Raw genomic sequence first — 72,089 nt, forward strand, 5'->3', positions numbered from 1 at the left:
TGTGTGTGTGTCTACTTGAGTGGCCACAGTGCAATAAGTAGGTAGGTAGGTGATAGTGAGTTTAAATGTGTGTGTGTGTGTGTGTGTGTGTGTGTGTGTGTGTGTGTGTGTGTGTGTGTGTGTGTGTGTGTGTGTGTGTGTGTGTGTGTGTGTGTGAGTGAGTGAGTGAGTGAATGTCCAGGGAGAGCTGTAACTGGCTCATCTAGCACCTGGTGCTCTTCCCTGACCTGGTGACCATCAACAAAAATCAAAGGTAAAAAAACTTTCTACATTTTAAAACCCGGACAACTGTATCAAATAGCATGTAGCTTTCTACAACTTACACCAAGCAAACAAAGTGCTTAAGCACTTCAGATGTTCATCATTTGATCAGTGCTACAGTAGCCTTAGCTATATGGGTTATATCCTGCATAGGATATAAAAGCCATCCAGCTTCCAAAGCTTAAGGGCACCTTCTTTGTGCCCAGAGCATTGACAGCTCAAGTAGAGCTTTAGAAAATCATGGGTCTGGGCACCAAGCCCTTCAGAGCTTTCCTGTTGATGAAGAGTCCACCTATTGTGGACATTCAAGGATCAACAGTCAACGAGTATTTCTCTATTGCTAGGCAAATATTATCTTCAGGGGAAAAAAACTTCCTTACTTTATTTTATGACAGAAACAATACATTTAATTCTGTGAAATACATAATTTTTTGCTAGGAATTTTAGGTTTATTGGGCTGTCATGCAACTTTTCAGTCAGTTTAAGACTGTGGTTGTGCAAGTTTAATTTTGTCCCTTTGTGAGAAAACTTTTACAAAACTGTGTTTAGGGGCTGAGGCAAGTGTATGCTGTGCTTTTTGTAGTGTTTTATTTATTTATTTATTGTGGAAATTACTATTTTTTATACTTACCTCTTCTACTGATTGCTGCTGTCAGTGATACATGAACTTCAGGCCTCATTACTGACCTTACCATGAACCAATATGCCAGTTCCTTGGTTCATCCTACCTCCCTCAGGCCACAAAAAGAAGAAAAATTGCAGACAGCTTTTCCACCCTCAGCAGGCTACAAATTTGCCTCTTTTGCAGATGGGTGGCTCTACTATAACCACTTCTGGTTCCTCATATCACTCATCTTCTTCCTTGGTTTCATCAGGTATAGTCCCTTCAGCCACCATGAAACAGGGATTAGACACATCCTCCGCAGCTGCTGGTGTGTTCTTAGTGGGCATGGGAGAAACACTTATGTTAGTCTTTGTGGAGGGAGTAGAGAATGCTGCTCTGCCTGGCTAGAGTGGGATGCCTGTTCCCCAGGTTGAAATGCCTGACAGCAGCCAGTCTGTCTCTATAGAAATTAATCTTAAGAAGAAGCAGAAGGTTAACTCTTTATCTTCCCAGTCGCAATTACTTTGACCAAAATGATTTACTGGACTTAGTCCAGGCGCTTGATCCCTTCTCTTTCTGGTCTTACTGGTAAAATAAAAAAGGAATTAATTTTCCGAAGAGTCTCTGTAATGAACAGGGAAATGATTTTGAGGAAACAACTTCTTTTTTTCTCCGAACGTGACTAATTCCAAGGTGAGCATTTCTTCTGATAATCCCTTGGAATATTCTTTTTCTGAAACCACATCTAGGATAAACCAGTTGTCTCACTGGGAACATAATGACATTCTTGTGTCTTGGAAAAATATTATGAATTATTACAACTGGTATTTTTACAATTCACTCAGGTTCTTCCAGTTTTGGAGTATGTTTTTATTACAGCCTGTAACATGCCTGACAGCCAGCCTGCAGCCCCTAAGGATACAGATAGATTCTATATATTTTTTCCGTCTCACACACTTTTATTTTCTAATCCCAGATCTGACCCTGCAGTGATTTCTTTGGCAAAAGTTGCTGCAGTTAAACATTTGATAATGTTAATCCCTTCCCCACTCATAAAAAAATGGGAAAGCCTTTGATAGATTTGGAGAAAAATGTATGCTTCTGACACACTTATTTTTAAAATTCTTAATTGTCAGGCTTACAAGTTAAAGGTTTTAGTTTTATCATTTGAGCACCCGAGGAACATTATATCCTTTTTTTCCTCTTCTGAGTAAAATTCTTCTATAAATACACTTATTGCTTCTGTGTCAAGTGACCAAACACTCCGAAGTGTGCTTATGATTCAGCTGATGTCTCTTCTGGCGCAGCTACTTTTTGAATTGTTATGGGAAGGTTTGCATGGTTACAGTCTCAAAATTTGCATGAGGATGTTAAAGCTGAAATTTGGAATTCTGCTTTGGATAGGGAGGTTGGTTTTGGACCTTCTGCTACTGAGGTCCTTGTAAAGTGTGATGAGAGAGGGAAAATTGATTCAAGGGATGACTTAAGATTTTTCAGCTTTCCTTCTCCAAGCCTGTTAAAGGTTTCACACCTACCTCAGCATCCTTTTCTATAAGCATAAAAGCAGACCTTGCAAACTTCAATTTCTGGCAAGCAGACTTTCAAATAACAATGACAAGGAGGCCACAAAAAGAAGGGGAGAGCCTGCTGGAAACCAGAACAGTCCAACAAGTCTGAATGACAATCTGCAATTGGTAAAGTTCCCTTTTCACGTGGGCAAGCCTTTAAATCACCCCCAAATAACTGCCTCTCCATTTATCTCTTTGTAAACAGATAATACCAAACAAATGAGTTCTGAGAGTGCTCCATCAGGGGCACTGACAGCAGTGGAAGTCCCTTCCTCATTTTCAGTTGACTTCTCCTCCTCATCTACCAATCAAACTTATTTTTTACCTCCGGTCATTCAGCATCTGCTGACTCAGGGGATAATAGAAGCTGTTTCTCTTTCTCTGACAGGAAAGGTTTTTATTCAAGAATATTTCTGTTACCAAAGAAACAAGCCTCATGAAGACCAGTACTAGAACTTTCCATACTCATTTATGAAAGTCCCAACTCACAAAACATTAACCCTTTACAACCTGTTACCACTGATTTCCCGTTCAGTTTTTTTTTTTTTGTTTTGTTTTCTTTTTGGTAAATCTAGATTTAAAGGATTCTTATCATCATATTCCTAAAACCTTATATTTCAAACAATTTTAAGGTTTGTATGTATCTAAATTAAACTTTCAGCTCTCGACATTGCCTTTTGGGTTATTCATTGCACCAAGTGGGGGTTCACAAAATGTCAGGCTCCAGTGATAGCCTACTGCAGACTGCAAGGTATCCATACATTTCTATATTTAGACAACTTGTATAGCTTTAGAGTCTTCTTAAAGTGACACAAATTTCTCACTTGGGTACTAGATCTCCTCCACTGACTGAGTTTCCAGGAAAGTATTCAAAAGTCTTGTTTGACTCCTTCTCCCAGGATTACTTTCCTGGGGTGGCTTCTAAATACCAGAGCTTTTCTTCCACAAGAAAAAGTAAATCTATAACTAGTTCCTGAAATTTTTCCACTCATTCCAGGACTTCAGCAAGGGGAATTTCTCAAGATACTAGGATTCATGTCATCCATGATTCTCATGTTTCCTTTAGCCAGCTCCACATAAGAAAGATTCAATAGTACCTAAAATCTGCATGGTCCCAACATCAACATCCCCTGACACTCCAGATTCCAGTTTTGGGATTCTTGAAAGGGAACTGCTTTGGTGGTGAGGGTAGTTTTACCAGAATTCAGGTCTTCTAATTTTCCCTTCAGCTTCACACAGTCTGTATCAATGGATACCTCAGACTTTGCTTGAAGAATAGTGTCTCTGTGGGTAAAAGTACAGAGTCTTTTGAACAAAAAAGACAAACACATAAACATAAAAGAGATGTGTGTAATAAATGCTCTTGACTCTATCAGTCATCTTTTGTCCCTAGGGCCATTACAAGTGATTACAGACAGAACAGCAGTGATGTGGTTCATACCTCCCCTCTGGAAAATATCACATATCATCCCTCTATACAAAGGTGGCCCTTCTACAGACTTCTCAAATTTCCGACCCATTGCCATACTCTCCTCCCTAGCCAAAATCTTATAAAAATGCATTCATCAACAACTTCTCGACCATTTCCTGAAGAACAACCTCTTATCCAATTCTCAACATTGCTTCCGACCTAAGCATAGTACTAATACTGCACTTATAAGCTTCACTAACACAGTAAACCTCATCAAAAATGATTGCCAACTCTCATCAATTTTCCTCAACATGTCCAAAGCTTTCGATATGATATCTCACGACCTACTTCTCAAGAAACTAGCTACATATAATCTCAGTACAACATCCCTGACTTGGTTTCACAGCTACCTCTCTAAAAGACAGCAGGCTATCAAATGGCAAGACAAACTCACCCCATACTACCCATATCAGTAGGAGTCCCCCAAGGCTCCATCCTTGGACCTCTCCTCTTCATCATATTTACAAATAACCTAATTGCTTCCCCTCAGCTGGCCTCTATCATTCAATACACTGATGACACCTCCCTCATCTTCTCTGCCTCCTCACCTCAAGAACCACAAGAAAAAAAAAAACACAAAAATTCCTATAAGACATAGAAAACTACCTGAACAAGCATCAACTCATATTCAACCCAAACAAAACTAAACTTATGGTCTTCTGTAATAAAAATGCTAAAAAAACAACACCCTCTCTCACCATCTTCTCTTCTAATGGTACAGAAATTGAACCAGTCAGTCTAACTAAATGTCTAGGTGCAACAATAGACAGCCAACTAAAATTCGACAGACATATATCACTTACAATTAAGAAAGTCCACATCAAACTTGGCTCACTCTATGGGACCAAACCTTACCTAACCAACAATGCCAGACCATCCACAGCCAGATTCCACCTACTGTCCACCCTCCTTTTTTGCTCCTAAATCTTTAATAACCTGTACAAGAACAATTTGAATAACCTAGAGACCTGCTATAACCAAGGGTTTGTTGTTAACCAACCCCATAGGCCTCATCACTGTTCCACTCCAACTTAACTGGATTGAACTACCCAAACTATTATCCTTCAACCAACTAACCATTGCTCAGTGCTCTTCATAAACCTGACAACTGCCCTGCTCTTACTGACCTAGTACAACCTATTATAAACTTCAGGTCCCTTATATCATCTGACAAATTAATTCTAAAGGTAGCTAAATATAATAACTACTCCAGAGACTCCTTCTACTCTAATAAAATATTGAAAACCTGGAACTTACTTCCCCAACACATCTTAAATAATCCAGACAGTCACAAATTCAAACTACTCATCAAAGAATACCTCACTAATCATTGGCTATGTTCCTGCACAGCTCCAGGCTAATTACACCCGCCTGATGTTCTCTTACTCTGACTCTGTCCATATCAACTTTGTATGCAGATCACCTTATACTCTCCTATGAGCCAGTGAGTCACTATTTTGTCTGTTTGCTTCTTTCATCTAACCTAATTACTAAAAAAAAAGCATTTTTGTTTATACTTCTTATCATAAGTTGTATGATCATTTGTATATTGTGAACTAGCTTGCTTGTAACCTTAATCAAATATTTTTATAGGTGTACCATGTATGTAACACTCTGCTGTATTTTTTCTTCTGCTTTTGCTTTTCTCCCCTGGTCTCCACTGAAAACAGGCTACTGACCCAGTTGGAAACTACCCACTAAACAAATGTAAATAAATAAAAATAAATAAATAAATAAACAAATGGGGCTCCAGATCTTGCCCTCTGTGCACATTAGCCACAGTAGCCTGAGATATAGCAATTTTGCATAATGCATGGCCAGTTTTAAAATTTTGGGGGCCCACAGCAAATGTCAAGTAGGGAGCCTTCCAGGACACTTCAGTCTAAGTATCACCCTGTGACTGCCACCCCCTCCTAGGTAACATTTTAATTCATGCTGCAGAGTTTTAGGAGTAGTGTGCACAGACTGAACTGTAGCTGCAATGCTCTTACATTATGACAGGACTGTGTACCACACTATGTTGGCCTATCTGACAGAGGGACATTCACAATGATACATTTCAGCAACTCTTCATACAGGGCTGGACTTAGGTGAAATGGTGCCATAGGTACTACCTACTGTTTTACCCCCTGTCCCCCACACACATCCTCCAGTCCTCCTCTCTGTTGTCACGCCCCCCAACTTGGGTTTCCCACACCATGCACATTATGTTTTTGTTTCTTTTCTCACATTTTTCCTTACTCATCAGCTTTTTCAAGAAGCCATGACTTTCTATACGCTCAGAAGTCCATTTTTTTTTCTTTTTACACAATGTTTTCATCTAGTGATGGTTTGAACATAAATTATGTTCAAGGAAAGAAATTCAGTGTTGCTGCTCAACTTTAGTTTTTCTTGCATCTTTTCATACACTTTTCCTGATCAAGATAGCACAGTAGTAACTGTTTAGGAAATAACTCAGATAAGCTAAGATCTCCAGAAGCCACAGGGTTATAGATGCTCTGGGATACATTTGGATAATTTTCCAAACATTTTAATCCAAATGTGGCCTGAACAAAAATAATGAGTTTGAAAAGATAATAATTTCAGTCATTTTTATATTTCATGGAAGATATGTATTGTGTCCCCACTGCAACACACACACACACACACACACACACACACACACACACACACACACACACACACACACACACACACACACACACACACACACACAAGCATAACCCATAACAATACTAGTTTTGCATTTATTTCAACAACTTTAATTTATTTTAGCAACACATTGTACAACACTGGTACTGCCACACCACATCAGTGACTGCTGTTTAGCAGTTATCAAACAGCAGGGGGTCAACAAGTTTATTAACCTGTCACTGTCCCTGATTTCATCTCATAATTTTGCTCTGTCCCTCACAAAAAAAAACTTTGATTTGCTGGTAAATCATTCAAGATTATAGACAGTTAATAAATCCAGACATCAGAGTTTCAGACTTCTTATTGTCAAAAAATGCATGTTGATGCAAAATGTGTTATTCTATTAACTTTTTTAAGTGAGAGTAATATGTAAAAAGTGTTCCTGATTTTTAGACTTTATTCTGCTATTATTTTTACCTTTGACCAGACTTCTTGAGCAAAGAAGTTGAGAATTATACTGTTTGGTATTTACCAGTAGTTAAAAAGAAAAACATCCCCAAAGCTTAGAAGCATCAGTTCTTAAAATCCAAGGAAAGCACAGAGATTGGTCATTCTGGGTCGGGGCTGCTGATCTCTAGCATTTAACCTTGCTCATGTTCATTCACTGCTTATCAGTTTTAGCCTAACAGGGTTATATCATAACCCTGTTGGGGATAAACTGCATAATTGGAAAATAAATATTTTTCCTTTCTCATGTTTCCTCAACCAGCAGCAGCTTTTTTGGGACTCCCACACAGTCAATGATGATTGGGAGGCTGCAGTTATGGGAATTACAGGTGTCTAAAGCGGGAGAAAAAAAGAGAGAAGTGGTGAGAAGGGTAGTTTTTTCCTTTTTAACTGTCTATAACAAAGATAGCACAGCAGTAATGAATGTGCTAAACAAGAATTGGAATTTGTTTTTAATTGACAAATCAGTCATAGAACTTTTTGGTGGTAAACTGATAATAGTTTTTAAAAATGATCATTCATTTAAAAATATTTTGGAGAACAAATGTTCCAACAAAATGGGAATGGGTAACATTAACAAGAAACTTAGCAATTTTAAGTGTGGTATATGTAAGCAATGTCCTTACATATTAACCACCCAGGACAACTTCAGGATGGGAAATGTTAATTTACATATTTATGGGCACGTTAATTGTCAATCTAAGAATGTTGTGTACCTTGCTAAGTGTTTACAATGTCCTGCGTTTTATATAGGAAAAACATCCAGACATTTAAGAGAAAGGATTTATGAGTATATTTTGGATATAAAAAATGGTAAACAAACAAATGCACTGCATAGACATATTCAGGCATTTAATTATCATAGTTTTGGTTTCCTAGTTATACAGCAAATTGTCTCTGATGCTCAAGGGAAAATATTATCTGAACATTTAGAAGTATGTGAGCTCAAATGGAAAATGTGTGTGAATGCTTTTATTCCCCCAGGGCTGAATGAATATGCTAGCATCAACTGTGTTTTAAAATTAAGGCATTTAGAAGGGTAGTTAACTACTTTGTTTTAATTGCTTTAATTGCTAAATGATTTTATTATTTGTATAAAAAGGTGTGTGTTTAATGCATTTTTAATTGTGATGAAGTCCCTTTGCTTAACTTTGCAAAGAATGTGGTTTCCAGATAGATCCTTTGGTTGTTCATTTAAATTTGGTGGTTTTATAACTTTCGTTTCCTCTACATGAACCAGGCACTGGTACAGCCCCAGAGGACATGTCTGACCCTCATGTCACACACATGAAATTGTGATACTAGCACCACACCAGGGGACCTGGAGGCAAAACAAGACAAGTAGTCAAAGAGCCTGCTTAATGCTATTGTGGCATTACAAGGTCCAAGAGCCTGCTTAATGCTACTGTGGCGTTACAAGGTCCAAGAGTCTGCTTAACGCTACTGTGGAGTTACAAGGTCCAAGAGCCTGCTTAATGCTACTGTGCAGTTACAAGTCTTAGACTGAGGCATATTTCTTGACTTCTTTCTATGTTTTTTAGGTGCTGCTGGGGTAGATTGGGGGGGTGAGCACTGTATCTGTGTCCATCAAGTCAGGAGACAAGAAACTATCCATTTCAATACCAAATAGTGGCTGCACAGTCTGCCCATACTTTGTTTTAATTGCTTTAATTGATAAATTATTTCATTATTTGTATAAAAAGGGGTGTGTTTAATGCATTTTTAATTGTGATGAAGTCCCTTTGCTTAACTTTGCAAAGAATGTGGTTTCCAGATAGATCCTTTGGTTGTTCATTTAAATTTGGTGGTTTTATAACTTTTGTTTCCTCTACCTGAACCAGGCACTGGTACAGCCCCAGAGGATATGTCTGACCCTCATGTCACACACATGAAATTGTGATACTAACACCACACCAGGGGACCTGGAGGCAAAAGAAGACAAGTAGTCAAAGAGCCTGCTTAATGCTATTGTGGCATTACAAGGTCCAAGAGCCTGCTTAATGCTACTGTGGCGTTACAAGGTCCAAGAGTCTGCTTAATGCTACTGTGGAGTTACAAGGTCCAAGAGCCTGCTTAATGCTACTGTGCAGTTACAAGTCATAGACTGAGGCATATTTCTTGACTTATTTCTATGTTTTTTAGGTGCTGGTGGGGTAGATTGGGGGTGAGCACTGTATCTGTGTCCATCAAGTCAGGGGACAAGAAACTATCCATTTCAATACCAAATACTGGCTGCACAGTCTGCCCGGTAAAAGGATGGACAAACCGTACTATTCTCCCTCTAAATAGCAATCTAAAGACTATTTCTATAGAGATACTATTCTGAACACTAAACTGAGAGAATTATAGTATTTTCAGCAACACAGTTCAAAGCACAAAAACCCATGTCATATGTTCCCAGTTTTAACAAATAAAGGCTAGTTTCAGCACCAAATTATTAAAAAAACAGCCTAAAACAGTTTTAGAGATTAAATAAATCATAAACTGATAAAAAATTCCAGTCAGAAATGTTTAACATAAAATGACTCCAAAAGCAATCTGAATTCTATTTCTATAGGGGTTAATATTCTAAAGACTGCACTGAAGAAAAAAATGACAGTTTCAGTAGCACAGTTCCAACCACAAAATACAAGTAAAAAACTCCCATAATTTTGTAACAAAAAAAAAATGAATTTCAATCAAAATTAATGAATATAACTAAAACAGATTACACAAGAAATAAATTATAAACTGATGAAAAATTCCCATTGGAATGTCTACAAAATGACAGCAAAATTGCAACTTAAATTAAAACGTCATTTAAAATGCTATAATCTTGTTTGATCACCTCAAATAATCAGGAACAACTTCAACATCAGCAAGTTTTACTGTCAAAACTTCCAAATGAAGCTTTTAATCAATGGCATGGGCTTAACTGTGTTAGTCAAAGTAAAAACAGAAGCATATACAAAATTTCTAATCAGAAAAAAAAAACAGTCAAAGCAGCAGAAACTACTCAAGCACTGACAGAAAAAGGCAGAGGGAGGAAATAAAACCCAAAATGATCTCTTATCTGATATCAGCAACCGAAAATCCAGAAGAAGAAGCAGTATTCTCAGAGATCCTTCTTATACTGTGGCACTAGAAAGCTGAAAGGATTCTGTCTGTGGGTCTGAAAGGCAGTCCCTGAACTCCCAGATGATTGGTCCATCACAACAGGCATGGGAGGAGCTTTGGTAGACTGACAGGGCTAGGGTAGCAGGACACTACTACTCATATAACGGCAAGGCAGTGTATTTGTTGAACATTAGAAGAAATGTTACAATGGGCTACAACTAACCTACCACAAGAAACCATACTGTTAGGAGACCTAAATCTTGATTGGCAATCCTGTAACTCTAGCAATCCCACTAACCATATTAACTTATTCGGTTTCTCTCAACTAATTCAAGAACCTACCAGAGTAGATAAAAAATCCAAGAAACAATCAACTCTTGATTGGACTTTAGTAAATTTCCCTAGTCAAAATTATCTCACGGGCTGTCTTCCAGACTCACTCAGCGATCACTACCCCACTTTCCTTCTTCGTAAAAAATTAAACATAACCAAACCCATACTATATAAGGAAACTAGAAACGAGCACAAGGTAAATCCAGAAACTCTCAATACATTATTACGACAATGTAATTGGCAGCCATTACATACTCTGGAACTAGACCAGGCAGTTAAACTATTCAATACTACTTTTATGAATGTTTTGAATACAATAGCCCCCATTAGAAAACTTAGAACCAAGGTAAACTATGCTCCTTGGCTGACTAGGACCACAAAAGGCTTACTACAAGCCAGAGATAATGCCTGGAAGATCTGGAAAAAGAACAATACTAGCTTAAATAGACAGAACTATCAACAACTTCGCAATCAAGCCAAAAGGCAAACAAAGCTACTTCCTTCATCTCCAAAACAAACACTCTAAAAAACCCCAAAAATTCTGGCATACTATTAACTCCCTTCTAAAACCTGGTAAAACTACTACCCCAGCTCCCAACACAAATTCTACTACTGACAGCTTAGCCTCTCAATTTAACCATCATTTCATAGACTCTATTCTATCACTATCTACTCAGCTATCTAGCAATAACCCTATATCCACCCCCACTAAGGACCATAGTAATATACCACCTTTCACCCTCTCTCCCATACCAACCTCCATAGTCAAAAAGCTACTCTCAAAATTAAAACCTACCACTCTTGCAGCTGATGGCCTACCCACTAATTTCCTAAGACTAGCAGCTGAATCTCTAGCCTACCCTGTCTCAATTCTGATTAACCGCTCCATAAAAGAGGCTTATATCCCTCATCTATGGAAGGAATCACATATTATCCCCCTACACAAAGGTGGTAACTCCTACGAGCTATCAAACTACCGCCCCATTGCTATCCTATCCCCCCTGTCCAAAATTCTGGAAAAATGTATTCATACCCAAGTGATGCATTTCTTAACCTCACATAATCTCCTCTCCTCAACCCAGCATGGCTTCCGCCCAAACCACAGTACAACCACTGCTCTTCTGTCTTTCACCAACCTGGTTAACCACCTCAGAAATAACAACAACTTTGTATCTGCCATATTCTTAGATCTCTCTAAGGCATTTGACATGGTCTCACATAACCTACTACTTCACACACTAACTTCATTATCCTTTGCCCCCTCTACAACTGCTTGGTTCAGAAACTATCTCTCTGATAGGAAACAATCAGTCAAATGGCAAGGAGCCCTATCACCCTTACTATCATCCACCATAGGTGTTCCACAAGGGTCAATAGGAAACAATCAGTCAAATGGCAAGGAGCCCTATCACCCTTACTATCATCCACCATAGGTGTTCCACAAGGGTCAATAGGAAACAATCAGTCAAATGGCAAGGAGCCCTATCACCCTTACTATCATCCACTGTAGGTGTTCCACAAGGCTCAATACTAGGTCCATTACTATTCACTATTTTCACTAATAAACTACACACCTCCACACTGCATGCATCACTCATACAATATGCGGATGACTCCACATTAATCTGCTCAGCCTCATCCCTTACCACTCTTCAAAATCTTACCCAGGAATCCTTCAACGCCACGGAAAAATGGATTACTGATATCCAACTGATCCTTAACCCCAACAAGACAAAACTACTACTTTTCTCCCCAACCAAATACAAACCCACACCCTCTTTTTCACTATCACTTCCCAAAATGGCACCACAATCACCCCCTGCCATCACACAAAACTCCTTGGCATTGAAATAGATAATGACCTCCACTTTGATGTCCACATCTCCCAAACTATTAAGAAAGTACATAAAAATTAGGAACACTGTATAAACACAAACACTTCCTAACAGACCAAGCACGAATCACCCTAGCCCAAACCCATCTTCTGTCTACACTACTGTATGCATCTCCTATCCTAACCTGCATTAAGAAAACAGACATGAACAAACTAGAATCATGTTACAATAAGATTGCAAAATTCGCCAATAACTCTGCTTTCCTAGCCATCATTGTCTTGCCCTAAAAGAATTACAGTGGTTAGAACTTCCTCATTTAATTAGTTTCCACCAACTTGTCCTCACCTACAACATCCTAAAGAATCCCCACAAGACTCCAGCCTTGAACCAACTACTTAAACAATACTCAGCAAACCGTCCACTCGTCATCCAACAAAACCCTGCTGCACATAACTCAAGCCAACAACACTGCAGGAAAAGCTCTATTAGCTCATACCATAGCAAAGACATGGAATAATCTCCCCCAGAATATCTCCTCGGCTCCATCTATCTCACTGTTCAAAAGATCACTTAAATCACACCTCCTGCATTCCTGGCTCTGTCCTTGCATCACATAAATGCTTTCCTGCTCTACCCAAATACTTCCGACCCACTCTACATCCTGCTTTCTATCTCTATACTACAGTACTAATTTCTCCTCAAAACTGGCATACAGTGCCTTCCTGTGCACATGCTCAGTCCTGCATCAGCAAAGTTTGTCTGATCATGCTATCATATGTGATATATCTGATGATTGTATTGATACAATGTAGTCCTTTCATTAGTTTTATACAAATCACTTCTTCATATTGTTTTTTTATATCTTGTATTATAAATAATATCTAGTATTGTGTATATTACCACCAAACATGTAGTTGTATTAGTGGAGCTTTTCTCCCCGGGACTCCGCTGTAAATGGACCTCCCTCCAGTCGGACTTTCCCGGTCAACAAATGTAAAATAAATAAATAAATAAATATTGCCAGTACAGCAACAGATCAGCATCTCCAAATTGCACCCCTTAACCTTGCATTTGGGACAGCTGTCCTTGTGCACCACCCTCACTATACTTCTGTGTCTGGAAGTGTGGATGTGTGTGTGTGTGTGTGTGTGTGTGTGTGTGTGTGTGTGTGTGTGTGTGTGTGTGTGTGTGTGTGTGTGTGTGTGTGTGTTTGCATGTAGGGGGCACTTTGCTAATGCAGTGCATGGGTTGCTAGGGAGGCCACTGCATGGTCAGGTCTGTCTGCAAAGTATTTGATTCAGTGACATGGTAATGAGCTGCTAATGAAGTGTTTCTCTGTGCAGTCTTACCATGTCTCTGCTTAACCCTTAGCATGAGTGGAGATAAATTTTCAGAATCCTGATGTATGTCGTTTGAATCCTCCCATTCTGCAAATGATATTTTTTCATGGAAGAATCTCTGAGCCAGAATTGCTGAGGTACATAAATTAAATAAATACTGAATTATTTTAATTAGAACAATTTAAGTTGCAGATATTGTAAATGCTATGTGTAGTATTTTCAGTGGAGTTTTGTGTATCATTCTGAGAGAAATGGCTGTTTGTTAAGTGGTTATAGTTTTTTTAGTTATAAAACTTTTATCCTGGTGGGCATGACCCTTTTAGCAATGCTATCTAAGGGACCGTAAAAGAATTTACATTTTTACAATCGCATGTTATTTTACCGCTCTGAAGGCTGCCATAACTTATATAGTAGACTGGAGAAGTATTATCACTGGTTCTTCCTCACCTTTTCGACCATAATTACATTGGTTTAAAAGTAGCAATAGATAGAAAGAGACTCATTTTAATGTTTATATATAGCTGATAAGCATTCTAAACTGTAGCTTCACATTATCCTTTGAGAAGAACGATTGCGTGAAATTCAGAAATAGCTAGTACTCTTGTTTAAAGCTGATTACCATCAGACAGTGTTTTTAATTCTGTCCTACATGTAATAATGGGTCCATGCATTGGAAATATATGTTATGTCACTAACATCGTGCTAGCCATCTCTGAATCTCACCCATTCAGTTTCCCTAAAGGTTCTATATTGTATTCTTCAGGATTATACCAGCCTGGAGAAACATAAGTACTGGTTCTGTAACCTCATCCCTGAGCTAGTCTGAAGTGATTTAATGCCACTGGAGCAGAGGTAATACGTTTATTCTGTCTTGCTACTGAAATTTCTAACTTGTTTCATTACATCCTTTGTGACTTTAGGGAAGTAATGTATCCCTACATACTCTTCCCTCATGACTTATCAAGGTATTTAACACTGTAATACCAGATCTAATGAATACATGTAGGTGTTTAAATTCAGTGCCTCCTAAACTAAATGGGACAACTTTCTAATTAACAAGTAATTTCTTTACTTAGGTAAGGGCTGCCAGGTAAAATCTGTTTGTTTCTCAACTCAGCATTTTAAATACATGTATGAATTTTAGTTTATGGTAATGTCCGCAAACCAGAATGTATTGATTATAAAGGTGACACAAAACTGCAACTTCCCCTATGCAGATATACATATAACACACACACACACACACACACACACACACACATATATATATATATATATATATATATATATATATATATATATATATATATACTGTAGATATAAAGAGATAGATACATAGAAATTATCCCAGCTCATTTAATTGAATATTCGAAACAATGAACATTGTTTTTGCAAGTTTAAAGACTGAAGTCTCTTACTTATGGGTATTACCAGCTTCTATGTAGGGGAGGTCAGAGTACAACAAGGAGTTAGAATTTGCCCTTTTTTCCACTGCTGTGTGATCTCAGAGTTGGTATACTAAATGTGCAGGGGGTGTGGGAGGTGCAGAGGAATTGCCTCCCTGCATAACATTTTTTAGTCTTTCTGTTCGCTTGTTTTTCATTGTTTTGTGTTTATCGATCTTTTGGGATTGATTTTTTATTTGAAAATCTGAGTGTTCGATCTTAAAGACTAGATTTATAGATAGATAGATAGATAGATAGATAGATAGATAGATAGATAGATAGATAGATAGATAGATAGATAGATAGATAGATAGATAGATAGATAGATAGATATAATTATATCATGAAAGGTTGAAAACAGAAGAGGACCTCAAATGGTTGAACACAAAAGTGGGAATACACATAAACAATGAATGCTACTAAAAGCAAATCAGAAAACAGTAAAAACATACTTATCTTCCTCTAAATAGCATTACATTAGTAAAGCTTAGCAAGAAAATCCTGATCAAGCACTGCCTGAAAAGTGTATTGTTAAGGAAAGGGTGCTTAGTAACATAATGTATAGGGCTTATGTTGGGCCTTAATTGTGTGTGTTAACCATACCCATGCTCCAAACTCCAGACATACACGTTAGGTTAGTAAAAGCCCTTTCATAGGTTGGTACTAGGCTGTCGGCCCTAGGGCCTATGCAAGCCTAGCCATAACAATTCCCTGGATATTTCTTCCCACAATATTTACTTCTCTGGTCCCCTGTCTAGCAGGGCGACTGACATGATCCCCAGGGTGAATTTCCTATCTCCCATCCAATCATCAAGGTTCCTTTTGAAGCAGGCCAAGGAGGCGCTCTGCTTGACATGTATGTAACTAACAGTACCACTACACAAGATGAAAGGACACACAACACATACAACTCCAAACATCCACAACAGTAAAACTATTCTCCTATATAACCCTTAGTCATACACATTAGGTTAGTAAAAGCCCTTTTCCCAAACAGTACCACAATACAAGGCAAATGAACACACAACACATACAACTCCAAGCATGCACAACACTAAATCTGCTCCCTGCACACCCCTTAGTCTAACCCTAGATCACTCACATTTATATACTCTGTGCTATAATGTGATCTTCCACTTCCTCACAACTGATACCTTTTCAGTTAGGTATTCATTTTCCTGCACACTCCTACTTATCTGCACTATATAAAACTTTAATTCAATGATATGTGATTCATACAAATGAGCAAATCACCCATTTGTGCATTTTGTCTTTTACACCATCAAAACCTTTTCTACCAAATGAGTATTCTAGCTTTTGAGATACAACCGTATATGAACATGCATACAACTGTGTGTGTGTGTGTGTGTGTGTGTGTGTGTGTGTGTGTGTGTGTGTGTGTGTGTGTGTAGGCAAATATTATCATGTAGATAGATATTATCTCTATACTAGACATATAAATAAATATAGACATGCAAATATATGCATGTGTGTGTGGGGGGTACCTGTGTTTGAATTCTACAGTTCTTCCTAATGCAAACTCTTGGCAAAATAATGTTTGTACATTTTACTCCCAGTTCTATTATTCGAATTTGAAAAAGCAGAGCCTATGATCTGTAACAGAAGTACATTTTCACTAGCTTCTCAAAGAAATATCAGAGCCCCAGTAAATTCTCTGCATATTTTTCAATTAACACAGACTACATACTCAGTTTTTTCTGTTTATGAGAGACTTTCTTCAGAACTTTGAATGAGTACTTGAATTTAAGTAATTGACTGTGCTTTCCTTTCAATAGTGTCATTATATTCTTGTGCTTGTATACTATTATAGTTATTATTTTGCTTCATTTCGTATTGTACTTTTTATTGCAATGGTACTTATGTTCAAGCACCATAATAAATTGAAATTTAATTAGGTGTGCATTCATTTTCTGCATCTCTAGAATCTACTATGTCAGTGTCTGCGAATGTTGTACTCAGGTATTCTCTAAAAGTTCTTTAAAACCATATAAATTCAATTTGGCTTTTAATGATTCATTTGCTAAGAAGAAATTACATTTTTTAATTATTTTTCTTAATTTCCCAAATATTCATTTTGTCTTTGAAATAATTTTTATACATTCTAAGTTCACCTGCCATTTTAATTTTATTGTATTATGTTAACCTTTTCGGTTATTTCATTAATATTGCTATACTGTTCAAGTATGGTGGATAAAAATACTATAATAAAGTTGAAGTGACTTCTTTTACATATAATTAATTTGGGGAAATGGGGGAGCAGAAGTTATGTAGATTAGGCAGATACAGGTCAGCAATGAAAGGTATTTCATTCAGTAGTGACATCATGTAGTGAGAATTAATTACTGGACAGTGAGGGTCAGCTGGAGGGATATTTGAACTGTATAGTACAATGAATCTATGGGTAAGGTCCTGGCTGGAGTGGAAGAAATGAGAAGAAACTTTAAAGTATTGCCACCACTCACCCAAAAAAGTGTTTTTATCATATTTGTCAACATATATTACTGTATGTAGTTTTTATTATATTTGTTATACTCAAAATGACTTTGAGGACTGCAAGGCCAAGTCACTTCTTCTCTATCTAGTCTGCAATTAGCAGACATGCTTGCTGTAGTTGCTAGCCTGGCTATTTCTTATTGTGAGCTGCTTGTCGCAGCCATGCCAATATTGTGAGCACCCAGTGGCACAGGTATAGGCTCACTTTAACTTCTCTGACCAAGTAATCCTTGATAGATTTAGAGTGGACAGGGAGATTGTGAGGGCTTTAGTGAGTTTGCATGGCCCACTGATGAGGACAGGGAAAGCATGGTCTTCCTATACCTGTGCTACCAGGGTATGTATAGCCCTTACTATACTTGCCACAGGAATCTTCCATAGATAAAAAGAAGACATACTGGGATTTGTTTCAGGCTTCTGTCTCTAGAGCATATCAGCAGTTCCTAAACACAATCTTGGCAAATGTGCATCAGTATATTTGCCTGCCAGTGTGACTGAGACAGAAACACTACAGGATAGCATGTTTTCAATGGTGCTATAGATTGTAACCATGTTGCTATTAGGGCCTCATCTGGACCACAGTTATTTCTGCAGTATAATTTGGAAAATGTTTTGCTTAGTAGTAATCCCCACTTCTTTTTGCCTCCTGTTTTTTTTTCTTTTGCAAGTGATGGTGGCAACCACTCATATTCTGGCTAATGACACCAGTCCTTAACACTAGGGGAGCTGCTGAGGAACACTTCAACACTGCCCTGTCTTAGACACAGATTGTCAGTGAGCAAGTATGTGACCTACTCAAAGCCAATTTCTGTTGCTTGCATGAGTCTGTGGGTGCCCTTCAGTAGGAACCTATTAGTGCATGCAGGATGGTTACTGTGTGCTGCATTCTACATATCATGGTTATACATTGGTCTGATGCTCAGCTGCCCCATGATGGCAGTGCAACTCCCACTACAGTTCCTTCAACTAGTGATGACAGTGGTGGCCAGCCAATAGCCCTATTATGGGATCACATATGGCAGGGTCCTGTATGGTATGCAACTGCACAGGCAAAGAGTTATTGTCTAGCAGATTGCTATGGACCATGACACTCAGACAGTGGTACCTTTTCTGTAATATCACATACATTAAACTTGTTGTGTGCAGTGTTAGCTGTGGACAATGCCATGTGGTGCATGGCCTACTGTCACTACATTAGACAGTTTTACTATTACTCAAAGAAATGTTTTTTTTTCTCTGTACAATTAATGGATTGTTTTATGTGTTTTGTCTGTCATATCTCCACTCTGATACCTAACTGCCAATTGTGATCTGCATGGTTAATGGTAAAGGCATAAGGAGAAGTGTAATGACTCATTAAAGTTATTCAGAAGTATTATTTTTGTTTAGCAGGAATGGAGCAAGACCGTTCATTATCTGTCACTTTTTCAGGCTGCATTGGAAGTAGTAACATAAAAGAATGTATACTGCTGAATGTACAGGAGAAGTTTGCATGCATAACATTGGTCATTGCTGTGTAGTGATTGCTCAGGTGAAATAGCATATTAGTTTAGTTAGTTATTTAAATAAAACCAATCCTGTGTGTCATCAGAACTAGTAAATAGACATCATTTGTACAGTGCTGAGAGTGAAATGGCACCAGTGCTATTTCACTGGCATGATGCATCACAGTAGCATATATATGGCCCTACTTGTACATGCCCACTACAGGACTCAGAAAATACTACTTAAAGTAATACTTTGCAGAGCCAAATGAAAAAACATTGCCACAATTGTTTTTCTTTTTTTGTATTTCCTTCTGCATAGTATCATCACCTTTTTACACATGTTGTATGCAGTTCTGTATTCATATCCATGCCTGAGTTTTATCTTTGCAGTCTGCAGCATAGTTATATGCCTAAGGTGTGCTACTTAATGTCCCATAATGATAGTGTAGGTGATGGTCCTAGTGATCATGAACAACTGCTGGCCTATGTTAACAAGCAGAGGGTGGAAATGAAGAGTACTTATTTCAATTACTTTGCTGGAACCTGAAAATCAATACTAAGTAAAAGAGATACAGAAAAGAATCAGAAGAGACAGAAATACTATGACAGAAATTAGATTTACAGGTTGAAGATTAAGAATCCAATCTTGATGCTGAGTTACTGTGATGCTGCGATATGCTAGATGCAGAGAAACATCTAGACACTGATCTGACAGTGCGACAGGATCTCAACTTCAACTGTGAGGTTCTAGCAAATGTTTTGGAAGGCTACTGAGTCCTACCTGCCTTCTTTTTTATGTCACCTGCAGCTGTTGTTGCAGTACCCTGAGAATCATGTGGAATGCAGCCTACTCTGTCTGAATGTGCAAGGGCATTCCCTTGTCTGCTTCCAGTTGTGCTTCCTATGTAGGTCTGTCAAGTCCTTTCTAATGTGTGCATGCAGGCAGACATGGATGCTGTGTGTGTCACCATACTGCTCATGAGGATCATCATGGCATTGTCCCTGGCCTCCATCATTCTTCATGTATACCTTGCAGTACTCTATCAGTACCTGACTCTCTGTGGCACTGACAATGTCATGACACATCAGCTAATGGGCCGTCAATGCCTTGCATGTCTTGGGAGCAAGCTGTGAGATGCCTTAGCCTGACACTCCTTCACACAGGTGTCACAGAGGGTAATGCTAACTTTATCTCTTCATTCTGTTGATTGTGTGAGCTAATGTAATTGCTTATGGAGTTTTGCATCTGCTGAAGGGTGGGGTCCTGCCAGCACCCTTTGTAACTGTGCACAGAGCTTCTCATTATGCAGCAGCAGTTAGCAGTGGCCTGTATAGTAGCAAATGCCAAGACAGTACAATTTCCCTATAAAAGTAGGATTAGGTCCAAAACCTGTTAAACAGCATAGTATAGTATGGAATTAAGCTTAGAGCAGCTAGCTTGTGCATCAAATAGCACTACCATATCCTAGCATTATACAACACCTTCCCTTAACCCCAGAAACTACCCGAGGAAACCCCTTTTAAAAATGGATCCTTAATCCAAAATAGTGCACCCTGTTACAGGACTGGACAATATGCAATTTCCTGATGTCTCTGTGGCCAGCTTGGTAGATTTGGGCATCCTAAGGCAATATAACATTTGTTCATGTTCTCAGACAACCTGTTAAACATTAAAGAAATAACAATGTATGCAAAGATGTAAATACACTACTTCCTTTGAGACAAAATTCTCATGTACAAATGAGGTTATCAAGAATGTTCATACTACAGCCCTAAAACATACCACTCACCAGACAAACTGATTGCCTTATGCTGAGGCACTCACAAACAAAACTTCCCAGATCTCAAAGACATCCAAAGCCACCTAGCAACAGCACTGCTCTCTTCAGCAATCATTAAAACACACACCAAGAGTGTGACAACCTACCACTGGGCCAGTAATCAAGGAGCCTCAATCTTCACCACTGAATCTGTGGATAATGTTCACTGAGAGGATGACAGGTACACACACAGTATTTCCAGATGCAGCTCTCTGCATCAAGTGAATTTTCCCTTACAAGCACACAGAAACTACATTCAGTCTGAGGCTGGTTTCTCTCCCTTTCTCCAGATCCCCAGTAAGACTCCCCACTGGCACAGCTATAGATTTGAGATCTCAGCTGAGTGTCCAAGCCAAGGCATCTAGCACCCTCCCTGTCCAAGCAGTGCTTCGTGTCCCTCCCCAGGTAGCTGACACATACACTATTTGACATTTGATTTACACACACACACACACACACACACACACACACACACACACACACACACACACACTCACATGCACACGCGCACACAGCCACACGCGCACACTTGCACACACGCACACATGCATACACCCCTGGGAAAGGTTGGCACAGGTTTACTAGCTATGCCCCCTTCTGCACAGACTATAAGGTAGTTATGACTGCCACCAGACACTCCTGCCAGCTACCTTAAGGCTATTCCAAGGGTACCCAATATACTGAGTGAAATTAATATTAATACAAATCGTTCTTCTGGTCTTCACTTTTGGTCGTTTTGTTTTTTGTTGGTTCTTAATACAAATGATAGTTTGACCAAGAGCAAGGCTATTAAGTGTGTCCCACACAGTATCACCAAATAAATATGCAAGTACTCTCAGAACTTAAATATATCTACAAAGATCAGCCACAATGAAAGGTTTACATATATTTAATAATAAATAATAAAAGAACAAGACAATACTAAATATTAATTCACAGTGACATCAGAGTTCAAAACCACAGGAAATATTTAAAATATTATTGCAGTACAGGCTCACACAAATAAAGAAAAACAATATCTAAACTACGCTTCCCTACATTCCTGACTGTATCTAAGAGTGTTACTATACCCTAATAACTTACTTATGGCAAGGCAGTTGATGTGGTGAATGGTTCATCTTGTTGTTGTCAGGCCCAAGACTGAGTACAGAATGATCTGTCTCACTAAGAGGCTTCTCAAAATAATATCTAAAATATTACTGCTGGTATAGCTTGCAGAATGATATCACTTCTTGTCATCTGACTTCTACTTCCCAAGCAAAACCCCCCCACTGCTGGAAACAGTTAGAATTTAGCATCTGCCTGTAAAAATACCCAGACAAGGGCTTTTGCTCAGATCTTTGGTACAACTGCATTCCTTCATGCTTCCAAAGTAGCAATTGGTTCACCCCAAAGACAATACAGAAAACTTCCTAGTACAGACTTTGGGCCTCTGGCTGCACTGAAACATCTCCATGGCCTAGCCTATAAAGTGATTTAATTTCAAATATTTTTTCTAAAGTTTGCTGGACTGAGGTTAACCCTCCAGTTTCCTCTGTTAACATATACATTTTAATTCTGTTCTCTTCCAGTAGGGCGTACTGTGGATACATTTTAAGCACAAGCACTTTACAAATACTTTTTCAACCCAAACATCTGTACAAAGCAGTTCTATATACACAGTTCTAATACATTTGTAACACAAGCATCTTGTATAAATCAGCTTGATATTCACAAATGCCATATATTTATTTCGAAAGTCCAGCTAGCAGTGCAGGCAGTACCTCCATTTTTTACACTTCTTCCCCCCTTCAAAGACTCAAGCTAGTTTTTCAAGTGCCCCTTGAGAAATGTTGCTTGAGAGGAATAAATCTATCTGGGAATACATTACCCCATTCCCTGTCTTGAGATCCCAGCTGCCTTGGCATTGCCAACCTCACTACTGTGCTGCTCTGTCATATCATATGCCTGCAACACTAGGCTCCACCTTAGTAACTTTGAATTTTGCCGACCAGCTTGCTGTAGCCATAGATCCTGCTTGGACTCCTCCTGCCTTCTACTGCAGATACTTAGCACAACAGCCCCTTAATCATGGTAAGGTTTCATCATATTAACATGGTATGGCTTTGGCCCCTGCCTCCTGCCTAGCAGTTCTACCATGTAGTTAATGTCACCTACCTTCCTTACTACTTTGAAGGGTCCCTCTCAAGCTGCCTGCAGCTTGTTATGTCTGACAGGAATGAGAACCATAACCTGCTGCCCCACAGCATGCTCTCTGGCTTGAGCATTCCTGTCATACTAGACCTTTTTCTGCTGTTAGGCTCCTGCCAGGTTCTCCTAGGCCAAGGTCATGGGTTCCCTGAGGCTTGTCCAGAGTCTTAGGACATATGCCACAACTTCTTGTGGGATTCACACTCACCCTCCCACTCATCCCAAATCAAATCTAGAGGTCTCCTCACTCTATGCCCATACAGCAAGTCAAAGTGTGAAAAACCTGTGGATTCCTGGGGCACTTCTCTATAAGCCAACAACAGATGGGGCAAATATCTGTCCCACTTCCTCTTAAACTGGTCTACAAATGCCTGTAGCATGGTCTTTAGTGTAGAGTTTAACCTCTCCATCAGACCATTAGTCTGGAGATGGTAGGGGTGGTCTTTGGCTGCTTCATCCCACAGTGCTTCCACAGAGAATCCAGCAGGTCTGACATGAAATTGGCACCTCTGTCAGTCAGCATTTAATTTGGGAAATCTACCTTGCTGAAAATTTCTAACAAAGCATTTGCTATTTTTTTGCCTCAGAGGAGGACAGAGCCACACATCAGGGTATCTGGTAGCATAATCTACTACCACTAGGAAATACTTCTTTCCTGTGGAACTTGGGGTACTTAGAGGCCCCACAATATCCATAGCTACCATCTGAAATGGCTCCTTAATCACAGGCAAAGACATCAAAGGAACTTTCACCTTGTCTCCTGCCTTGCCTACTTTTTGGCACTGCTCACAGGTCCTGTAGTACCCTGTTACATCCCTGGAAATTCGAGGCCAATAAAAGTTCTGCATAATACATCTCCTGGTATGCTTTATGCCCATATGTCCTGCAAAGGGAATATCATGGGCTATGGCTAGAAGTGCCAGATGGTAGGCTCTGGGCACTACCAGCTATTGTATTATCTCACCCTGTAGCCCTCCCTCAGGGGTCCACTCTCTATACAGTATCCCTTTGTCCCAGTATACAGATTTCCCCTTTCCTTGAGAATCAGGTGCCTCCCTAGCTATCTCCCTCAAGCCTTGTAATGAGGTCTGAGAGCTGAGCCTGTCACAACTCTCTCTTTATAACCCCTCCTAGCTCCCCTTCCACAGTAAGTCTGGTATCCCCTGACAGCAGTACCTCACTGTCAGCCTGGGTACTACTACTCACCTCTGCCCTTGCAGTCACTCTGTCCAAAGGAACATCAGTACCCACTAGCAGCTGAGGCTCACCTTCAGTCGCACTGCTACAGGGTAGCTCCCTTGCTGTAGTAGTCACCTCACCAATCCAGGCTTCAAGTGTGCAGTCTGTCTGGGTCCCCGCCAGGCTACCAGACCCACATGCCTGTCTCCAAGCCCGACTGTGTGTCATTGCATGGACACAAGGTACCACATTATGAAAATCATTCCCTGTCAGAACATCTGCAGGGATATCCTCAAACACACCTACTTGCTTGCTTCCTTTTCCACCCTCCCAGTCAAGGTGAACCCTAGCCAAAGGTATTTGGAATGGGGTACCTCCTAAAGCTCTGACTGGTGTAGACTGCCCAAGCAAGTAGTGGTCCTATTTAACCACTGCAGGCTTCACAATGGTTAGGTCAGAGGCTGTGCCTCTCTTAGCAGTGGCCTTTTTCCAATCTGCTAAATAGGATATAACCTGCTGTGATAGATTGGTACCCTTGTTGTCTCCGGACAACTTATTGCTGTCATTCTGTCATTCCCACTTGCTGGATCCCCTACCTTTTGTTCCCCACCTTGCCTTCATGGACATCTATATGCTATATGACCCCACTGGTTATATTTAAAACATTTAACCCTTGATTCTGGCCATGTACCTGAACTAGTAGCCTCCCCTGCTACTGGTAGACTCTGTTGGGTTGGTTTAGGCTACCCAACATGGATTCCCTTATACCCATGTGTAGCAATGGGTATCTCTTTCCTCTGCAGTGCTGACCTGCTTACTAGGTATAGGTCTCCTTTTTTCCCCAACTCATCTGCCGTCTTGCATTCTCTATCTGCCAACCAGAGTCTCATGTCCTCAGGAAAAGTGATAAGGGCTTGTTCCCTCACCAAAAGGTCTGCCAGCCCTTCAAAAGTGGTGATCTGACACCCACTCACCCACCTATGAAAATAAGTGCTTAACTCAGCAATATAATCACACACACACTTTCATCTGCCTTGCGTCTATGCTCACAAAACTTTTTTCTGTAAGCTTCAGGTGTAAACTTAAAACACTCTAATAAACTATTTTAACTGTATTATAATTTAAGCAATCAGTATCAAACAATTTAGAAACAGCAGGTACAGCTTTACCATGGAGTAAGGAGGTCAGGAACCTTACCCAGAGCTCTCAGTCAACATTATACTGTTTACATACCCTTTTAAACATATGAATAAAACTATCAAAATGATCACCCTCTGTAAACTGTGGAAGACATTTTCTGACCTGTATTGTTTCGGGTCTCCTACACATGGTCGATATTTCAGAATGTCGAAGACCATATGGCCAAGACCATATGATCGACATTCGAAATGTCGACCATGCGGAACCGGCATCACCATACAGTGCGGAATGGAAAGATTTCTATCTACCGCACTGTAGTGTGATCTTGGAGTTGGTATATTAAAATTATATATTAAAGTGCAGGGTGTGAAGGTAAGTTGTTGCATTTTTTTTTATTACATGGTCGACATTTCAAATTTCAATCATATGGTCTCGGCCATATGGTCTTCGACATTCTGAAATGTCGACCATGTATAGTAGACCCATTGTTTCTGGGGTTTGGTTACTCCCTTCCCCATTACTTCCATGACCCTGAGAAAGAGTCAGCATTTCCTTTTCATGTTGCCTCTGCCTCTCAAAATCTTTGGCTTCCAGACATCTAAGTCTCTCTGCTGATTCTAACTCCATTTGTTTCTCCTTTTCTTCAGCATCCAAACACTGCTGTCTCTTTGCTGATTCTAGTTGCAACTGTTTGGCCTCCATTTCGAGTCTCTTTCACTCCAGATGGATTTTTAATTCCTCTGAGGAAAAATAGAACTATCCATTTTCTGAGTAGTACATCCCCAAGGTCAGTCTGGTGTCCTCCTGGTTACTGGTCTGTGATGCCACTCTGGATAAGGCTGCGATCATTCCTCCTTTAGTCAGGTTGGCAGGCCCCTGTCCTTTGGTGTGGCACATCTCAGCCAAGTGGTTCCTTGTCAGCTTGCCATAATCCTCTGCTGACATCTCTGATGCCCCACCACTGTGCCAGTAATCAAGGAACCTCAATCTTCACCACTGGCAACAGTGGGGGACATTCACTGAGAGGATGACAGGTACACACACAGCATTTCCAGATGCAGCTCTTTGCATCAAGTGCAATTTCCCTTAAGAGCACACAGAGACCATGGTCAGATCAGGGCTGGTTTCTCCCTCTTTCCGCAAATCCCCAGTAAGACTCCCCACTGGCACAGTTATAGAGCTGTGTCCTTAGCCAGGTGTTAAATAAAAACAATGATAACAACACAGGAGGCTCAGATGCAAAAGTTTACTAGTGTACACCAGGAGGCAAAAAAACATACAAGTACAGAGTTTTGTCTGACATGATGCAGGAAATACACCATTTTATATAGGTTTACCACTCAAGCTGTGCCCACCTTACTTGACGTGGTTAGTCACAGGGCACCTACATCATTATGGTCTACAATATTCTATTCATAAGAAAAAGCTGATGTTATACATTTTAAAAGTTTTCCCATGAGAATAATACAGCCTTGCAAAGCACCTGGTCAGTTATAATGTCTTTCTGTAAATGTTACTCCTTCAAGGTTTCAGGCCTGTTCGAATACAATAGTTAGTTCAGTCTTGTAATACACCTCTTTGTTCTTCTTGCAACATTACTTCAGCAGCTGTGTCTTATCTTGGTAACATTCACAAGGCCAATTATCCCAGAGGAAGGAAGAAGATTTTCAATGCTTTATACATTTAATTTCCTGACCCAGCAGATAATCATTAGTGAAAAACATAAGCTTGCTGAGCTGGCTACTGCCAGGGTCAGAGTTCAAATACACTGCAGCTCCAAAGCTTCAAGCAATTACATGTAAAATCATTCTTATTGCCATATTGTAAATAGAATAAAATGCATTATATACTATTTGCTTTTAAACTAGCACTTTATACATGTTCAAATACATATTTTTCTAACATTTTCCTCCCTTTTAATACTTTTTATTCTATTCAGAAATATAAACAATGTTTTATCGTCCCCTAGCCTTCTCCCTTAAGGACTTTCAACTAGGCAAGTCATTTAGTTTATATTTCGGAAAGAGTTTCGTCTGGAATTAATAGTTCCAATTCAATGTCTTGGTACAAAGTTTCAGTTACAGATATATCAACAAAATCTTTGACTAATCTTTTCATGCAGGGGATCCCACAACAGACATATGCTCCCAATAGGAGCAGACCAACACAAATAGCAATCAAAATATTCATTAGGATAGAACCCCATCCACCAAACAGACTCTGGAAAAAGTTCATCAGTGGGTTTGGCCCTGGTTCAGTCATGGCCGATACCTGCTGTATTACCTCTAGGTGGTCATTAATCTCATGTCGATTGTCTGGTATGAATGCACAGCATTCTTCTTTGATAAGCTCGCATGTACCACCTCTCGCCACTAGGGTGAAGTCAAGAGCCATTCGATTTTGTAGCACAACAGTTCTCATTGCATTTAATTCGTCAGTCACTAGTTCGAGAGCAGAAAAAGTTGCGTTACTCATTACTTCGAGAAGTTTTGACAGCTTTCTCAACTCCCAGATCGATTTGACTGCACCATATGCTGGAAGTATTCCAGCCCAGGATATAACACTGTCACTCAAGTCCATATGAGTCAATTTTTCTTTATCTTTTACGGAATGATGGTCCTTCCAACCAGCTTCGATTTTTCCCACTGGATTTACAGGTTTTCCGATTGGATCTTCAGGTTTTCGGGCTACATCTCTTACATTTTGTATCTTACCTAGAGGTAATTCTGCAGTAGGCCTTATGGCCGGAACCAGATAACCCAAAAAACAACTGCCGGACCAATTCTCAGGTAGCCATTTGTATGCTTTTTTCCCACAAACAAAATAACAGTTTTCTACTTTAGTACTGATGCGGGTTAATTCTGAATGAAATATTTTCTTATCTATAACAGACAATTGTTTATGTAAAACAGGATTTCTCTGCACATCTTTTAATGTTGTTTTCATTGAGCTCAAATAAGAATCATAATTTGTATTACAAACGGTGCCTTTATCTTTAGCTTTAATATAGCATTTATAAGATATAGTTATATTACAGTTACTCCAACCCACTTGGAGTGTGTCATTCTTGTAAAAACATACAATTCCCTTCTGTGTAACAGGCAAATACAATGCAATTTTGTCCTGTGATCTTACAGAACCTGTATCAAAAAGTAAATTTTCCCAAGTCTCATTTATCCCCAAGGGGACAGCGGACATCAACAGTCCTCCATATGCTGTTGGTATAGCAGTACAAACCCAGCAATTTGAAATGTTCATAGTCTCTACATATACACGCTTCATAGCTAGGTATGTGTTAAAGTTTGAATGCCAGTCTATAGACAGTTCATCACGTCTCTCCACTTTCACTTGTGTGGTTATATGTAGGAAGAACCACAACAAAAGGAAGGTCATCACAATCATAGTCAATAAATGCATAGTCAGCAAGATGATTAAACAAGATCTTTGGGGTTGATCTGTGTTTTTACTCGTTTTGCTCTTGGCCATCCTGCCTTTGTTGTGTGTCAGTCACAAAATGTTTATCAAGCTGAAAATTCTTTACCGGTTTACAGTGTGTCAGATGGACCCAGGACGACCTCTCGGCAACTTTGACTGCAGTAGGCATCACCAACAGTACCTGGTACGGTCCTTCCCACTTTGGACTCGCCCAATTCTTCCTCTTCATAACCTTCAACCACACCCAGGACCCTGGAGTCAGCACTGCTTCCAACGGTCTGGTCTGTCTTTTATCTGAAAAAGAGTTCAACTGCAAAACAGTTTTATTTGTTAACAGTTTCCTCATATAGCTAGCTAATGAGCTGTCAGCCTCTAGTTCTGCAGGCATGAGAGCTTTCCATTGTGGCACATAATATGCCCTTCCAAATATCACTTCAAAGGGGGTCAAACTCTTTACATTTGGAACTGTTCTCATGCTCAGCAGTGCCAAAGGCAAACAGCAAATCCAATTCTTCTGTGTCTCGTTTACTAACTTCCTCAACTTGCTTTTTAAAATTCCATTGTACCTTTCCACCAGTCCTGCAGACTGGGGGTGGTAAGAACAATGATTCTTCAAGGAGATCCCAAAGAATCTCCCAAGTTGGTGAATCGTCTGATTAACAAAATGTGTCCCATTGTCACTATAGATTCTTTCCGGTATGCCAAATCTAGGAATTATTTCTTTTATTAGGGCCTTTGCCACTGTTGCTGCATCCGGATTTTTAGTTGGAAAAGCTTCTACCCATTTGGAAAACATGTCTATAATCACTAAACAGTATTTTTTCCCTTCACATTTATTCAGTTCTATGAAATCCATACAGATAGTATGGAACGGATATGGTGGTATAGGAAAGCTCCTTTGCTTGGGTTTGAATGCCCCTTGTGCATGATGTTTGTTACAAATATGACATGCTGCTCAAAATTTTTGTGTAAAGTTTGTGAATCCATATGTTTGGAATATTCGATTTACTAACTGTACCATCCCCCCTGTTGAGACATGGCACTGCCCATGGCTCAACAAAGCTGCATATCTAAATAAATTAGACGGCAATATTGTTTTTTTTCTCTTTGGAGATATACAGTCCATTTTCGAGGATTGCACCTCATTTCTCCCATTTTTGTTTCTCAGCTTTTGTAGTTAATGTCTGCATTGTTTTTAACATTTCTAAATTTAGAATCTCAAAGGGTTGTAATTCCTCAGTTAAAAGTAAAGTTTCTGAGTCTGAGGCTGCTTGCTTTGCAGCTGCATCAGCTTTTGCATTTCCTTTTGAAATTGCATCCTGTTGTTTTGTATGAGCTAAACATTTACAAATAGCTACTTTAGTAGGTAACTGAATGGAATCTCACAAGTTCAAAATAAGTTGCGCATGATTAATCAGTTTACCATTAGATGTTATCATTCCCCTATTTTTCCATTGTTGTGCAAAAACATGCACTGTAGAGAAAGCATACTGACTGTCAGTATATATGTTCACACATTTATCTTTCGCTAGAGTGCAAGCCCGTGTTAAGGCTATCAGTTCTGCTGCTTGAGCAGACAGGTTATGCCGTAAGGGTTGGGCTTCTAAAATCTCTGTATCTGTGACTACTGCATATCTTACTAGATTTTTCCCTGTAGGACCCTTTCTGCATGAGCCATCCACATAAAATGTCACCTCGGCATCATCCAAGGGCATATCAGTGAGGTCTTGCCTGGGCAAAGTTATTTGCTCAATTTCCTGTAGGCAACTGTGTGGTGTGCCATCCACAGGAGTTGGAAGTAACGTTGATGGATTTAATGCTGTACAACGTTCAATTACCATATGAGGTTGACTCAGCAGTATGGTCATACATGAAAGATGTCTAGCAGGAGATAGATATGCTATTTTTTCTTGCAGTAAAATTATCACGACTGCATGAGGCACTCTCAATGTGAGAGGGTGGAACAACACCACTGAGGCTGAAGCCTGTACTGCCATTGCAGCTGCGACTACTGCTTGCACACAGTGAGGCAACTATCGTGCCACTGGGTCTAACTGTGATGAATAGTAAGCTATGGGGCATTGCTTATCCCCATGCTGTTGCGTCAAAACTGACGTCATGTATCCCTGTTTACAATCTATGGTCTGAAAAAAACTTTTGTGGTAATTTGGAAGTCCTAAAACTAATGATGAAGCTATCAAATGTTTTAGTCTGCAGAGAGCTGTTTCTGCTTCAGGTGTCCATTGTAATACATCTTGTGCTGCCATTGGTGTTTTATATATTAAATCAGCCAGTGTAGCAGATTCTAAAGCATAGTTTGATATCCAGCTTCGACAAAAATTAGTCGTTCCCAAGAAGGACATCATTTCCTTCTTGGTTGCTGGTTTAGGTGCCTGTAAGATCGCTGTTTTTCTGTCTTTGTCTAATATTCTACCTTCATTGGATATTACATATCCCAGGTATCTAACCTGTTTTCTCCAAAGTTGTAACTTACTTTTGTTTACTTTGTGTTCTTGTGCTGCTAAAAATTTCAATAATGCTATCGTATCCTCCTTGCATTGATGCTGGGTAGGGGCTGCTAGCAAGATGTCATCTACATAAAGTAGAATCTGACTACCTCCTGGTGGGGTAAACCCTGCCAGGTTGCTTGCCATTTCTTGTGCAAATATTGTTGGACTTTCACAATATCCCTGCGGTAGCCGAGTATAGGTATATCTTTTACCCTGGAATGTAAATGCAAACCAATACTGGCTATCAGGATGTATAGGTATTGAAAAGAAAGCAATGCTTATATCTACCACAGTGAAATATTTTTGTTGTGGTTTCAAATCAATCAACAAGGTGTGTGGGTCTGGCACCGTAGGTGCTCTGGGTATTATTGCATTGTGTACAGCTTGTAAATCCTGTACCATCCGCCATTCCCCGTTTGCTTTTTTAACAGGAAATAGAGGAGTGTTACATGGTGAATCAAGAGATTCTACCAGTACTCCTTCCTTGAGTAATGCTGCTATTATAGGCTTGATTCCTTGCTCTGCATCTTTCCTCAAGGGGTATTGTCTTTTCTGTGGTCTAAATGCTGATTTTGGTGTAATAGTTACTGGTCCTGCTGTTTGAATAAGTCCTACATCTGATTTACCTGTTGACCAAAGAATATCTGGTATGTCACACAAGGCTTTTTCTTCTTCTTCTAATAAGAATGCCAATCAGCTGTCTTCACTAGTTTGTAAGTGTACAGCTAGATGTGTCTGTGTTAGCCAATTCAATTTCTGTTTTTGTATTCCCTGCTCTGATAATTCTAACTCAGTTTGTTTTTCCCATTTTGTTACTTTTTCTCCTAAGTCTGCCCATCTCACATCCTTATTCTTTGTCAAGCTGACATGTGGTAGTCTATTAGATTTGTACAGTATCATGAATTCCTGAGGTAATGAACAGCTTACCACACTGTTTCCCTCAGTATCCCAGTACAAGGTTCGTAATACTAATCTGTTAGCAGGATTTTTGAATAATTCTTGTTCATATTCTTTATCAGGTCCTGGCATGCTACAGTAGTATAGAGTACAGTGTAACAAATGCTGTTGGTCAGTGTCAAGGGAGGGGGCCTTACTGATGGCTACATTCATCAGTTCCTCGGATACTGCCCCTGGACCAGTCGTAACTAGGTCCTGGCTGTACCAGTAAAAAGTTTCACCCTCCGGTCGTACCACAAAAGTATCCATTTGTCTTTGTGCCTCCATAGCCTGCATAGTGGGAACCACCGCTATGCCAAATATCTGCATAAGATCTCTTCCCAGTAAGTTTACTGGACATTTTGCAGAAACTACAATTTTACTTTTCTGAGTCATACCTGAAACAGGGTCAGTTATTGCTATATCATGGGAGAGTGGCTCCCTATATAGCTGTCCATTTGCTGCTTTCACTAATATATAATCAGGTGATTTGGAATATTCTGGTAACTTTGAGGGGTGTATCAAAGTTCGTGACGCTTCTGAGTCACACAAGAATTTAACTTCCCTCCCTTCCACCAGAAGTGTAACTTCCGGTTTTGTGTCTGCCAGATAGAGCTCCAAGCTCAGTAATGCCAAATCTAAAATTTCACTTTCTTCATCCTCTACATCTGCTTGCACTTCTTCTGTTCCTTTCACTACATTTACATTTGTCCTTTGTTTGTTTGCCTTTCCTGATGATTTTTGACTTTCATCACTATCATATAGTCAGTCCTCATCACCTTTATTTTCTGTAGTCACCTTTTTATTTAGCCTGCAATCCCTTGCTAAATGTCCTTTCTTTCTGCACTTAAAGCACTCACCTTTCTTTTTTCTCTCTTCAAAATCTTCTGACCTTTTGTCAGATTGTCTATTTCCCTGGGCATTTTTCTTACCCTTTTTACCTGACTGTACTACAAAGACCTCAGCTCCGTCTTCAGCTGTGAAGACCTGTGTCTTCTTTTTCTTTTTACTATTAAAGTGTCTTTCAGCATGTCTAGCATATTCAAGTAAGGCTTGTAGCCTACTTGTTCGATGATCTATCATATGCTTTGTAATAAAGCTACTGATAGGTGCAATGCAACCTTTCAAAAACGCATTTTTCAGTTGCTGTTCATACGAGGTATCATGTGTCTGATTTTCAGGAATAGCCATACCACTATGGTTATTGAAACATTCCAATAATCTACCATAGTACCCATCTACAGTTTCATTCTCCTGTTGTATGCATTGATTAATGCAAGTCCAATCTGCTCTAGGTTTCCATTTTTCAGAAATTCGGTCTGTAAGACCTTTCACTCTGTTGTCTAGTTCTGCATCACTATGTGGGAGTGGTTTAAGCTCTGCATTACGAGGATTCCAGGTTGCACAAATCATGTGCCAGTCTGGACCCACAATCTGTCTAACTACCTTTTCTACTTCTTCCCCATTCAAGTGGTAACTCATACCTTGTAAATCTTGTAAAAACTTTGTGTAATTAACTTTTGGATGAGGGATTCCCTCTGTAGCTTTCCGAATATCTTCCGGTGTCCATGGTCTATATACTAGAAGAGTTGGGTCCTGCCCTTCCTGTCCTGCCTGAAGATTTGGTACCTCAATTAGTGGACAGATTTCTTCCTCACTCTCTTCTAGTGTGTTTCTCCCTATTTGATATAAATCTGTGTCCCCAAGTGTTTTACATGTCCAGGACCTAGTTTCAATAGGATCTCTAACAAGTGGTTTTAGTGTTCTTGTGACTTCAGGATAACGTGGAGGTGGACCAGCTTGTCCTCCTGCTTCATATCCTGAAAAAGGCATTGGAGGGGGCGGAGGAGGAGGAGCCATTGCTATTACTGTATTATTATCCTCTTTGTCTAAAAATAACGTTTTAGCATTTTTAGTTTTTTGTTCCCTTCGGTTTACTTCCTCAATCCACCTGTGTGCCTGAGGAATGCCTAATCGCTGTTGTTTTTTTTTTGCCTGACCTTCAGCGTCAGATTTAAGCTGTTTTAAAAGTTTAACTAATGAAATTTTATTTAATTTACCGTCAAATCCGTATTTATTAACCCATTTTGTATAATACCTTACATTATCAGCCCGTTGTAATTGCATATATTTTGCGTCTTCAGTTAGGGGCGGATCTCGCGAGTTTTTAGTGCACTGATTTCCCATTCTAAAAGAAAATGTTACGTAACCCTTTTCACCACGTGGTATTTCAGTTCCTTACACAGTTTATCTAGAATAACTGCCTACCTTATTCTGTTTTCCTGATCTCTGACAAAATATACAGTAATTTCCTTTTGTCCCTGATCTGTATAACAAATCTCTGACAATGACATTTACTGTAACCTAGTCCCTGATCTAAAACAGAAAAAAATTCAAATATCTTCCTACCTGAGCCTCCTGGGTCGACCAGTTCGAGACCGCTCTTCGGCCGCAGATCAGAAAGTGGCCAGCCTCTCAAAATGACAATTCAGTCGGAGGTCTTTGTATTTCAAGAAGAACCGTTTCGGTAGCTTCTCCTGCGCAGTATTCGACCACCGGTACACTCTGATCTGTAGCTGTCTGAGGGCTTCCGTTTACCAAAGGACCAAACTGTTAAATAAAAACAATGATAACAACACAGGAGGCTCAGATGCAAAAGTTTACTAGTGTACACCAGGAGGCAAAAAACCATACAAGTACAGAGTTTTGTCTGACATGATGCAGGAAATACACAATTTTATATAGGTTTAACACTCAAGCTGTGCCCACCTTACTTGACGTGGTTAGTCACAGGGCACCTACATCACTATGGTCTACAATATTCTATTCATAAGAAAAAGCTGATGTTATACATTTTAAAAGTTTTCTCATGGGAATAATACAGCCTTGCAAAGCACCTGGTCAGTTATAATGTCTTTCTGTAAATGTTACTCCTTCAAGGTTTCAGGCCTGTTTGAATACAATAGTTAGTTCAATCTTGTAATACACTTCTTTGTTCTTCTTGCAACATTACTTCAGCAGCTGTGTCTTATCTTGGTAACATTCACAAGGCCAATTATCCCAGAGGAAGGAAGAAGATTTTCAATGCTTTATACATTTAATTTCCTGACCCAGCAGATAATCATTAGTGAAAAACATAAGCTTACTGAGCTGGCTACTGCCAGGGTCAGAGTTCAAATACACTGCAGCTCCAAAGCTTCAAGCAATTACATGTAAAATCATTCTTATTGCCATATTGTAAATAGAATAAAATGCATTATATACTATTTGCTTTTAAACTAGCACTTTATACATGTTCAAATACATATTTTTCTAACACCAGGGTTCCCAGCCAAGTCCTCCAACACTCTCTCTGTCCAAATCCAAACAGTGCTTTGTGTCCTTGCCCAAGTAGCTGACACACACACTCTTGGAGATTTCTTTTACACACACACACACACACACACACACACACACACACACACACACACACCTGGGAAAGGCTGGAACAGGTTTACTAGCTATGCCTCCTTTTGCCCGTACTAAAAGGTAGTTACCACTGCCACCAAAACCCCTTATCAGCTACTTTAAGGCCCTTAACAAAGGGTGTCCAATTTTAATGTGCAAAATTGATATTAATGCAAATGGTAGTTTGACCAAGAGAAAGGTTGTTAGGAGTGGCCCGCACAGTGTCATCAAATAAACATGCAAGTACTCTCATAACATAAATATCTCTACACAGATGAGCCACAATTAAAGGTTTTAAATATATTTAATAATAAATAATAAAAGAACAAGACAATACTAAATATATATTCACAGTGACATCAGAATTCAAAATCACAGGAGATATTTAAAATGACATTGCAGGACAGTCTCAAATAAAGAAAAATATCTAAACTAAGTTTCACTATATTCCTGACTGAATCTAAGAGAATTACTATAACCTAAAAACTTACTAATAGGGCAAGGAAGCTGTGGTAAATGGATCTTCTAGTTGTTGTCAGGTCCAAGACAAATGCAGAATGCTCTGTCTCACTAAGAGACTTCTCAAAATAATATCTCAAATATTACTGCTGGAATAGCTTGCAGAATGACATAATTTCTTGTCATCTGACTTCTAGTTCCCAGGCCAAAAAAAAAACATTTCTAGAAGCTGGCATCATTTAGCATCTACCTGTAAAAATATACAGGCAAAGGCTTCTGCTCACATTTTTGGCAGATGCTAGAAGTAATAAAACAATTACATTCCTCCACATTTCAAGACTAGTAATTAGTTCACCCTAAAGACAATACAGAAAGCTTCTTAGTACAGACATTGTGTCTCTTGCTGCACTGAAAACTGAAATAAACCATCTTTTATGGCCTAGCTGTGAAATAATTTAATATTAGTTATTTTTCAAAAGTTTGCTAGACTGAGGTTGACCCTCTAGTTTCCTCTGTTAAAATATATACATTTAAACATTTACAATAGTGTATATACATTTCTGTTCTCTCCAGTAGACCACACTGTGGATGCATTTCAAACAAGCACTTTATAAAATACCTTTTCAACATAAGCATCATATATAAATTAGTTTAATATTCACAAATGATATATAATTATTTACAAAAGTCTAGCTACCTGGGCTGCCAGTACCACCTTTCTTCACTACATCCTTGCCTGTGCTCCCTGCCTAACTAAGCTAACAAAAAATAAATAAAACTATTGTGAAATGAAACTCTGAATGCTTATCATGCAGCTGCTTGACAGTACAAACACCTTCTTTACTGACCACTGTTTACAGGCTACAGGAGTTCAATATATACACCACTGAATCCCAATATGTGATGCGGTGATCCCACCACTTCCAGCCAATTAATGTGCAATGACCCACCACTGGACCAGTAATCAAGGAGCCTCAATCCTCACCACTGGCACCTGTGGGGGGACATTCAGTGGGAGGATAATGGTACACACACACAGTATATCCAGATGCAGCACACAGAGACCACAGTCAGTCCAGTGCTGATTTCTCCCTCTTTCTTCAGATCCCCAGTAAGACTCTCCACTGGCACAGCTATAGAGTTGAGATCTCAGCTGAATGTTCAAGACAAGGCCTCCAGCAGCCTTTTTGTCCAGCCAGTGCTTCATATCACTCCCAAGTAGCTGACACATGCACTCTTTAAGATTTGATTTATACACACACATGCATGCCACACACACACACACACACACACACACACACACACACACGCACACAAGTGTACACACATACACACACATACACATACACACATACACACACATACACACACACACACACACGCATGCACGCGCGCACACACACACACACACACACACACACACACACACACACACACACACACACACACACACCTGGGAAAGGCTGGCACAGGTTTACTAGCTATGCCCCATTCTTCCCAGATTATAAGGTAGTTATGACTGCCACCAGACACTCCTGCCAGCTATCTTAAGGCTCTTCCAAGGGTACCCAATATACTGAGTGAAATTAATATTAATCCAAATGGCAGTTTGACCAAGAGCAAGGATGTTAGGAGTGGTGGCCCACACAGTGTCACCAAATAAATATGCAAGTACTCTCAGAATTTAAATAGCTCTACAAAGATCAGACACAATGGAAGGTTTACTATATATTTAATAATAAACAATAAAAGAACAAGACAATACTAATTATCAATTCATGGTGACATCAGAGTTCAAACCACAGGAAATATTTAAAATAACATTGCAGTACAGGCTCATACAAATAAAGAAAAACAGTATCTAAACTCAGCTTCACTATATTCCTGACTGTATCTAAGAGAGTTACTATACCCTAATAACTTACTTAGGGCAAGGAAGATGATGTAGTGAATGTTTCTTCTTGTTGTCAGGCCCAAGACTGAGTACAGAATGATCTGTCTCACAAAGAGACTTCTCAAAATAATATGTAAAATATTACTGCTGGGATACCTTGTAGAATGACATCTCTTCTTGTCATCTGACTTCTAGTTCCCAGGCAAAACCTTCCACTGCTGGAATATGGCATTTTTTAGCATCTCCCTGTAAAAAAACCCATAAAATGGCTTTTGCTCAGATCTTTGACAGGTGCTGGAAATCATAAAACAATTGCATTCCTTCATGCTTTAAATGTAGCAATTAGTTCACTCCAAAGACAATATAGAAAGCTTTCTAGTACAGATTTAATGTCTCTGGCTGCACCGAAACATCTTTATGGCCTAGCCTATAAAGTGATTTCATTTCAAATATTTTTCTAAAGTTTGCTGGACTGAGGTTAACCCTCTGGTTTCCTCTGTTAACATATACATTTAAGCAGTTACAATAATGCATTTACATTTCTGTACTGCACTAGTAGGGCACACTGTGGATATATTTTAAGCACAGGCACTTTACAAATAACTTTTCAACACAAACATCTGTACAAATCAGTTTGACATACACATGACCTACAGTTCTAATACATTTGTAACACAAGTATCTTGTATAAATTAGTTTGATATTCACAAATGACATATAATTATTTACAAAATTCCAGCTAGCTGTGCTGGCAGTACCTCCTTTTGTCACAAAAAGAAATACCAAACATGTCACACATGCCTACATCCAATGGTCCCCTAAGGGCAAAACCTATAAGGAAAGCATATACTATATCTAATGCTCTTGTCATTGGGGATTCCATTGTGTGACACACAGATGCCACACTCACCAGGTTAGACAACAATAAGATAAAGGTTAGTTGCCTTTCAGGAACCATGATCTGCAATATCACATACACATTCAAGTCACTGCACCTCAGGTACCAAACTGATTCTATCATAGCCAGTGTGAGTGTAAATGATCTGAGATTTACATTACCTCACTGAACTATATGAAAAGAGACAATAATGGACCTCTTGGAATATGTGTCACAGACAGATACGAGCCTTGCATTCAGCACCATTCTACCTTTACCAAGAATAATATCACAGTATGAACATAAAATGATTGATTTTAATAACTGACTTAGTTTCTGGTGTCACTCCAGGGGGATCCAATATCTGTCAGCTTGGGAGGACATAGTCAACAGAACACGTTGCTTTCCCAAGGATGGGATTCACCTCTTCCAACACAGTGAAAATGTTTTCAAGCAGCCTAAGGTGCTAACTAGTCAATGCTAGGAGCCTAAGCAAAAAATTCCATACCCTTTAAGACCTCTTCCCTCTGGAGAATGTAGACATCTGTGCCATTACTGAGATTTGGTTTAAATCCATAGAAAGTACTCTGGCAGTGCAAGGCTACAGTGCCTTCCACACTTTTAAACCAACAACAGCACAGACGTGAGCCAAAGGTGGATGTGTCTCAATCTGTGCAACGAACACACCTCCAGGTTAGTTAAACAGGATGGTACCATGGAGTTCATCATACCTCTCAACCATACCGAATTCCTCTGTATTTACCAGTTTTGAGGGCAAAATTAAGGGGCGCTATGAATTCCTGCATGCCCCCTTCAATTCCCGATTTTCCCAGCTGTTTTTTCAAATGTTTTTTTTTGCAAAGTTATTACTGACATTATCACGTGCAGGGGCATGCGTGATGATGTCAGCCTCATAACGCAGACTTTCAGCCTGTCAGAATCGGCTGAGGGCTTGAGGAGTGTGTACTACTCTACTGTTTCTGTTAAGCTTTTTTCAGTACATGCCCTGCTCGTGGTTGCAACATGGATATATTGCATTGTGGAAGTTAGCACTGCCGAGAGTCCATCTTTGATGTGTTCCCAGCATAAGCCCAGTGGAACTCTTAACTTTGCTTCAGAAGATGAGGAGAAGGGGTTTCTGTGGGCTGGTGTCTAGAGTATACACTTCTTGTCACGCTGGGCCTTTGCATTTGAGATTCCGCTTATCTTCTAAAGATAATCACTGCATTATTGGGGTTATTAAAATAAGGAGCAGACCTATAGAAAAAAGGATGTTCACATGAATCGCTCCTGATGTCAGATGTGCTGTTTTGTAGTGTTTAGATAATGCATCTACAGGTACTTCAAAGTGAGATGGTATTTCTGCTGATGATCTCTGACTTACTTGGTAGGCTTAGTGTCATTGAAGTAAAGCTTGTAATTGTATTTTGTTATCAGTGTTAAGATTTGCTTTGCATTTCTATCAGATTCAGATCACTGTTTTAAATGCTTAAACATATTTTATTTTAGGTTGGTGAAAATTGTTAGCACACATTGCTATTGATTACTAATACTGTTGTGGTTCTGAATAGTTATTGGTAATCCCGTTTATAAGGAAGATGATGGGAGATAGACAAACCTCTGACGTCAGCACATAAACAGCCAATTTGCTGAGAAGACGTCTGTATATCTCAAATAAGGAATGGTTGAGATAGCATGCAAACCTTGACATTCCTGCACTGTCTGGGTTAAATTAATTAATTTCTGTAGTCTTCTGATGTTTGTAACTAAAATGATAGAGCTGTACAAGACTGTGAGCCATATTACAAATGCTTTGGAACACAATAACAGCAATTGTTTATTGCAGAGCATTTCTAGCTGTACGGAAAATGTAAGTTACATTTTTGGACTTAGTGTGAGTAGCTGTTCCTTTGAATTTATCATCAGTCTCTTACACTGGAAAGTAAGTTATAGGAGTTTGCCAGACTACAGAAGACTTTAAATAGAAGAGCATGATCAGCACTAGAAATCTAACAAACATTTGCATGATGCAGTGTAAAGTAAAACATTAATGTGTTCTTTCCTGTTGCTGTATAAATACTTCTCTAGGTACTGAGATGGAAAGGCTCGTGTTTGTTTTACTGATACAATGCATGTTAGTTTTTTGATAATCTTGCATTTGTTTGCAGTACTACAGATAAATATTCCCTTTATTCAATTGCACATGTAATGTAGCCAAAACTACTGTTCTGGTACAATATGTTCTTATTAGTTACAGAAACTACCACTTGCAAGTCTTAACCTTAGAATCAAGTCCTGACATTTCATGAGGCCATTCCCAAGCAGAGACTAGAAGTTCAATCAAAGTATAACAACAAGCAGTTTTCTTCTATGACTATTATGCCCCAAGAACAGATGGCAATTTATTAAATAAATTGTTGCATTTATTTGCTGTGTTCACCAATGACAGACTTAGTGTTATTTATATCTTACAATTCACATGGTGGTTAATACTGACTTACTATATTCTCTTTATTTTATTATATTCTGAAAATAAAAGCAGACTTGAATATTCTCAGGAGATGCACTTTCATGCCACAGTTAGGGCATGTAGGTAACAAATGGGTGCTTTTGTTCTGAATAATTAGTTTGTGCTTTAATTAATGATTTTGGTAAGTGTGGTTCATAGGTTCATAGGTAGGTACTAGGCTATCTGCCCGAGGGCATTTATAAGCCTAGACAGATTGTGTCGGCTTTCGCCGCCCCATTGATTAATTAACTGATCCTCTGTCAAACAGAGCCAATGAAGTGATCCCAGGGGTGTATTTTCTGTTACCCATCCACTCGTCAAGGTTTCTCTTGAAGAGTGTTAGTGAGGGGCTCTGCCTGATGTAATTTGGAATTTTGTTCCAAAGCATGGGGAGTCTCTGTGACAGGAATCTATTCCTCCAGCGTGTTCTATTTATTGTTGTGGCGAGATTTAGCTCACTAGAGCGCATGGCTCACAGTGACTTGGATTTCTCTAGGTGGAGCATGTCCATCAATTCTGAGTTGGACATGGCTTTGTAAGTCAGGCAGAGATCACCTCTGAGTAAGCGATATGCAACTGAGTACAGCCGGAGTTTTTTCAGTTGGGCTGCATAGGACATATGTTTGAGACCAGTAATCCTCTTGGTGAGGTACTTTTGTGGTCTTTCCAGCTGTTGGGAGTGTCTTGTGAGGTACATCCCAAATGGGGCATTGTACTCTATGATGGGTCTAATGAGTGACGAGTAGAGGGGCACTATAACCTCTTTATTTCTAGATGTGAACCCTTTAGTAATTAGATGGGCCACATAGAAGGATTTCCTAACTACTTTGGCAATATGATTGTCAAAGGAGAGATTACTATCTACCTGGGTCCCCAGATCTCTTATTACCTCTTCTGTATTAAGGGGGCTGCCACCGCTGTGGTAATTTGTGGGTGTTTTGTTTTTTCCAAATGGGATGACTATGCATTTTTTGGCATTTAGCTTGAGGCCATGACTTTGACACCAGGTGTCCGTCTCAGTAAGGTCCTTTTGGAGGATGTCTGTGTCAGGCGGAGAGTCAATTATGGCTCCTAGTTTGCAGTCATCGGCGAACTTGGTTAGCCATAGTCCTCCTGTGTTTACCTGTACTTTTGAGAGGTATATGCCAAACAGTAGGGGTCCCAGGACTGAGCCTTGCAGGGCACCACTTGTGACTGGTTTAGAGTCAGACCTCGAGCTCGGTATTCTTACTGTGTGAGTTCTGTCTGTAAGCCAGTTAGCAACCCATCTCATGACGTAGGGATTTATGTTCAGGCTGGTGAGTTTTTCTGTAATACCCGCATGGGGAATGGTGTTGAAAGCCTTGGTGAGGTCAAGGTTGGCTGTGTGAACCACCTTTCCCTCATCTATGGCCTTGGTGACTGTCTCAAAGAAGTCAACCAGGTTTAGTAGGCATGATCTGCCCTTAACAAAGCCAAACTGGGTTGGGTCAAGTGTTTGGAGGTTCCCAATGTCTTTGTTAATGGGTTCCATGATGATGCGCTCCATAGCCTTGCAGACCAGGCTAGTCAGGCTTATGGGGTGATAGTTACCAGGGTCAGTTGTGGCCCCTCCTTTGTGGAGAGGAATAACCGTTGCTGTGCGCCATTCTATGGGCACATAGCCTGTGGAGAGGCTGAGGTTGAACAGCATGTTTAGGTGGGGGATTAGTTCGTTCTGTAGTTTGTGCAAGACGCAGCCTGGGACACCATCTGGTCCCACTGACGTTGTGTTTTTGGCTTTTGAAAGGGCTGTTTTCACCTGTGTGTCTGTGATTTTTGGGACACTACACTTTTCCGGTATTGTTGTGGGCCCTTTTGGAGGTGAGAGGGGGGTGAAGTTTGCACTGAATCTATCTGCCAGGATGTTGGCAATATCAGTAGGTTCAGTATATTTTGTGCTATTTTGCACTAGTTCAGTGCATATCTGTCAGTTGCCACTTAGATTCTTAACATAGCTAAAGAAGGCTTTGTGGTTATCTTTTGAATCCTTGGCTATTTTTCTTTCGAAGTTAGCCTTGGATGATTTCATGAGGGACCTCAATTTCTTACTGTTACTGATCAGGGATGTCTTTCCTTCTTGGGATGTGCTTTTTTTCTGAACTAGTTTCCTCCTTCTATTGTATAGCCTGTTTATTGCAGGGCTCCACCAAACTGGTTTCCTTCTCTTGGAGGAGTGAGTCTTTTTTTTTGCTAGGGATGGCACGATACATGCATCCTTGTAGATGCTCATAGAGTGCATTTGTAAAAGTTTCTGCATCTTGGGCAGCGTTATCCTTTAGCATGGGGGCTGTGAAACTTACCACTTCTGTCTTAAGTAAGGTGAAGTTTGCTTTAGAAAAGTTTTTTACTGTGGTTTCCTTAGTTGGGGGTGGTGGTGGGGTGTGGACATCCAGAGTGATTAGTTTATGGTCTGATCTAACCAGTGATGGGTTGACCTCCAGTGTGGAACACCTGTCGCCCATGTTGGTGATGACCAGGTCCAATATGTTTTCACCTCTGGTAGGGGAGTATACCAGCTGATCCAGGGCATTTGAGTTGATGAATTCCAAGAAGTGCTGGGTCTGGCAATTTGTACTCAAGTAGTTTTCCCAGTGAATGGTAGGGTAATTGAAATCGTCCAATATCAGGGTGTTTGGTAGGACCTTCATGTTTTCCAGTGTCTCCAGAAAGGTGGAGTGGTGGTCCTGGGTTATGGAGGGTGATCTGTAGCAGGGCACAATTTGCATTGCAGATTTGCCCAATCTTAGTTGCACATCTATGATCTCAGAGGTATCATGCTGTGCCACTAACCTGGAGGTGTAAATATCCTTGATGAATATGGATACACCCCCTCCTTTTGTGTTTCGGTCCGTGTTCTGTGGCTTGTAGCCCAGTAGTGCTGGGGTGCTCTCTGGAGCCTTGAAGCAGGCTTCAGTTACTGCACAGATGTCGACATTCTCCATACTGAGGAGTGCTTTGAGCGTGCATTTTGAGATTTAAACTCCTGGCATTGAGTAGCATAACCCTCAGTTTTTTGTTAATTGTGCTGTTTATAGAGGTAGGTTTGACTTTTGAGCCTTGCCTAAAAAAGGCACTATGGGAGCAGCAAGAGCCTTGGCCAGTATTCGAATGCCTAGGGGTGACAGGTGCAAGCCAACTATTGTGAAGCAACACAGCTTGTCAAACATGTCGTCCCAGGCTGACAGACACTGGATCCCCTTTGAATGACACCAGAAGCTTAGCCAGTTGTTGAAATTGATCATTTTTTCTTTATACTGAGGTATCATTCTTGGTGAGGGCAGGATACTACTCAGGGTCAGGGTCATACCAGCCTGGGCTACATGATCAGAGAGCTCTTCCATGTCTCTTTTTATGTAGTCCAGGGAGGTACATCTCAGGTCATTCACACCAACATGAACAATGACAGAGTCATATTTGTACTTGTTCTGGAGTGACCTGAGTGCTTGTGTTATGTGGCAGATTCTGGCTCCCGACAGGCAACTAGCAGTAACCTTCTGCTTGTCCAGCCTAGTGAGTGAGACGTCAGTGTGCCTGACTATAGAGTCACCTATTACTAGTTTGTTAAGTATGTTATTTCACCTTAAGGGCTGTGATTGTGTGGCACACTGATTTTGTCTTTTATGAGTTGTCTGGTTTGTGACGGGAAGTGCAGGTTGTTTGGGTGTCTGCTTTGGAGGTCTCTGATGCTTTTGCAGGTTTTATTTAGAGCCTCCGAGTATGATTTTGTGTATTTATGTGTATTTTTTGCCAGTGCTGTTTTAGTAGGTGTATGTGCGGCTGGAGTTGTGGTGCAAGTGTTAACCTTCTCCTCTTGACTGTCTGTTCCAGTCTTGGGTGGAGACAGCTTAGCTTCCAGTTTGGCTGTATAATTGCATCTCTCGCATATGTTAGTGTTTTGTGGTAGGAAGAGAGGGTTGTCTGTGTACATGAGGCAGTTGTAACATTGCCTCAGGATACCCGAATTCACCAGCTGGACTGGAGAGTGCACCTGAAGTTGCCCTTTGGTCATGCCTGAATAGTAGGGTGAGCTGCTTAATCGCTTGGTTAGTGAGGGGTGAATAAAGAGCCTTGCCCTGCTGGGCAATCAGTGTCAGGGTATATTAGTGCTTGCTATTAGGTCTGAGCAAGTGCTGGGCTGTAAGATGCTTTTTGAGTGCTTAGATTGAGAGTTAGACTAGTTTCAAGGGAAAAACTGAAGAGGAGACTTAGTGGAGCAGGGAATAATTTAACCGTAGCTAACCGGCACTGCCCGGTGCAGAAAACCATGCAAACATGGTTTTTATAGTACAGAAATGAAAGAGATAGAAATTAGCCCAAAATGGCCAATAACTACTAACTTATGGGCTGGAACCACTCCTCCAGGGACAGATAGGTTGCTCAAAGCTCCTCTCTCTCACAGGTGAACAGAGAAACTTCCTTCTATTCAAGTAAGGTATGGACAACTCAGAAACTAGTATCACAGCCCTGAATTCAACACTAGCCTGAAAACTGGACTATACTAGCTTAGAAAGGCGGGAAACAAGGAATTTTTTTTTTGTTTGTTTTTTGAAAAGATAAGGCAAAAACAGTAAAAAGTACACTTAAAACAGCTTTAAACGACTACAAATGATCAGAAAAGGCTATCACACTTTAGTGTGTAGCCTACAACAGTTAAACAAATTATTTAAACAAAAAAACAACTTTTTAAAATTGCAGGCAGTCAAATAAGTACAATATGTGAAAAAAACAAGCTTTTAAATCACAAAAAATGCTGGAAAATCTGAGTTTTGGCGGAAAACAGTTAAGTACAGCAAGAAAGTACAGAAAATGGATACTTAAACACTCCAAAGTCTCTCTCCTAAGCTAGAAGGCTTGTATCAGTTTAAGGCTTTCTAGTGCTCCCCAGTAGGTTAGTTACAGGAAAGATGGGAAACAAGCGCAGATGTGGTCTTTTAAACCAGAAAGTTGAAAGAGACGGACAAACTGTCCAAATGGTCAATAAACTACAATTTCTGGGCCAAGAACCTCTCCACTCGTGGTAGACAGGCTACCTAGTGCTTACCACTCCCACAGATAAGCTAGAAGGCTTTCCTGCAACGCAGAAAGGCTTGGGGGGCTCAGAAGCTTACAAAGAGTTCTGGAATACAGCAAATCTGTACCTGGACTAGACTAGTTACAGGAAAGGTGGGAAACAAGTACAAACGTAGGCTTTTAAGCCAGCAAGTTGAAAGAGATGGAAAATTGCACAAACGGCCAAATAAACTACAATTTCTGGGCTAAAACTCACTCTTCCCGTGGAGGATAGGCTACTTAGTGTTTACCACTCCCACTGATAAGCTAGAAGGCTTTCCTCCAACACAGAAAGGCTTGGGGGCACAGAAGCTTACTAACAATCCTGGATACAGCAACTCTGTAACCAGACTAGGCTAGTTATAGGAAAGGCGGGAAACAGGCACAAGTGCGGCTTTCAAACCAGAAAATTGAAAGAGATGGAAAAAAACTGCTCAAACAGCCAGTAGCTACAATTTCTGGGCCAGGGAACCATTCCCCTTGTGGTAGATAGGCTACCTGATGCTTACCACTCCCACTGATAAGCTAGAAGGCTTCCCTCCAACATGGAAAGGCTTGGGGGGCTCAGAAGCTTACAAAGAGTCCTGGATACAGCAAATTTGTACCTGGACTAAACTAGTAACAGGAAAGGCAGGAAACAAGCGCAAACACAGGCTTTTAAATCAGAAGGTTGCAAGAGATGGAAAATCTTCCCAAACGGCCAATGAACTACAATTTCAGAGCCAAAACCCACTCTTCCCATGGTAGATAGGCTACCTAGTGCTTACCACTCACACTGATAAGCTAGAAGGCTTCCCTCCAACACAGAAAGACTTAGGGGGCTCAGAAGCTTACCAACAGTCCTGGATACAGCAAGTCTGTATCTGGACTAAACTAGTTACAGGAAAGGCAGGAAACAAGCTTAGAATTTATTTATTTTTTTTTTTTTACAGAAAAGCAGCTAAAACAGCAGCAAATGCAATTCAGATTGTAGTGCAGGCCAGCACACCCGAGCATGTAGCAACACTACAGCAGATACAGTTCAAATAAATGCAATTAAATTAACAAATGACTAAAAAAAGTGCAGAAGGCAGTAAATTAGAAGGCTACTTACAAGCAGTAATAAGTGCAGAATAAGAGCGACTGAACAGATAGCACGCAGAAGAGCAACTAAGAAAATTACAGTAAGAGCAGTTGAATAATATATATATATATATATATATATATATATATATATATATATATATATACATTTTTTTTTTTTTTTTTTTTGAGGGAAGGAACAGAGCAGGATTAAGAGGCTACAGGGGTTGTCCTTCCCAAATGCTCTCTTTGTACACAGTAGGAGTGCCTGAAATCAGAATATGATCTCACTGCACTCAGTTGAGTGAGCAAATGAGATGGGCCCAGAAGGAGTATCCAAATACAAATCTACAAGAGGGGCAGGCAATTTCAAAGCCAGAGAGACAGCCACAACTTCAGTTGAGTTAATATTCAGTGAAAAAAATAAATTAAATACAGTACTATATGCAAACGAGCAGATAAAAGTGTACTTATATGACCAGCTGATTTCAGGTAGATGTCAGCCGGCCATAGCTCTGATATTAAGCAGAGAAAACTCAAAATGTACCACTTATATAAGGCAAGACAGGATGTCAGTGATGAGCTAAAACTACCCCCCACTGCTATCAATGGCTACACAGAAATTCTAAAAAGTACTCTGTAGAGAGACAGCCACAACTTCAGTTGAGTTAATATTCAGTGAAAAACACAAATAAATAAATTAAATACAGTACTATATGCAAAAGAGCAGATAAAAGTGTACTTAAATTCACTTATATGACCAGCTGATTTCAGGTAGATGTTAGATGGCCAAAGCTCTGATATTAAGCAGAAAAAACTCAAAATGTACCACTTATATAAGGCAAGACAGGATGTCAGTGATGAGCTAAAACTACCCCCCACTGCTATCAATGGCTACATAGAAATTCTAAAAAGTACTCTGTAGAGAGACAGCCACAACTTCAGTTGAGTTAATATTCAGTGAAAAACACAAATAAATTAATTAAATACAGTACTATATGCAAAAGAGCAGATAAAAGTGTACTTAAATTCACTTATACGACCAGCTGATTTTGGGTAGATGTTAGCTGGCCAAAGCTCTGATATTAGCAGAGAAAACTCAAAATGTACCACTGCCCGAGGGCATTTATAAGCCTAGCCAGAGTGTGTCGGCTTTCGCTGCCCCATTGATTAATTAACTGAGCCTCTGTCAAGCTGAGCCAATGAAGTGATCCCAAGGGTATATTTTCCGTTACCCATCCATTCGTCAAGGTTTCTCATGAAGAGTGTCAGTGAGGGGCTCTGCCTAATGTAGATAGGAATTTTGTTCCAAAGCATGGGGAGTCTCTGTGACCGGAATCCATCCCTCCAGCATGTTCTATCCACTGCCGTGGTGAGGTTTAGCTCACTAGAGCACGTAGCTCACAGTGACATTTCTTTAGGTGGAGCATGTCCATCAATTCTGAGCTGGACATGGCCCTGCAAGTCAGGCAGAGATCACCTCCGAGTAAGTTACATGCCACCGAGTACAGCCAGAGCCTCTCCAGTCGGTCTGCACAGGACACATGCTTGAGGCCAGCAATCCTCCCGGTGAGGTACCTTTGTGGTCCCTCCAGCCATTGGAAGGGTCCCGTGAGGCACATCCCAAATGGGGCACTGTACCCCATGCTGGGTCCAATGATCTCTTATTACCTCTTCTGTATTAAGGGGGCTGCCACCTATGTGGTAATCTGTGGGTGTTTTGTTTTTCCCAAATGGGATGACTATGCATTTTTTGGCATTTAGCTTGAGGCCATGACTTTGACACCAGGTGTCCGTCTCAGTAAGGCCTTTTTGGAAGATGTCCATGTCAGCCGGAGAGTCAGTTATGGCTCCCAGTTTGCAGTCATCGGTGAACTTGGTTAGCCATAGCCCTACTGTGTTTGCCTGTACTTCTGAGAAGTATATGTTGAACATCAAATTCTATCTAAGGTAAACCCCCCCCCCCCCCCACTGCTGAAAGCTAGCAGTATTTAACATCTACCTGTGAAAATACATACACAAGGGCTTTTCCTTCAATGTTTGCAGATCCTGGAAGTCAAAACAATAAAACACTTCCAAGACAATACAGAAAACTTCAGAGCACAGACATTGCTGTCTGTTGCTGCACTGAAACTTAAAGATAACATCTTTATGGCCCAATCATAAAGTAATTTAATTTCAGCTATTTTTCTGAAGTTTTGCAAGTTAACCTTCTGTATTCCAGTTTCCCTTGTTGAAATATATACATTTAAACAGTTACAATAGTGTATGTACATTTCTGTTCTATTCCAGTAGGGTACACTGTGGATACATTTCAAACAGCACTTTGTAAAGTACCTCTTCAGCACACGTCTGTACAAACCATCTTAGATGACATACAGCTCTAAATCACTTGTAATAAACATCTTATATGAATCATGTTGATATTCACAAATGACAATTTACAAAATTCCAGCCAGCTGGTCTGGTAGTATCTCCTTTTGTGACAGAGGGTGCCAGTTCGACTACTAAACTCTCAAATTCTAGAAAAGAATGTATCGGGGCTGAGAAAGGTTCTACCTGATTCTGCTCTGCCCAACAAATGAATCTTCTTTTACTACTGTAGAGTTTTCCCGGAGAGGGTTTACAGGAAGATAACAGAACGGAAATGTGAAGAGAGCACACGTCGCCAGGCTATCAATGGCAGTGGAGAAACCATGCAGTCAGTCTGAGGTTTGAGACGTCTAGGTAAATGATTCCTGTCAGGTGAGACAGGAGGTCTGGAGTCGGATCCAGAATCCATAGTGATTACAGAAGATGAGGCCAAAGGAAGGGGAACCAAATTTGTCGAGGCCAGTAAGGTGCAATGAGGATGACTTCGATAATGAGTTCGGTAACCACATCACCACAACAGTCAGGAAATCCCTCTATGTGGCACACCCCATCACTAAGGGCCTTTCATCCAGAAAAAAGGAGGTCATTGTCCCACTGTACTCATCCCTCATCAGATCCACCATAGAATACAATGCCCCGCCTGGCATGAACCTCCCAGGACATCTGCAACAACCGGAAAGGCCGCAGAAATACCCCACCAAAAGGATCACAGGCCCAAAGCACATGCCCCATGCTGACCATCTAAAAAAACTCCAGCTATACTCTGTCATACATCGTCCACTCAGAGGCAATCTCCGCCTAACACACAAGGCCATATCAAACCCAGAGCCACTGGACATGCTACACCTAAAGAAATCCCAATCCCTCAGAGCCACATTCTCCAGGGATCTAAACCTTGTCACCACAACAAACAAAACACGCCAGAGGGATAGGTTCCTGACCCAGAGACTCCCCAGACTCTGGAACAAACTGCCCATGTGTGTCAAGCAGAGCGCCTCTTTGGCCCTCTTCAAAAGGAACCTTGACAATTGGATGGGTGATAGGAAATTCACCCCGGGGATCACATCAGTCACCCTGCTAGACAGGGGTCCAGGGAAGTAAATATTGTGGGAGGAAATAGCCAGGGAATTGTTATGGCTAGCCTAGTACCAGCCTATGAACTCTGCTCTTCAAACTGGCTGCTTTCTGGAGGAATTTGGAAATTAAAGGAGTTGGGGGATAAGCACGTAGAAAACTAGGGGGGCTAATCGTGGAGTGCATCATCCCTCAGTGACTCCCCCAGATAGGAGATTAGGGCAAATAAGCTGCTGCACTTGTTGTTTAGGGGAGATGCAAAGAGCTCACAGCAAGGCTGGCCCCACTGATGGGAAATCATGTCCAACATTTTGTTGTTGAGACACCAGTCGTGAGGTAAGACAGACCTGCTCAGACTGTCTGCTATCACGCTGGACTTCTCTGGAATATGCACTGCTATTAGAAAGCAGTTGGAAGAAAATCACCCACTGTCACATCCTCAGGGGGTAAGATCTGGTTCCTCCTTGTTCATGTACCAAATTACCAACATATTGTCTGTTTGGATCGCAATCATTCAGAGAGGGAGGGAGTTTTGGAATGCTTGCAATGCCAAAAGGACCACTCTCATTACCCACAGCAGACAGGGTTCTTTCCATCCTCCTCACATCAGTAGGTGTGTGTCTTTTACTGTGGGGCCACACAAAGAACCATCAAAAGGAGTACTGCCGAAAGATGACTTGAAAGGTTCCGCAAAATCACAAAGGCGCATCCAGGTATAATGCCTAATGGAAATGCTTGAAACTGCAGTCCCTGAGCAGCATGTGATCAGCCTCCTGGACAAATTTCCAAAAAATTGAATGGTAGCCAACTGTGAGTCCACAGAAGTTTGAGTCTCTGCAGTAATGGCCCCTGAAAGGGAGTTTGAAAGTTCCTTAATCAAGTCCCTTTGCAATCTTGTGAAGTGTGCCAAATAGTTCAGTGGTCAAATGTCAAATGTGGCTAAAACATGTACTTGCTTCCTAAATCTGTCCAGTGCCCTAGATTTGCTATTAGGCGGACAGTGGAACTCTGTTCCGTGAGTTCCTTCTTTGTAGTTGCCACCATGACCATTGCATCAACCGGTATTCCCTTACTCAAATGTTCTCTTCCTATTATTGGAGCCAGAATCCTTGTCTGGTCTTTTGGGGATAGGGTCAAATCATATCAGGTTCCTTCTACGACCCCACAGAAACCAAATCAATGAGTTAATCGGTGGGCAGAGTGACCCATAAAGTAGACAGGCCAGTCCAGAAAGTTCCAGAAAAAGTGACTTCAGGAGTTGGGTTTTGGGCAGACCAGCCACCCTTCTGTTTAAGTATTTCAAAAATGTCTTCAAATGAGACATTATCAGGTGGTGATTTTGGAGATCCTTCTCCCTCATCAAAGTCAGTTATCTGTGACCGACTCCTGGGGGGGGGGGGGGGGGTCCAAGTGCCTCCTCTTGGCACGCCCTCTTCCTAGGGACTTTATAGTGGGATGATCTGGAGAAGTATCAGAAGAGATAATACCCGAAATGGATGGTCTGGAAGTTCTGGGCTGGCTGTCCTAGTTGTGTATAATGTTGAGTATCACAGTGCAAAGTCAGCAGAGATATCGAAGATGGATCCTAGAGGGAAGGACCCACCAGACAAAGCAGAGAAAACCCTCTTCACAACCTCAAAAGCAGACTGCTCCAGACAGAGGGAAGCCAATGGAGCCGAGAAAAAGTACAGTTTTGTACCTACCATAAATGTAGATGTTCGAGTGTAAACACTGCTGCAGTCACCACACCTGGGCCATCCTGCCACCAGGCGGTCCCGCAGTTGGCCAGAGCCCCAAAGTCCTGGTCCAGCATTGGTTGCTGTCGCCTCCTCCCTGACGTCAGTGCGACAGGGGTATATAAGATGCAGCCGACGCCATTTTCTTCAGTCTTTCCTGCCCCAGATGTCAGGTGCCCCCAAATAGGTAGGCAATAAAAATTGCTAGTAAAAATTACAGAAGAAAAGCAAACAACCATTTTTAGATACCAGCAAATACTCCCCATAGGTAATAAAGGGTAGATGCCCTAGGTAAGTACCAGAAAGTAAGAGGGGAAGGAGGGAGGGTAACCTAGACTGCAGCAGTGTTTACACTCGAACATCTACATTTATGGTAGGTACAAAACTGTACTATGTTCATCGTGTTACACTGCTGCAGTCATTACACTTGGGTGGAATCCCAAAGCTGAGGTAGGGAGGCTGGATCTATAAGGCATTAAGGGTGGCTATAAGGCCTTGCAGTACAGCAGTGGTGAAGCCAGCTCTGGATTTGGAGTATAAAGGCAAATGGTAATGCTTGGTGAAGGTATGCACAGAACTCCATGTTGCTGCTTCCAAAATATCCTTGGTAGGTACTCCTCTGAGGTAGGCAGTTGAAGTGGCTGTTGCCCTGGTGGAGTGAGATCTAATGCTGCTAGGTACAGGTTTCCCATGGTGGTATAGCAGAAACGTATACAGTGTCCTATCCATTTTGAAATAGTCTGCTTTGAAATGGCTTTTCCCTGTGCTCCTGCAGCGTGTCCTACCAATAATTGCTCAGATTTTCTGAAAGCTTTGGTTTTGTCCAAGCAGAAGCGTAACTGTCTGTGAATGTCCAAAGAATGTAGTAGTCTCTTCCCTTTGTTCTTTGGTTTTGGATAAAAAGTTGGCAAGTGAATAGTTTGGTTTAGAGCTACACTTGATACTACCTTTGGCATAAACGTAGGGTTAGTTCTTAAAGACACCCTGTCCTGGTGGAAGATGAGGAAAGGTTCCACTGCCATTAGTGCCTGTAATTCTGAAACTCTTCGTGCTGATGTTATTGCCAGTAGCAGAGCAGTTTTCCAAGAGATGTATTTTAATTCTGCTGTGTTAGCTGGCTCAAAGGGAGGTAAAGTTAATTTTTCCAAAACAAAGTTGAGGTCCCAAGTTGGTGCTGGTGCTCTACGGGGCGGTCTTATGTTTTTAGCCCCTCTGAGGTACTGTTTGAGCAAAGGATTAGAAAAAAATGGTGGATCCGTGTTGTAATGAGCAGAGATAGCTGAGGCTTGGATCTTGATGGATGAAAAAGAGAGGTCCTTGTCCAGCATCTCAGTTAAGTATTGAAGTATATGAGGAATGTTTGGGACAAGAGGGTCAAGGCTGTGTGCTTGGTTCCAGGCACAGAATCTCTTCCATTTATCCGAGTATGCTTTCCTGGTGCTAGGCCTTCTGGCTTCCAGAATGACATCCATAACAGCTTTGGAGAGAGGCATTGCTTGCTTGACTAAGGAATTTTCCATGCAGCTAGATTTAAGGTCTTTAGCTGGCTGTGAAGTATCTGATTGCTGTGCTGTGTCAGCAACTGTGGGATATGAGGCAAAATCTAGGGTGGTTCTTGTGCTAAGTTCTTTAAGATTGGGCACCAGTGCTGGCGTGGCCAGTCTAGTGCAATCAGGATAATTTTTGGCTCTTCCTGCCTGGCTTTTATGAGTACCTTTGGAAGGAGAGGTAAAGGAGGAAAAGCGTATACTTGTAGTTTTTTACAGCTGAATGAGAGGGCATCCACTTTCCATGCTTGTGGATGGTAGCTCCTTGTGCAGAATTTCTGTAATTGGCAGTTCTTTGGGGAAGCAAACAGATCTATGTCCGGGCTCCACCATTTTTGTGTTATCATTCTGAATATTTGTGGGTTCAGTTATCATTTGTGTGGGTCCATAATGTTTCTGCCTAGATCGTTTGCCAGTGTGTTTTTCTCTCATGGCAGGAATTGTGCTTGCAGATGAACTTGGTAGTTTAGAGATGTGTTCCACAAGGTCATGGCTTGTCTGCAGAGGGGGTAGGAGTGTGTGCCCCCTTGCTTGTTTATGTACCACATAACTGTGGTGTTGTCTGTCTTTAGTAGTAATTGTCCTGGATGCAGTAGGTCCTTGAAAGCTATGATAGCATTTTGTACAGCTAGCATCTCTTTTTGATTGATGTGGAGATGTCTTTGCTCTGTGGGCCACTCACCCTGGATACATTTTCCTGCCATGTGTGCTCCCCAGGCATAATCCGATGCATCTGTTGTCAGTGTCTGCCTGGCTGTGGGTTGAGTGAAAGGCTGTCCCTTGTTGAGGTGACAAGCTTGTGCCCACCATCGAAACTCCTGTTGTAGGCAAGGAATTAGTGGTATAACTGTTTCCAAACTTTGACAGTGTTGAGACCATACGCTCTTTAGGTACCATTGTAGTTTCCTCATATGCAGTCTGGCATATGGAATTAGTAGTATGCAAGATGCCATGTAGCCCAAGGCCTGTAGAATTTTTCTTGCAGGGAGTTGGGTCTTTGTTGCCATTAACTGAAAATATTGAGTCAGTTGTCCTTGCTTATCTGGCGTGAGATAAGCCATCTGGGCCATTGTGTTCAAGCTGGCACCCAGGAATATTATCTGTTGTGAGGGCACTAGTTTTGATTTCTTTTCATTTACTGTGTACCCCAGGCAACTTAACTTTTTTACGTACGCCAGATGCTTTAGTAGAATGTCCTTGCTCTCTGCTTGAATCAGGCAGTCGTCCAGGTATGGATAAATTTGAATTCCTTTTTACCTGCAAAATGCAATTACTGGTGCCAGGCACTTTTTGAAGACCCTGGGCGCAGTAGATAAGCCAAAGGGCAGAGCAGAGAATTGATAGTGCATTGAACCAGCTAGAAATCTGAGGTATCTTCTGCAGTTTTGTCTGATAGGGACATGCAGGTATGCCTCTTTGAGGTCCAAAGTCACAAGCCAAGCTTTCTTGCCCAGCATGGGAAGAAGCTACTGTAGTGTCAACATCTTGAATTTCGGAACATCCAGGTAAGTGTTTAGTGAAGAAATGTCCAGAATGGGTCTTCAGGCTTTGTCCTTTCTGGGAACCAGAAATAGTCTTGAGTAAAATCCTTGTCCTTGTTCCTGTGGTGGTACCTTTTGAATAGCTCTCATGTCCCTGAGTGCTGTAATTTGTTTTTGAGCCTCTGCCCATTGATTTGGTGGCAGATTTGGCATTCCTTTTAGCCTTGGCAGGGTGTGAAAATGTAACCTGTAACCTTGAGATACAATGTTGAGAACCCATTTGTCTTTGGTGATGCAATGCCAGTTGTGATAGAAAAGTGCCAGTTTTCCTCCTAAGAGGGCTGCCAAGAGAGAGCTGTTTGGCAGCTGCAGTGGAAAGTCATTGAGGCTGTTTTTTATAAGGTTGAGGCCTGTCTTCCCCTTCTTTCTGGCCTGGTGTACCCCATTGTCGAGGCCTGTAAGGGCCCTGTGTCTGACCTCTACCTCTTGGACGTCTGTATCTGCCCCTTTGAGGTATATCTGTGACTGGAAAGGATCAATTCTTTGTTGGCCAATTTCTGCTAAAATGAGGAGGCTGAACCTGTAAGAAATCTTTCACCATTTGCATAGATTTTGCCTTCTTTAATACCTCCTCTGCCTTAACTCCAAACAGCACATCCCACTGCAAAGGTGCATCCAGTAATTTTACCTTAACATGATCTGGTAACGTATGTTCTTTTAACCAAGCATGCCTTCTAATGATAGAGCCTGTAACTGCTGCTCTACAGGAGGCCTCTAAGGAATCAAACCCAGATTGCAAAGTATGTTTTCCCACTTGTTCAGCTGCATGCAATAAATCCTGCATTTCTTTTAGGTTGGGAGGATCTGTATCTAGAAGCATCTTTTGTTTCAACTGAGACATCAAAAATTGCTGATATTTTAGCATGTGAAACTGGCAATTCAGGGCTCTCATTGCTAAAGTTGCAGACATATATACCTTATTTCCCCATCTGTCTAATGCTCTGGAGTCTCTGTCAGAGGGGACTGGGTTTTTTGCTGATGAGGCCTTAATCCCTTTGGGTCCCTGAGAAATAGTTTCAGGGTCAGCAACAGGGCTTTTGTACAGAAATTTGTGAGAGTCAGGGACTCTGTAATATTTATCAGGTTTAACTGGGGCTGGAGGTAAGGAGTCAGGGTTTAAACTGGATTCAGTGTACACATCATCCACAATATCTAAAACTGGTGTGATAGCAAGGGGTCTGTGTTGAGGCAATAAAAGGAAGTCTCTGAGCCTTTTCTTGGATTCTGAGTAATCCTGGCCTTCCCAATGGAAATGTTCCTTCATGGCATGTAAGGTCTCCCCAAAGGAGTAATCTTCAGGTGGAGAGGCTGATGGAATTGATTCCTCAGCATCAGAATCCTCATAATGAGGTAAAGAATATCCTAGGTCTGAGGAAGAGTCTGAGGAAATGGACACCTGGTCAGAAGATTCATAGTCTGCATCCTGTCTGGGCCTTTTATCAGAAGGGGGTGGTCCTCGGACATTTTTAGCATTTGTTTCTTAGGCATGGAAGCCTATCCTGGAGAGAGTTGTGTCTGTTTCTTTGCTTTTAAGGGGGGCTTAGACTTAGCAGAGGCTTTAATGGTTAATTGGGTAGGTCTGAAAACACTGTAGATTGCTCAGCTACTATGGTTCCCTCTGTAGGGTTAGGATCGGAAAGCTGAAGACCTAGTGTATCCGAAGGCCCAGCCAACTCCACATGGGAGTCAGCGGCGGTCTGTGGTTCTGTGGAAGCAGTCATCAGGGGCTGTGTAGGCACCTCGCTGAAAACCAGAGAACCCGCGTCCGGCCTAGAAGAGGCCTCGTCAGTTTTGGGCTTTGGATGCCTGTCCTTGTCCTTGCGCTTTTTATGCAATGTGGTCATCGGAATTTCTGACGGCATGGTGTAATTGAATTTTCTGCCAAAATAATGTCGGGCAAAATCAAACCAATGTTTAATAGTGCGCTTATTAAACCTAGCAAAAAAACGACAACCAGTGACGTTGTGGTCAGGGCCTAGGCATGGAATACAATAGGAGTGGAAATCCTTATGAGGTATTTGCTTTCCACAAGAAATACAGTTATTAACTTTTACTGACATCAGTCTGAGGCAAGAAAAAGTTTCCCCAACGGGGTACTTAGCTTTTTTAGAAGACTTTGGTTCTGGATTTGGAATGAAAATCTTAGGAGTCGGCCGACTGGCACTTGCGAACTGCTTCTGCTTTGGGCACCGCGCGGCAAGAAAGACTGAAGAAAATGGCGTTGGCTGCATCTCACATACCCCTGTTGCACTGACGTCAGGGAGGAGGTGACAGCAACAGACGCCGGACCAAGACTCTGGAACCATGGCCAACCGCGGGACCGCCCGACGGCAGGACAACCCAAGTGCAACGATTGCAGCAGTGTAACACGATGAACATCTAGTTTCTGGTGCACAACCTCCCTCCACTCAGAGAGCCTTCCACCCAAGGAGGAAGCCAGAGCCAAGATGTCCAAAGCCAAAGTTCCAACAGGAAGAGATGGCTCTGAAAACCTCCATCTCAATCCTATCCCCTTGGATCCAACCTGGAAGCTCCAGCTCAGACAGTCATCTGGATCCAAAGAAGCCAGAGCTGGTGCACTCAGTCAGATCCGAAGGAAAAGTTCTCTTCGGATCTAGCATAGAAGGACTTTGATCCGAGGAATCGGACACCACAGACTGGATCAGAGGAGAAGGTGTTGTCGTTGGAATAGTCGATGGATGGTGTTCTTGACCTGAGGGGGGAGGAACTGGGAAGACACTCTTCTGAAATTGCTATGTGAAGAATCTAGTCATCCTTTCCACATCTGCCTCCGTGTGACTTCTGAAGAACAAAAGGACAACACTGAAGAGGGCTTTTAGTGCCGCTCAAGAAAGGGGGAGGGGCACCCTGACAGTACCTGATCCACAATGGGTGAACACACAATGTGAGGTAATGGCTTAGGATCTGGGGATCTCTGACCTGGACCTTTTTGAAGGGCCCTTGGATTTTGCTTTTGGAGAATGAACTCCAGCAATGTCCTGAGAAAAGGAAATTGACAATAAATCTTTCAATATTAAATTTTAGTCTTTCTGTTCAGGCTCTTGGGTTGAAGCCACTGTAAATGTCACATTCCTGATCCAAGTGCTCAGACCCTAAGCAACACACACACACACACACACACACACACACACACACACACACACACACACACACACACACACACACACACACACACACACACACACACACAGTGGGTATCTGAAAACAGCATTTTGTACCCACAGTTTCTGAAGCCTTTATCCAACATCATTAAAGGAGAAACTTTTACAAACAGATAGCTCATCCAAAAAGCAACAACTAAAAGATATTGAAGTTAAGCAGAAGAAAGGCCAGCTAAAAGGTAAGGTAACAAAAGACTTTTTGAATAACCCTTATCAGGAAAGAATAAATGAGGGTAGGAAAGGCCTACCAACAATGGTGGCGAGAATACACTAGTAAGCATATAAGAGGTATATAAGGCAAGACATGATGTCAGTGATGAGCTAAAACTACCTCCCACTGCTATCAAGGGCTACACAGAAATTCTAAAAAGTACTCTGTAGAGAGACAGCCACAACTTCAGTTGAGTTAATATTCAGTGAAAAACACAAATAAATACATTAAATGCAGTACTATATGCAAAAGAGCAGATAAAAGTGTATGTAAATTCACTTATACGACCAGCTGATTTCAGGTAGATGTTAGCCGGCCAAAGCTCTGATATTAAGCAGAGATAACTCAAAATGTACCACTTATATAAGGCAAGCCAGGATGTCAGTGATGAGCTGAAACTACCCCAACTGCTATCAGTGGTTACACAGAAATTCTAAAAAGTACTCTGTAGAGAGACAGCCACAAATTCAGTTAAGTTAATATTCAGTGAAAAACACAAATAAATAAATTAAATACAGTACTATATGCATAAGAGCAGATAAAAGTGTACTTAAATTCACTTATACATCCATCTGATTTCAGGTAGATGTTAGCTGGCCAAAGATCTGATATTAAGCAGAGATAACTCAAAATGTACCACTTATATAAGACAAGACAGGATGTCAGTGATGAGCTGAAACTACCCCCACTGCTATCAATGGCTACACAGAAATTCTAAAAAGTACTCTGTAGAGAGACAGCCACAACTTTGGTTGAGTTAATATTCAGTGAAAACACAAATAAATAAATTAAATACAGTACTATATGCAAAAGAGCAGATAAAAGTGTATTTAAATTCACTTATATGTCCAGCTGATTTCAGGTAGATGTTAGCTGGCCAAAGCTCTGATATTAAGCAGAGATAACTCAAAATGTACCACTTATATAAGGCAAGACAGGATGTCAGTGATGAGCTGAAACTACCCCCACTGCTATCAATGGCTACACAGAAATTCTAAAAAGTACTCTGTAGAGAGACAGCCACAACTTCAGTTGAGTTAATATTCAGTCAAAACACAAATAAATAAATTAAATACAGTACTATATGCAAAAGAGCAGATAAAAGTGTACTTAAATTCACTTATATGTCCAGCTGATTTCAGATAGATGTTAGCCTGCCAAAGTTCTGATATTAAGCAGAGATAACTCAAAATGTACCACTTATATAAGGCAAGACAGGATGTCAGTGATTAGCTAAAACTACCCCCCCCCCACTGCTATCAATGTCTACACAGAAATTCTAAAAAGTACTCTGTAGAGAGACAGCCACAACTTCAGTTTAGTTATTATTAAGTGAAAACACAAATAAATAAATTAAATGCAGTACTATATGCAAAAGAGCAGACAAAAGTGTACTTAAATTCACTTATACGTCCAGCTGATTTCAGGTAGAGGTCAGCCAGCCAAAGCACTGATATTAAGCAGAGATAACTCAAAATGTACCACTTTTATAAGGCAAGACAGGATGTCAGTGATGAGCTAAAACTACCCCCCACTGCTATCAATGTCTACACATAAATTCTAAAAAGTACTCTGTAGAGAGACAGCCACAACTTCAGTTTAGTTATTATTAAGTGAAAAACACAAATAAATAAATTAAATACAGTACTATATGCAAAAGAGCAGATAAAAATGTACTCAAATTCACTTATACGTCCAGCTGATTTCAGGTAGATGTTAGCCAGCCAAAGCTCTGATATTAAGCAGAGATAACTCAAAATGTACCACTTATATAAGGCAAGACAGGATGTCAGAGATGAGCAGAAACTACCCACACTGCTATCAATGGCTACACAGAAATTCTAAAAAGTACTCTGTAGAGAGACAGCCACAACTTCAGATGAGTTAATATTCAGTGAAAAACACAAATAAATAAATTAAATCCAGTACTATATGCAAAAGAGCAGATAAAAGTGTACTTAAATTCACTTATACATCCAACTGATTTCAGGTAGATGTTAGCTGGCCAAAGCTCTGATATTATGTTGTCAATTAACTTCAGCAACACAAGCACTTAGGTTGTTTGGCTCCAAAGTTTATCATTGAGTTAAGCTATCAGTGGGTGCAAGTTCTGTCTATTGTAGCTGGGTGTTCCATTGACAGAGATGATATTTGCTAGGGGCTGGTTCAAATATGTAGATTCTATATTCAGTCATCACTTAGATTTAAAGCACATATTATGGATTGCAGTGAAAGGCGGACTTCAATGTTCAGTTCTAGAGATATAATTTTATTGCTGATTAAGCACTCCCTAAATAACAGTCTTGAGAGTAAGTGCATTGCCTCGATTCTTCTGCTTTGCATCTAGTCCCCAAACTAAATTGCTTATGTGTGCATCAATGCAGAAAAGTGTATTCTGTATGTGCAAGTTATAAGTAGAATAGATGTTGTAGCAACATAGGGTAGCAGATGAAATTAAAATGAAGAGTGGGCAAGGAGAAAAACAGATTTTTTAAAAGCTGCCTTAAATTCAATAGAAAACAAATCTGGATTGCTTTTGTTGGTTTCCAGCTTTCTGTCAGCGAATCTGCTGCAGTTTGAAATTATGTAGTTGTGATATTTAACTCATCACTCTAAACTAGACTTTGCAATTGTGTCCTAGTACTGGTGACTATAATATTGTTACTGACCAGTACTGTGTTTCCAGAAGTTTGTTGTAGCTTATTTGTTTTTGGTTGCTTCTGAAATGTGTATCCTAGAATGATACAATGGGATGCCAAAATTCTACCAATTCATGGTCCTGTGATACAAGATTTGCCTTTGGTTGGGGGTGGAGTGGGTGTCTGATTCCTCAAAATCCCCATGTGTGTTTCATTGGGCATGTTTCTTTGTCTACAGTAGTACAGTCTCCCAGTTCTTTCATTGAATAAAATTACTATTGGTGTGCTTGTAGAAGGATATAATTTTTCTTCATTCAACATTATGGATTAGGCTTTCCACTCTTTGTTTACTGCAGTGAGATTTTGATATCAGATAGCATTATGTTCTGATGTAGCTAAAATTTAAATATTTTATGATTTTATCTTATGTTTATGGTACAGACTGAATTATGAAAAAAATGTTGGATGTGGTTTTCTACAAACTATTCTTTGGTGTTTTGCATGCTTGCAAGCTTTGTGAGGGGAGGCCAGAAGGACTGAATCATTAAGACTTGTAAAGTGGTCCAAATTTGTCATATGGTTGGTGTAGGGAGGGGTTATGATCTTGCCTTTGAGATTTGACGACGTTATTTTATTTTTTTTTTACATGCATCATTTGTAACTTTTTGACTGGAAATACTCCTTTTCTTACAGAGCTGAGTGCTGTGTCTTTACCATTAATAAGCCACTTCATTTATGACTAAATGAGTTTAGCCCTTGTGATTTGTTGTGACAAAAGCAGATTTCAGTCAGCAGTCTAGTCATGCACCATTCCATGTGGAACAGTGTGAGATCTCTGCATAAGATAAGCAACATTTTCTTTCTGGCGCCTTCCTTTGTTCCTCTTTGTTCTGCTTGAACTGGACATGTAGGTGTCTGAGAACTGTCTCAAAGTGTTTTCGGTGCCAGCTCAGGTCCTTATGGAAAGTTTTAAGGTAACATTTTCTATCTGTATTATCAGTGCCACATACAGCAGTATGCACATTTCAGTGTTCATTGTAAATAGGGCAAAATAGCCAAGTAATGGGACATTGGAATGGCTGCAAGTCACCAAAAAGAAAATCCTAATGTTCATCATCTTCTCCCTTCCCAGTGAACATCATTGCTACACATACCAAAAAAAATGGTTACCATTTACTACTAGGTCTAAGCTGAGGCCATATTTTGGTTGTCTGTTCTTCAGTTTGCGTTTGAAAGTTGGTATCCCACAATTCCATTGGAGTGGGTGGGGTCACATAAGTATGTATGCAAATTGTATGTTAATCAGCGTGCAGATTTGTACCTATTTTTCATGGACCTTGTCCAGTTTTTGATGTTTCGTAGTTGAGAGGTATGGAGTTCATCCATGTGCAAATCACTAAAGATAAGGTCCCTCACCATATCATGGCTATCTGCAGGTTACCATCCATGCCCCTACAGTCTCACAGCTCTTACCTAAACCTACTAGAGGCACTGACCATCCAATCAAACACACTACTCATGGGGGACTTTAACTACCCCTCTATAGACTGGAAAACTTATACTGCCTCAAACTCATAGGCACAATGCTTCCTGGACTTTATTACACAAATACACTGGAATAGATAGTGTATGCTCCAACCAAAGGATCAAGCATACTGGATCTGGTACTCACCAACATGAGATAATACTACACCTTACCCTCTTGTGTCACATGCTCACTAGTGAGGTGAGAACACAAAGCTGTCTCCTATGAAATGAAAATCAGCCCAGAAAAACCCAGCTGAACAATAAGTCAAAATCCAAGGCTTCCCCTAACCCTGAGACCACAGCTACCTGTATGGAATTATTCACAAAAACCCTATGCAAACATATAAATCACTGCATGGAAGCTGTCATATCTACCAGAAATAAATCCAAAATAAACGCTAAAACAAACCTCAGTGGTGGAATCCTCACATTAATAGGGTATATAATAAAGAAAAAAAAACACATGGCCAAAATCAAGAAAAGCAAATCACTTAAAGACAAGTGCTCTATTATACAACTAAACAACAAAATAAGAGGTCTAATTAAGTCCAACAAGACCAGTTATGAGGGCAGGATAGCCTTGCAGGCTAAGGACAATCACAAGGCCTTCTTCAGCTATGTCCAGAACCTTAAAGGTGACACACAGTAGTGTGCTGAACTGGTGGTGAGCAAAACAATCTAATCTGACCTATGAGGAACACTTGCAGTAACTGCAGCTTCAAAACAGGCTATGTTTTAGCTGAATGGAGGATCACAAAAGTCATTCCAATCCACAAGGGTGAACCAGTAACTGACCCAGGGAACTACAGATCCATCAGTCTAATGAGCTTCAGCTGCAAAGCCTTGGAATGACTTATCATGGAAATGACAAACAAGAACCATTGGCAACCTACAGACCTGAACTCATCCCAATTTGGCTTTTTTTAAGGGAAGATCATACCTACTTAACCTGTTAGACGTGTTTGAAAAGGTCACCAAGGCGTGCATATTACATATCTTCACCTGGCCAAGGCATTCGATACAATACCCCTACTCAAGCATTGTTGACAAGCTCTCTGAGCTAGGCATAAATCCCTGCATAACTTGCTGGTTTGCTGACTGGTTCACAGACAAGACCCAAGAAGTCAGGATCAGTGAGACCACCTCCACCAAGAGACTGGTCACCAGCAGAGTACCCAGTGCTCTGTGCTAGACCTGCTGCTGTTTGGCATCTACTTCTCAGATGTCAAGTTTAATATTCAAGGCCTCTGGCTCACCAAGTTCATAGATGACTGCAGATTGAGAGCTATTACAAATTCCCCTTGTGATGCCCATGCACTGCTCAGTAATCAAGGTGCCTCAATCCTCACCACTAGCACCAGTGAGGGGTGTGCACATTGGGAAGAATAACAAGTACACACACAGTAAAGTACAGTTTCCCTTAAAAGCACACAAAGATCACAGTCAGTCTGGGGTGGGTTTCTCCCTTTCTCTCCAGATCCCCAATAAGACTCCCCACTGGCACAGCTATAGGATTCGGATCACAGCTGAGTAGTCAAGCCAAAACCTCCAGTACCCTCTCTGTCCAACCAGTGCTTTGTGTCCCTGAAAAAAGTAGCTGACAAACACATACTTTGAGATTTGGTTTATATACAAACACACAGACACTCCTGGGGAATGCTGGCACAGGTTCTCCAGCTATGCCCCCTCCTGCCAGGCTAAAAGGTAGTATTTGCCCACTCTTCCTTGCAAAAGTGCTCCAAATCTGTCAGATTGTAAGGGCATCTCTTGTGCACAGCCCTCTTCAGGCCACCCCACAGATTTTTCTATTGGATTTAGGTCTGGGCTCTGGCTGGGCCATTTCAAAACTTTAATTTTTTTTCTGGTGAAGCCATTCTTTTGTTGATTTGGATATATGCTTGGGATCATTGTCGTGTTGAAAGGTGAAATTTCTCTTCATCTTCAGCTTTCTAGCAGACTCTTGAAGGTTTTAGGCCAAAAGTGACTGGTATTTGGAACTGTTCATAATTCCCTCCACCTTGACTAAAGCCCCAGTTTCAGATGAAGAAAAGCAACCCCAAAACATGATACTGCCATCACCATGCTTCACCATGGGGATAATGTTTTTTTTAGTGATGCAAAGTGTTGTTTCTGTGCCAAATGTACATTTTGGAATTGTGGCCAAAAAGGTTCACCCTTGGTCTCATCAGACCATAATACATTTTCCCACATGCTTTTGGCAGACAATGTATTGTTTTGCAAATTTTAGCCAGGACCGGATGTTTTTCTGTGTAAAAAAAAGGCTTCTGTCTTGCAACCCTACCCTATAGCCCAGACATATGGAGAATGGGAGATTTTTGTCACATGTAGTACACAATCAGTACTTGACAGAAATTCATGCAGCTCCTTCAGTGTTGCTGTAGGTCTTTTGGCAACCTCCCTGACCAGTTTTCGTCTTGTCATTTCATCAATTTTGGAGGGATGTCCAGTTCTTTGCAACATCACTGTTGTCCCATATTTTCTCCACTATTTGATGACTGTCTTCACTGTGTTCTATGGTATATCTAATGCTGTGGAAATCTTTTGTACCCTTCTCCTGACTGATATCTTTCAAAAATGAGATCGCTTTGATGCTTTGTAAGCTCTCTGCGAACCATGGCTTTTGCTGTAGCAGCCAACTGAGTAAATCTCAGGAAAATCCTGCTAGGACAGCTGAACTTTATTTGGGGTTAATCAGAGTCTCTTTAATTGATGGCAGGTGTGTACCCAAGAAGACTGAATGCTGTAATTAAATCAAAAGGTGCTTCAACAAAGTTTTAGTTTAAGGGTGCACACTTATGCAATTCGCTTATTGTACATTTTTTATTTTTTATATTTTTTCCCCTAACAGATATGTTTGTTTTTCAATTGAATTATACAGGTTATCTGACCTTTGACCAACACATAACTAAGATGGTAAGAAAATAATTCTATGTCACCCAACTTATAGGTAAAGTTATAGCATCCAGGTCCAAGGAAGTTATAGTACCACTCTACTCAGCCCTTATCAGACCCATCATTGAGTACAGTGCCCCCTTTGACAAGTACCTAACCAGACACATGCAAAAATTTGAATGGCTCCAAAAGTTCCTCATCAGGAGAATCCAGGGTGCGAATACCCTGTCCTACACTGATCACATAAAGGCTGTGTCTGTGTATTCAGTCTCCTACAGGCTGCTGAGAGGGGATCTTTCCTGGTTGCCCTGGATTCCTATTCCTCAGACCCAGCCCTGATGGATCTGTTGCACATCTGCAAAACAGCAGGAAAAACAATAAATCCAAGGATCTGAGCTTCACTTGTGACATAAACAGAACATGCTGGAGAAACAGATATGTGTCCCAAAGGATCCTTGCTCTATGGAATAGGCTCCCCATCCATGTAAAACAGAGTTCATCCCTTACCCTTTTCAAACAAAACATTGACAATTGGATGGAAAATCATAAATTTACTCCCAGTCCTTTATGGACACAGGCCATCAATAATAAAAGTATTATCCTAACTAACACCCCCTATAAATCCCTTAGTTACCTCCCTACTAACATACCGCTTTCCCATACAGACACCTATGATACTCAGGATCCAAATGGGTCAGTGGACTGCTAGACTTGTAAGGGTCCTAATGGTCCTATAAACCTATTATTAGCGCTAATGTTTTGATTTGAGCATAGGGCAGCAATATTATATAGTCAGTGTTAATGAAACCTCATTGGTCTGGCCAACAAGATGTCAGATGAAAGTCAGACAATAAACTCACTTGTGAATTACATTTAGGAAGTTTGGGATCCACTTATCTTACATAATTTCTTGTCTTAAAAAAGTTGATTGTGGCTTTATTGTGTTTCTTTTTAATGAAGACGAAGCAATATTTCCTTCATTATAATCAGGGAATATAAAAGCATGTACAGTCTGTTATTTTAATAAAGGTATACAAATACTATAAACAGTTGTATCTTTATGGCCCTAGTTGCCAAAAAAACCTTACATGTTTGAAACAGTCATCTTTGTTTTCCTTCATATAAAAATACATCACAGTATAACAAAACAAAAAAAAAAAACAGGCACGTGCAGTCCAATCTGGCAACATATGCAAGTGTAAACGTTATAACTTGAAACAGGACTGCTATATTCCTGCATGACCTTTCATACAATCATCTTGAAACCTGACATATAGTTTAAACATGTGTCTTGGCTCATATAAATGTTTTGTTACAGTCACATCAAAAATACAGGCATTCAATTGAAATTAATCTCTGAATTACCGTTTACTGATGAGAAACATTTTTAATATAAAATGTTGTAAATCGATGCAGGTTATCAGCCCACCAACCTCCCAATCCCAGCTCACAGGCAATAACACCTGTAGCTGGCTTATTTGCAATTAATTCCAGTGCTGGCCTCTTGTCATATTTACCCGGTCAGCCCGTACCAGTGAAGAAATTCTCTAGGTTAGGCCACAGAACAGTGACATCAACTTCAGTGTGAAGTTACCCTCAAGTCATAATTTCAATCATCTTAAAGAAAGAAATCACCTTGGTCCATACAGGCCAACAGATTATTTATATCCTTAAATTAATACAAATAATAAACTGGGAAGGACCTACCTCATGCTAGGTGAAATATAAACCATGTAAAATAAAACACAATATTAGTGAACCTCTACATGGCAAGGTTAATCAACTAAAAATAATCAAGTGATACTTCTGCATAAACAACTATTCCAAGTGAAAAAGATGAGTTTTGTTGAAAAATGCAGGCCAATGTAAATGTGTTATGAAGCTGTATATCACATATAAAAGGGCTTATGCCATTTGAAAGTTCTGATGTTTTCCAGATGAGGCCTCCCTGAAAAGTCCTACCATACTTAGAGAAAACATTTTCTACATAAAAATCATCTAGACATTACTTTAACAAATGTAATTTAGGTCACTTTTTCATAACAAGTTAAACACATTACTGTGGCTAGAACATATGCATTATAAAAATAATGACAGTATAATATTAATAAAATTTAATTTAGTTTTTTTTTGTTTAAGCAACATTATAATTCATAGTACCAGGTTTTACAACCTATTACCCTGGGGTAAAATCACATGCTTAATGTTGCAAGTAAAAATGGAAACTTATGGGAATCTTGGCTAGAATACTAGCTGCCTGATTCTTCTCAAAGCCTGGATCTTCTTTTGTCTTCTTTGCCTGCATGTTGCATTTTATTCTGTTGAGAAGGGTGTGGAAATTCATGCAGTACAGGTATATGGGGCTATTTGTTTACTCAGACTACTTTTACAGCTATACTACAATGATAAATTGGAAAGAACAATGCCAGACACCATTTCATTAATGGAATTTTAGATAAGCAGTGTTCTGAATTTCTTTGGAACACTAGACACACAAGTGCCATATACATTCAGACTATAAATTACCAAGGGCTCACTGAAAAAAGTATATTGTTACATTTCCATTCATAATAAAAACAGCATGAGGAACAGTAATAGCATCATAAAATTAAAATTTGATTGCATATGGAACATTGCTGGCACTACATTAAGGATCATATTTTATAAGCTATGAGGTGAAAATAATTTTATTTTGCAATGTGCAGGAAGATGGGATGTTATTTTATGTTATAGTTTGCTTACAGTAATTTGAATTACCCTACTGTGGGTTATTGTTTTATATGTATTTCTTCATTCCAGTGTAATGCTTATACATTTAGTACTGCTGGGTGATGACTAAACATATCTAATTTATTGCATTTATATGGTAAGGTAATAAATTAAATAACTGAACACTGAAAAACTAAAACGTCTACCTGTATGGTGGTTGGAACCTGTGTGCTGCTTTGCAAGGTTATTTAAAATATTATGGTTATAGAGAGATACAATATAATTATTACTTTGATTTAGATTAATAAGTACCTTTGTCATATATGACTATATTGGAGATATGTACCAATGGCAAAATGCATGCAGGCCAGGAAGCTGCATTGTCATGCAAAAACAGATATTGTAGATGATTCCATTTTAATAGGTCATTAAAAGATAAAATACTGATGCAAATCCACAAACACTGCAGATATTCAAACTTTATGACAGATTCTCCCCAATGTGTAACTGATTAGACCTAAATATCTACATGATACATCAAAAATGTTATCTTTTCTTAAAGCAGAGCAGACGCATTGAAATAAAGTGTTTCTCACCACACAGAACATCCTGCATTTATGAATTGACCTTTGCCCTCTTGGTGACTTATGGCACAAACAAGGATTGTAAATCATGGTTATATCTTGTATCTGCTTACAAAATTAACCAAATGGCATGTCTGACAGCCATGGTGTTTATGAAAATGGTAGAATGAGGTAATTCTGTTGTTGTTGTGTCTTTCGGCTTTTCCCAGTTAGGGGTCGCCACAGCAGAACTCCGGTCCGCTAATGATTGGCAGTAGATTTTTACGTACCGAGTTGCTGGCCCTGACGCACAACCTTCAATGAAGGTACGCCCATTCATGCATGTCTCCACACAGAAGACGCTCTAGCTGAGAATCGAACAGGACAACGTCTTACTGTGAGGCGACAACGCTACCGCAGCACCACCACCGCAGTGAAATGTCTTTATTTACAGGCCAACAGGAAGAACAAAAAAAACCCTTGTTGCGTGATGATCTTGTCAGTATGATTCCAGTGGGTGAGATATATTGTACCCTGAGGGTGACTCATTTCTGTACAACATGATCAAATGAAAGATAGGCTTCTAAGGTCTCTTTGGTCTATAAGTGTACTGGTGCTTATGTGTCATATATTTTCCTATCTGTTTCTTCAAATTATCCAAAATCAGACTGGAAAAGACCATTAAACTGCTATCTAGGGGAATACATCTTAGGGGTCCCTTATATTATTTTATTTTTTTATTGTAAATAGACACTATTATTTCCCTTTTCCTAGATTTAGGGAAATTCAAATTATATAGACATTGTCTGAGTAAGTGCACCATTATTTTTGCTCATTTCTTCTTATTCACCATATGTAACTTTTTCTCTATTCTTCTTTGTTCAGAGTTAGTCATGAAAGAGTAATATTAGACAACAATAAATAAATAAATAAATGGTTGTTCCCCTTTTTCCAGTAAAAGAAAATTACCTCTTTACAAGATCTCTGCCACTTTCCGTGCCATGTTGAAAACTCAAAGAAAAATTGTTACAGGAAAACAATAATTCATATTTCTTATTAGAAATGGAGTATGAATTCTACTGAATATTTCAACTTGACAGATATTTTATGCAGATTGAAATAAATAAATAAATGCTGATCAGTCTGATTTATAATAAACTTGAACTGAGACATGGAACATATACATTTATGGGCTTGAAGTACTCCTGTGCTGTCTGTTCTCTGATCTCCACTGGGATGAGTGGTAGCTCTGCCACACATACATGCACACATAAGACACACACCACAGACACACACACACACACACACACACACACACACACACACACACACACACACACACACACACACCTCCATATATGCATACAATCTTGCTGTTTTTCAGCTTTGCAGTAAAAGGATTGCATGTTTATTCTATGCAAACCTTTTACTGCATATTTGATTTTACTAAGTATGGCTATAACACAGAGATGCCATGTTACTTCCAGCCAAAAACTGTAGAGTTAATTTTTACTATTTCTGTTAACTGAAAGCTTTATAACATTATAACTTTATAACTTTGTATATTCTTTTGACACAATTCTAAAAACATTATATCTCTGTGTGACCTATGTAGAACTGCAGTGCCGCATGTCTTGCATATTCTCAATGCAGTCCTAGGCAGTAGCGATCCACAAAACTATGACACCCATTACCCACGCCTGCAGAGATACCTCATTAACATAATATGGTAATGAGGGGAGAATAGTATGAGCTCTGATTAGTGAGAGCTCGACAGCATCACAGCATAGGGGTGGATTCAGAGTACAATTTGATAGCTATACTCGTGCAACAGAATAAGACCCTGTGCACAGTACTATGCAAGTACTTTTTGGAGTAACAAAGGATCCTGTATGCCATTCTGTATATTACCATGGCCACATCTCTGCTTTATGAATAGTGCCCACAGTTATTTCTGTAGAGGAATGTGTGCATCCACAACCCTTTACTTATATACACTAACAGTGAAAACAAGTGAAAAGCCTAATGCATCACTGCTAGGGCAGAATAGAAATCACACTGGCAGTGATATCAACAACTCAATAGCTTTACTTGTACTACCTACACATACCTATAACATTAATTATATGTACTACATCTGCCACCTCCCAACCAGACATTCAATACCAGGCTACAAAGCTTCTTATGACAAAACTTTACTCAATAAATATGCCATACAATGACAAGTACACTTAATAAATCATGGTGCACCATCAAACTGCCGACAGCCTGACCACTCCCACTCGATAACTTTAAAGCCCATTCATGTCATACCCACATGCACATGTTTGTGCACATGCGTGCGCATGCGCGCACACACACACACACACACACACACACACACACACACACACACACACACACACACACACATGCATATAGTAGGACGTAGAGAGTGCAGTTCATTCTGTT

This window comes from Protopterus annectens, chromosome 8.part1 (genome assembly GCF_019279795.1).
Source record: "Protopterus annectens isolate FY-2018-M chromosome 8.part1, PAN1.0, whole genome shotgun sequence".
Classification (NCBI taxonomy): Eukaryota; Metazoa; Chordata; order Ceratodontiformes; family Protopteridae; genus Protopterus; species Protopterus annectens.